This window comes from Crassostrea angulata, chromosome 1, assembly GCF_025612915.1.
Source record: "Crassostrea angulata isolate pt1a10 chromosome 1, ASM2561291v2, whole genome shotgun sequence".
In the NCBI taxonomy this organism is placed as follows: Eukaryota; Metazoa; Mollusca; class Bivalvia; order Ostreida; family Ostreidae; genus Magallana; species Magallana angulata.
The window spans coordinates 11299028-11371116 of record NC_069111.1 but is presented as its reverse complement, the minus strand read 5'-3'; the positions used below and the strand labels follow the sequence as shown (position 1 = coordinate 11371116).

Below are 72089 nucleotides of genomic sequence, written 5' to 3'. Positions count from 1 at the left end.
ATTCTAACAAAACTATGATACATTCTCGTGCAATTTTCCTTCCTGATAAGTGCCTCTATAAAAGTGCAGTCTAACTCAGAATTCGCTATGTGCTGCTGTGCATTACCTTTCAAAATTTACATTTCCAACTGTCTTTGTCTGTGATAACATTAGGAATCAATTTCTAACCCTAAACCCCAATAACTTCGATTCGATTTGACCACGTCCCGACCGAAATTATCACCTCGTAATACTCAAAGAAGGATTCCTTATTCCTTAATTAGGTGCGGGTTACTTTCTGTTACTGGAAGCTGTTCTTGAATGCGATAAATAATCGATTTTATAATAAAGTGCACTGTAGTAATTTCATGGACTCTTAGGAAATTCTTCGTCTTCATCTACAACACAGCCAAGTGAAGCGTAATGTTCGATAAGTCTTTTCCATACCGGATTGCTTGCAAGAAGATATTTGTTCCCTGATTTGAAACAGAAAAGGAAATAGTCAAAAATATACAAAAAGACAAAATGAATTTGAAAAGATATGTTTCACAAATATAAGCATTTAAGATTAACCATATTCAAAAAATCGTCTTAATGTTCTACATTCTCAAAGGAAAGAATAATTTAACGTTTATTTGAAGAACCAACCGATTATAATGAGACCTCTTCTGGCTCTTGTCAGTGCGACGTTAATTTGATGCGCATCAGAAATGAAGCCAAGACTTTTTGCGCACCAACCCAGAGTAGGTCTCTTCTCTATACGGTATCGTGGCAAAGATCGAACTGTGCTGAAGATGACATAGTTCCATTCTCCTCCTACAAAATACAACTTCCCAGGGTAAACAAACCTTCTTTTTTTTTAAGTACGATTCACTTTCGGTAAACAATGACAGTCTCAAATGCAGGAGTCTAATCGTAGGTGTCAGACTACCCCGTTGACGTTGGAGGTGTTCGAACCTACCTTGGCTGGCCACGACTGTGTTGACATTTACTTTCTCTGCGATGTTGGAGACAGCGAGTCTGATCTGGTGACACTGGGCATTGTATTGGGACATTATATTTAGGTTCTCTTCATCCGACAGGTCAAGTCTTTCATGCTTTACCAGATGCTTTAATATCTTAACCTGAAAAAGAGTGGGTAAATGTCTGAAATATTATGAAAACGCTTGTCAATTATGCTTTGGTTCATGTTTCTTTGGAAAGGTTCACGGAAAGAGCGTTGTTAGTTTTTTCACGTTCTTAATCAATTTTTTCGTATTTTTATTTCTTATACTGTTTTCGCTGCATGTTTGATGCATACATTGTACACATCTCTGCATGTTGTTAAATACTAAGTACATTTCAAATTGGGTATCATTTGATATACATGTAGTTACACAATTACAGATAATCAGTTTAGGAAGTTAATAAATTGTAAAATAGATTCATAACGCTTATACACCAATTTTTTTTTCTGATCTTAGACATTTAAACATATTTAGATTATTTCTTTCATTTTCAACATAATGTTTGTGCCAATTTTCAAAGAAAACGATACAACGCTCTTCAATGTTGCTCAGTTTTGCTCATTCTAATTAAAAACAAAATCAACATACATGTAGATCTATTCATTGGTTAATTACTTTTCATTTTCATTTCTTTCTATTATTTATTTACTTCTAATCTTTAGAATAAATACTTAAACTGACATGCTGTAGTTTCAATGTATTCACTCTAGTATCGTGAAGTAAGCATTGGTTAAAGCTCAATGTAGAGGCAGAAAATGATATTATCGTAGTTGGCACCAAAAGATAGAATAAATCACTATATACGATTTACCACTTTGTCGACGTTCTGTTTACGACTTTATGTTCTTATTCGTTTCACTCAAACGAACATAAAATATTTATGAAATAAACACAAACTCGTGAGTAGGATGTGAAGCGCTCTGAAAGTGCAGTTTTAATTAATTTCAATATAACAAAAATTTCTTTCTTTCTTAACCAAATCTTCCACATCTACAAAATAAAATTGCAAATTTTAGACAGTGGATACATCTATATATTATACAATATGAAGCAAAGGGCGGGTGGGTGGGACTTAAATGACTGCACGAAAAAGAGCCTTCGAATGGCTTTACTAGTACACAATAACTTTCACGGTCATTCATAGCCCGTGCTATGAATACCAATATTGTCACCTGACTAGGTGACAATAATAACAACCAATAGATGTAAAGAATAAACAAACACTACCACGTGTTTAAGTAACATTAATAAATACATATGTATGATATACCACTTTGTCGACCTCCTGTTTACGACTATGTATGATTTACCACTTTGTCGACCTCCTGTTAACTACTATGTATGATTTACCACTTTGTCGACCTCCTGTTTACGACTACGTATGATTTACCACTTTGTCGACCTCCTGTTTACGACTATGTATGATTTACCACTTTGTCGACCTCCTGTTAACTACTATGTATGATTTACCACTTTGTCGACCTCCTGTTTACGACTACGTATGATTTACCACTTTGTCGACCTCCAGTTTACGACTATGTATGATTTACCACTGTGTCGACCCCCTGTTTACGACTACGTATGATTTACCACTTTGTCGACCTCCTGTTTACTACTATGTATGATTTAACACTGTGTCGACCTCCTGTTTACTACTATGTATGATTTACCACTTTGTCGGCTTCCTGTTTACGACTACGTACGATTTACCACTTTGTCGACCTCCTGTTGATAACTACGTATGATTTACCACTTTGTTGACCTCCTGTATACTACTACGTATGATTTACCACTTTGTCGACCTCCTGTTAACTATTATGTATGATTTACCACTTTGTCGACCTCCTGTTTACGACTACGTATGATTTACCACTTTGTAGACCTCCAGTTTACGACTATGTATGATTTACCACTGTGTCGACCTCCTGTTTACTACTATGTATGATTTACCACATTGTCGGCTTCCTGTTTACGACTACGTATGATTTACCACTTTGTCCACCTCCTGTTTACGACTACGTATGATTTACCACTTTTGCGACCTCCTGTTTACGACTATGTATGTTTTACCACTCTGTCGACCTCCTGTGTACGACTATGAATGATTTACCACTTTATCGACCTCATGTTTATGACTAAGTATGATTTACCACTTTGTCGACTTCCTGTTTACGACTACGTATGATTTACCACTTTGTCGATCTCCTGTTTACGACTATGTATGATTTACCACTCTGTCGACCTCATTTTTAATCACTATGCATGATATACCACTTTGTCGACCTCCGTTTTACGACTACGTATGATTTACCACTTTGTCGACCTCCTGTTGATAACTACGTATGATTTACCACTTTGTCGACCTCCTGTTTACGACTATGTATGATTTACCACTCTGTCGACCTCCTGTGTACGACTATGTATGATTTACCACTTTGTCGACCTCCTGTTTACTACTATGTATGATTTACCCCTTTATCGACCTCATGTTTATGACTAAGTATAATTTACCACTTTGTCGACCTCCTGTTTACGACTACGTATGATTTACCACTTTTGTGAGCTCCTGTTTACGACTTTGTATGATTTACCACTCTGTTGACCTCCTGTGTACGACTATGTATGATTTACCTTTTGTCGACCTCCTGTTTACGACTATGTATGATTTACCAATTTTCTACCTCCTGTTTATGACTTAGTATGATTTACCACTTTGTCGACCTCCTGTTTACGACTATGTATGATTTACCACTCTGTCGACCTCCTGTGTACGACTATGTATGATTTACCTTTTGTCGACCTCCTGTTTACGACTATGTATGATTTACCAATTTTCTACCTCCTGTTTATGACTTAGTATGATTTACCACTTTGTCGACCTCCTGTTTATTGCTGCAAGATTGTTCATTTCCTTCCTCTGCTGACACAGTAAGATATTCCTCTTCTCCTTCGACGTGGCAAAACACAATGGGTTTTTTGTCTCGATTAATCCATATCTTCAAAGGATTAGAGATGTCCCACTTCGGTGAAGATCTTGTCAGCAGTTTACCATCGTAGAATTCTTTGGAGGGAAATTCACATATCGCTGGATGCTGTAAAACATCAAGAATATATTTTGAAAATCTTCTCTTAAATATGTAATTTAAATATATAGTCAAATTCTTACCGAACATTATACGTACCATACGGTATTGAATCTGTAACATCATGGCTCGATCACAGTATCGTTCAAAAAGGGATTTTCGAAGACCAAGCTTTGCTGCAAAAGTGGACTTCAATACTGGTTGGAGTTGTTTATGGTCTCCAATCAAAACTACTTGTTCAGCTTTTGAAGCAATTATAGCTGCGATGCTCTCTGGTTCAGTGCACATCCCAGCTTCGTCTATAACTAACTGCTGGATGCGTCCAGTAAGAGCCTTTATAAACCTTGGACTGGTAGCAACAGCAGTAGTGCAGAAGATGACGCTATGCTGTTTCAATTCCTCCTGTGATGCTTGGCTAGTTATTTTTCTGTATTTTTTCAAGTCTTCCAACGTTGGTTCGTATTGTCCTTCATTGTACTTTCTAAACTTTTCGTCGAATTTTCGGATTTCTTCTGCAAACGGTTTATTCTCTAATCGTATCAATCTGTGAACAGAAATGTCCTTTAGCTGTGGATCTGGTTTTGCTTCTCTTGCCGATGCTCTTTTGGAAAAATACTTTCCAAGAGTAGGAAAGTCCTTGTTTTCCAAGGAGTTTCCATAAATGCGAACAATATCGGGACAGTCGTTTCCGTATTTCTGGTACATCCATCCTGAATACAATTCAATGAAACTTGGTGCATCAATTTATTTACAACTAAACTTTTTTTTAATTATAAATAACAAGATATAATTTCACCATCATCAAAATAGTAATCCACAAATTTTTTTTATCCCCATTTCAACTTACCCAATACCTGGTTCTGAGAGATACTCACATAAATCAGAAAGGTATGCGAGAGAAATGATATAGCTGAACTTTACTTAAGCCTAGATCATCTTGATCCAGGCTTAACATATACAAGCGGCCACAGATTAATCAATAAATGACTCTTACCTGATATCTTATGTGGGAAAAACACTTACTGGCAACAAGGTCAACTGATTTATTGTTTGGTCCACAAAACACCAATTGCTTCTTATCATGTCCTTCTGTTTGCATTCTGTTGTTTATTTCATTGAATATGTAGACGAGCTTGGTACCTGTATATGTCTTACCAGTACCTTGAAGAGTATTTATAAACGGGATTATGATTCAAAATACAAGTGTAAGTACAGCAACAAAGAGAAAAAATCAAAGAATCGGATAAAGTGACTGCCTAAAGATTGCCTAAGCATGCTGTGTGCATAGGCAAAACATACTCTTCATTTTAAGCATTCTAAATGAATACCGGTTTTAAATTGGTATTTGTATTTTTCATTAGCATACATACCTGGAGGTCCATGAATAAGAGTAAAAGTTGATTTCAGAGCTTTTTTGATGGCGTTTCTTTGGTATTCGTTGTTTAGGACAATGTTTGAGGTGTTAACTTCAACGCGCATTTCTTTTGCTATTTTACTGTACCGGGAATCTACATGGATCCAATGCATACTTCATGAATACAAAGTTAAAGTATGAATAAGTATAAAGCAAAAATTACAAGCGTCGTTTTGAATTATTCAGCAAAATATACTTACCTAAATGATTCCACTTTCCTTTGTTCAGCGCGATTTTCCGAGCAAGTTCAGTTGACTGGTCTAAACACTTAAGTATAGCTTCTATTCGTCTGAAAAGTAAGTTAAAGGCGTCTCTTTATGCTTAAGGTTGTATGGGACACTTCCATGTTGTGACGTATTGTTTATCAAAATAAACAGTAAAATGAAGAGTAATTATATAAGTATTTCTTTTCCATTGTTTCACCTAACAGCGTAGCGTAGTGTGTTAGTGGGTTTACTACGAATCTGTAAGTCATGAGTTCGAATCCCAATCGAGGTTTTACAATTTTTACCTCTCCAATTTTTTTAAAAAGCTTTTTTGGGGGGTTAAATATTGTAAAATTTGACAATTCTAAATCAGTCAAAGTTTGTCAATTATAATGTACTTTAATCCACATTAATATCGACAGATGTCCCATACCAACTTAAGTGATCAAGACATTTTCTACATGCATATCCATGAAATCGTTTGCATTCTAATGATAATACGTACACGTCTGTTTCTGATTTTGGGATGATTTCCACTGAACAAGTTGAAGGATTTTCTTCGTACAGCATACCATCACTTGGATCGCTGCTTTCGTCATGAAGTTTAAATTTTATTTTAAATCGATTCTTAGTTGAATTTCCTTGACCGGGATTTTGTTCCATTGTCTCATCTTTCGCTCTGTGTTTGATTTTTTCAACAACAGTTACCTGCCCGTGAAGAATCCACTTTAACCTATCGCCAGGATCTAAAGGTACATTTACTCTTGCTTTACTTGGTTTTTTGTACACGTGTTCAGATTTTAGGCAAATAAAACTACTGTTCAAGAATTCTGGTTGATCCAAGTCATCTTCACCAGATATTATAAATTCATCCGTCATGGTACTAAAGTCTATATCCCTTTGGTCACAGAACCTCCGGGATAAGTAAAAGTGTCCATGGCGTTTGTCCTTGAATTCAACCGATACATTGTTGATTGTAATCGAATCCTCATCCACTGCAGAAGTAACAGCTTCCATTTCATACAATGGCAACCATATAGACAAATATATTGATGGCGAATAATATATCTTCCATGGTTTCAAAAAAGAATAATCTGAAAGAAATTTGATTGGGTCACGCGTATGCTGAAGACAGTGCTTTATACTTCTAGTCATATCAAAAAGTTGCATGGAGGGGGATAAAATCGCCTTTTCAGGTTCTGCTGATAGTTGAACGGTTACGATTTGACCGCGAGAAAATGACAGACTGTATTCGCATCCTTGTTTGATGATATTTCCATTATCTACCTCGGATGAGTGATCAAGAACAGTGTTTTTACAAGCATCGACAAAATCATATTTGTCTTCATCTAATCCAAAATTATCATCAATATGTGTCTCAGCAAAAAAATGTTTTAGACCAGTTATATTTTCCTCAACAATCATGTTCAGAATTGTTTTCCACGTTTCTTGCATAACAAATCTTGCTTTGGTATGAGGATTAATTTGTTTGCAAACTGCTTCTCTGTCGATCGGTTCTGACAGCACAGCACTTGTGACTGGTTTTCTAGTAACATCGTACAACCTTTGAGACCATTTTAATATCATTAGTTCCTCTTCATCTTCTAATATGTTAGAAATTGTTGGTTTTTCTGATAAATGTAGAAGGTTGAGCGGAATATCTTTGCAGTACATTGGTAAATTCCCTAATCCAGGAATGATGATTGAAACAGATTTCTCCGTAAATTCTTTCACAAAGCCATGCACTATGTGTGGGGTCTTTTTCAGCTGAAATCCCCATTTCATTAATTGACATTGCTTCTTAAAATTGTTTGCCCTAAGGATAGTACTATTAAATCTTTCACAAAGATCATGAACTTCTTCTAGTAGATATGGACATTGTTTGCTTTCCAAAGCTGCATGAATTAATCGATTTATAATTAAATCAGGATATCTTCTGATTGGTGATGTAAAATGAACATACAAGTCCATATCCAAAGAAAAATGAATCATCTCCTCTCTTTTGCATTTGCCAGAACATTTGTAAACAGTTGTTTCCTGGAAGGATGTCCATTCTTCTAATGCCAAGCACTGCAATGGATGAAGTTCGTCAGTACCAATCATTCTGGCTGCTGTTTTCATGTCATTTTCTTTTGTACTTTCCGAAAGACTTTCCCAAACCCATTTTTGGAAAGGCATGACGTCCTCAAATTTGATTTGGTTTTGAATTTGGTTAAGTCCTATTTTGTACTCGTTCGTCAGCTTGACATCTTGCAGACTAAGCACCATGTTGAGAATTGGACTATTTTGTTCAATCCACCCATTCACCATTTCTTCTGATGGAGCTTCCTGGCAACATAAAGGTATAACGTCCGGAAAGACTCTACTCAAATACTGTGCAACACATCTGTTTGCTATGATCATAAATTCTTCAACAAGATAATGGGCTTCTCTTGAACTCAGTACAGAATTAGTTGGATCGTTTAGCTTTGTTTCTACGGGAAAAGCAAACATAGCATCTTTCAAGCGCTTTCTTCGCAAAGATTTTGCAAATTTAAACAAAAGCAAGATGCGTTCACTAAGCTCCCCGACTGAGGTATCATCGTCGATAATTTTCTGAACTTCTTCATAGGTAAACCGTTTAACCGATTTGATGGTAGTTTTCTTTACTTTTATATCATCTATCTTTAATTCATCGTCTATTGTAAATAGAACTGTAATTGCTGGTCTAGCTACGTCAGGGATCAGACTACATATGTCTGTGCTAAATGGTTCCGGTAACATATGGTAAGGTTTTATTCCTTGTCCTGGATAAATAGTACACGTTCTTTCCTGAGCCTCCAAATCAATCGAATCATTCTTTAGAATGACAGCTCCAACGTCAGCAATGTGGACCCCAATTCGATAATGTTCCTCATCAATTGTTTCGATGCTCAGTGCATCATCAAGATCTTTAGAATCTACTGAATCAATTGTAAAAACTTTTAAACCAGTTAGGTCTTCCCTGTCTTTTCCATTTTCTACTTCAGCTAGGTTTAATCTTTTTACAGTTCTTTCAGTTTCGATGACGGTGTTCTTACGATAATATTTTGGAACATGATGTTGAAGGCGAAGGTTTCGTAACGCCGACGAAGGAATCTCCTCCGTTTTGATAACCTTAATGACCGCTGTTAAAGGATAAGGGTAAAACTCGGTCCATCTGATAAACACAACTTGAAACGTGAAGCTTTTAATGACTTTTGGGTCAATCTGAAATCGATAATGGGAATTGAGACGGGTCGAGTTTGGATCGTACTTGTGTACGAGAATGTGGTATGGATATTTGAAATCGTGGATGATGTTAAGCTTTGGAACAGTTTTACACACGGGTCGCACTAGAAAGTTGGAAGTGTCATCAAGCACACACATAAATACGGGATGTTTGATGTTTTCGGCGATATTTCTTTCAAATATACCAACTACTTTGCCATATACTTTGTGTAATTTATTGTTTCTCTTAACTTCTCTTTTGTTACGACCCAAACACTGTGAAGTGTATTTTTTACGATTGTAAACTTCGACCAACACTATGTCCCCATCAAACGTTCTCCCTGCTTTCGATCTTCCCGATATCTGGATTTCATCCAGCCCATCGATGTCTGGTAAATCCAAAACTTTACAGGTGGACTCATGAGCATTTCGGATAGTGAATTTACATCTTTTAAAACGATGTGGATCCTTTTTCAATGTGTCATCCAATATTTCCTTTGAAAGCATTCTCTCATAGAAAGGTTCCTTTTCTTTTCTGTCTTGATATTCGTCTACATTTGAAAGCTCCAAACCATACTGCATGTTGTCTTCTTGCAAAACTCTAGAGTACTCATTTTCGTCATTGTCATAAAAGACACGACTTTGTTCATATCTTGTTGACGAAAATTTGCCATCCAATTCTTCAAAGTTTTCCTCTGCCTGTTCAGCCAATTCAAATTCCAGTGGTTTACGATACACAAAATCAGTTTCAGATTCAGCATCTGTATCGGTTGCATCGCTATTCGAATCATCAAAAGCGTACGCTGTGTTAAAATACATTGACCCCGACCGAGTGCCACACTGGGAGAGTGGTTGGGGTCGGGTTTGCCCGGGTGTTCTTTGTCTATATATAGATGTAAGTATTGAGCTGCTGCCTACAAAATGTTTCAAAAGAAAGATTCTTCAAATAATATGGTCAATGAAAATACGCAATATAAGAAATGAATAGCTTTTAAATCGCCATAAAATGTCGCAAAAAATATTTAATGATAATTTATTCTTTATTTTGACTATAAATGATATTGTATTTATTTATTGTGTTTATAAGTCAACAGCTATGCAGCTCATAGACTTACAAGCAATTGATATAAACATATGAAAAGAAATCAAGAATCATGAAGGTTTATATATAATGGTCATATTTCGTTTACGTTCAAATTGAATTTCTCAATTTATGAACGCTTTTGCGTACATATGAAAACAACAACGTATAATGACGCAATTAATTCGTAACTTATCTTTGTGTAAACAACAATGTTATTATGTGGGTTAAGATTTTTAATCAACATGTCTTCTAAGATATAACACATGGGGGAGGTTATTAATATATATTATGTAATAGTATACGTGCATAATTTTCCCGTATTTGAAAAAATCATCTGGACTAGCGTTTTCTTTTTGTTTTGATTTAACTGCTGTTTATTTATTCATTCGTTAAATTTTTTCGAGTAAACAATAAAGAACAGAGCGGGTTTTGTAAAAAGCGTTCAAAAGTAAAGAAGATGGGTGAATAAGGCGTGTAAACTGCTCATAAGAGGATAGATAAGATACTTTAAAATTAAAATATAAACAAATCTCAATATTTCTTTCTCAATTATTAAAAACGAATGTATATTTACCATAACATCGATTTATAACCTTTAAATATGTTAAATATTTAGAGTAGGTTGATTTAAACTGGCGTATGCGTGTCAAAACCTCCAAATAGTGTCATTTTTAGAACTTCAATGCCTTTTCTTTTATACAGTGGGTCTGGGCTCCATATTTTTGTCATAGTCTATATGAGGTTTACAGGAAATCAAACCGATTTCAATTAACAAAACATGGAGAGATGACCCACAATACTTTAAAAATGTCATTTTGTATCCCAACAATTGAACGTTTTAGAGAAATACTACAAGTCCGTAAAGTTGCATTTAGAATTCAACACTGATGTTTGTTGTGACTGAAATGGCTCAGTGGTTAGAGCACCAGAGATTAGGTAACGTTTCAGAGCTAGGGTTTTTAGGTTGTGGGTTCGATACTACCAAAACTTCACAATTTCTTTTTATTTATCGTTTGTTTAGATATTCAAAACTGAAGATAGTTAGAAATCGTGCTTTTGTAAACTTGTAATATAACATCATATAGTATATTTGGATGGGAAAAATTAATTTGAAATTCTTTTTTACGACAAAACCAAATGGGAAGTTGCGCTATCCTGTTCCCCCATCTTTCTCCAAGGGTGGTTATAGTTTTATTGAGATTGATATTGGGAAAAGCTATAAAAATTATATGAAAATTTTATAGGACGTACATGTACTTAATCATTAATATGAGGTAACCATATATTTATGTACAACCCTCTCTTGGATTGTAGGAAAATATCAATAGCTATTAAATATTTACTTCGATGGTCCAAAATAGGATTTCACTTCATGAATTCGTTCATTATATCATTATATTTGGATAGCTAGCTTCTAAAAAAAAAAAACAAGTGTATTGTTTAAGTATGTTTTTAGATTTTAAAAGTATTTCGTGCATATGATAAAACAGTCGAAAATGATCAGGAACGACATTTTAACATTTACTTCAATACTGCGTTGCCAGAAAAACAAAATAAAAAAACCCTCAGATTTACAACCATTACTACTACCCACTTATTTTTCGGTCCTCTTTGTAAGGTAAAATCTGTGTGCAAACGTTGTCGCGCTTAATGTTTTATGTTGCATAAAGGGGTTACGTTATCGGCAAACTGTGCTGTTAACCAATATTTTATGGTCGGCAATTTTCGTTCATTTCTTTCAAGATAGGTAACACAGGTATGGATATATTAATTAATGCAGTGATACCGGGTATATCACAATACCTTAAAAGAAAGTCCATGTTATCTTTATGTGTGTTAATAGTCATGTGATGTTGATTCGGCTTTTCTCGATCGGAAAGAAAACAATAGGAGACGTATTTAGGGTTTTCTTTTAGCAGGCTGTCTTCATTCTTGTTGCGTTTGTGATGCAAGTGTACAGGTGATTTCTTACCTTTTGTACTTAACAAATACCAATTATGTATTATTTTTTAATTCCTGTATTAGACGGAAAGATTCGGTTTCATTTTTTTTCGGGAAGCATTTGATGGATCAAAGTTTTCTCTTTTATTACAGAAATGAACATTTTTGCTATGTACATGTATTTCGTTTGTTCATAGAAGGAACTTTTTTTTTTCAAATGTAAATATTTGCATTTCTTGAATCTGATAGAGCGTGGATAAACAGTTTATACAGTTGTTTTTAAGCTTAAAAAATCATATATGAACAAAAAAAATCTTTGGCATACATTGCAAGTACATGTTATTTTACATTTTTTTTTCAATTTCGAGAAAAACTAAGATAATCAATGTCCTGTTGTGGTTTTGATATAAGAGACATGCCACTGTGTATAAGTACATAATGTATTTGGTATATTTCAATTGAAATGTTATTCCGTTATTTGCATAGACACTCATCTCGGTAATAAAATTTACCTACAATCTAATTAAAACGAGACCTGGTAATCCGATCAACTTCGATACGCTTTATAAAGAGATAACGTAATCTTGATCATATCGCGTTTGCACAGCAATTACCTGACAGTAGTATTTTTTTTTACTGAAGAAATACAACAATCAATTACAGAAATAAATACATCAGGTCAGTGAGTGTACTTCAACAATGAAACTCTCACCCCACCCCCTCCCAAGATTTCCATAATATTATACATATTACCATAATGCTATACAGAGGTACTTCTATTGACACCTTTTCGTTTACTTTCATTTTACCCCAAATCAATAGCTGATACATATATTAGTAACATTAACTGACCATTAATACAAAACTCAATAGGTACAGTACCTTTCCTATAGTTGCTCTTAAAGCCTTTCTTTCTTTTACCCGGCATGTTGTCACGTATACTGCTCACGTATTATAGTTTCACTTTCCCGGTACGGCGAATTTGTCGATATCAGCTCAATGGCTTCTAGACAAGTGGTCTTTTTTTTAAAGGCATGCAATTCTATACAAAGAAATTTCAAAGAATCATTGTCTGTAGTTATTGAGTTCTGTAAATGTTTTATACAAATTTAAATGTCGAAATCAAGAAAAAAATTCTTGATATTTAAGCCTTGTGCTAGATAGATATATAGATTATGTAACATTAACAGACGTGAAATAGAATCACTTTAGACTCGTGTGCAGAATAGATCACAATTCTTTCTGAACTTTGAAAGAAATGAAGCATGGAAGACCTAAAGACAAATGAAGCAGAACCATCGAAACATAAATAAATGGAACAGGGTGTGACTGGAACCACATTACCAAAGTTTTAAGTAATAGAAGCGGATGGAAAGACCTTGATGCGATCTTATGGTTCATTGTGTGTTAAACAAAGATATTGAAGGTCAAATAAAGGATCTTTTGCGAATAACAAAAGAATTGACTTTCTGGGGAGATGGATTTCCCGGGGAAAAAAATCACTTTTGAAAACCAAATCTTTTTGTGACTTTCTATCGTACAAATTAATTTCTAAATATTTGCATTTTAAACTTACTATATTCTTCTTGCAATCTTATTATTAATCTTCAAAGTTGACTAAAACAGCATTTTCTCAGTAAAATGGTATATTTCTGCATGGCTCTTGGCCTTGATATCCTTCAGGACCAACCCATCCTTAAGAAATCTTAAATATTTTGATAGGCTTTGTTCAAAGGAATAAATTAAGATAGAACTTTTTAGGGGGCAACCCTGCCCTGGGGTAGAATTATGCAAAAAAAAAAAAAAAGAAACAAACAAAAAAATTCCGGAAACTGATTTCTATCATAGTTGTCTATATTTATATCGAAATATAATATGTAGGTTGCTTGGTAGGCTGAACCGCTGGCTATGTCAAACCTGATGTTTTTTGTGCCCTGGTTCGATTCCATTTTCTGCATAGAAAATGTTTCTATTCACTAAGTGAAGTAATCGCAAATAACTTACATGTACATGTATTGTGTTTTTGGTTGTTCGTAACTTTCCTACTATATATCTATAGCGATTATGTTCTTTGGAATATCAACACCTAAAGTTTTCACCAAGGTTTTTCTTGTTATTGCTATCTTATCTCATTTAATGTTTCCTCGACTTCCAAACATCCTGCTGTTTTGTGGTCATGAGACGTGGCTAGAATCCGAGGTCTTAAATAGAACAACGGAATAGAGTGTTCGTTTTAGTTTTTGACCTTAAATCACAAATCTTTGTCATTATTTTCCCATGACTAAGTTTTACCTGACTAAGATTTATAGTTTCAGTGAGTCATTTCTTTTCTTAAAAAGAGATTTTTTTTAAATATTCAAAATGTCTAGCCAACATGCCAACAAACTTTCTGGTTGGAAACGGAAGACCTTAAATTTGTAAACAAAAAGCAGAGTTTTAAAAGTAACAGAAAGATGAGTCAGTTTGATGGCTTTAATAGATTTGGTAAATTGCATATAATACTCTAAGGTAAGCTGTCATAGAATTAACTTCATTGATATATTAACACATTAATTATTTCCTAGAAGTCCTGAATGTATGCTCATGGATTAGGTAGCGGCAATTACACAACAAAGCATTTAGCCGATTTTCAATAGAATTAATGAAGGCAAAATTAATGTAACTTTATTCTAGAATGTTTTATATCAACCACACAGTGAACTAGTAACTAATTAATCATTTGATAAAACTATTTGTGACTGTTTATGACTCATATATTTTACGGGGTTTAGATATCCAACTTAACGTATGCAAAAGAGTTGCAAGAAGTTTGTAGTGTACAATATTCTATGATTTGCCGGTTACAAATTTGTATCTTTTTTAATTCTTTGTGTTACTTACCGTATATCGAGTCATCGATCTTAAATTCAACATCGTGAAGTAAATAAAAAGTGAGGTACAATTTTCACAACATTTAATAAAGATTGGAATTTTCAGCAATGAGGAATACATGTATATTATGATACCAAAATACAGCTACATATATTTTCGAACCAGCACCCTAAAAACAATTTTTCGGTGATGCTCAGTGGCGGCATTTGAAAAACAATAATGTTTCAAATGATGACAGATCAAAATTGGTACATTGATCGCTGATGTGTATTACAGTATAGCATCATTGACATAGATCGTCGTTGTTATGATTCTGCCACGGCTTGCATCTTACTCAGGATGGTTGGTGGTTGTGGAGGATTCTTTCACCTGGTGAGCTTGCAACACAGCAACTGCGTCTTTAATCTGTCAAACATTTCAGATTAACTTTTAAGTGATCACATACTAGTACCCCACACATCAGTCACGTGTATTCTTCTAAATTTGGGTAATTAATTAAAATGTACATTAAATTGAAATAGGTCCACTGGAACTATTTGTAAATTATTCTTTCAAAAAATACTCTCTACATGTTTAAATTCCCGTGTAGACGATATTTTTACAGAAAAATGCGGGTACTTATTTAGCACAGTTATCAGATTTAAAGACATGGAACAAATAACTGATTTCATTATTGGGTGGATATTAATCATATAATTTATCAATATTTTTATTATTTTTGTTTAATATATATAGAAATATATTATATATATATATATAAACACTTGTCGGACCGCTTTGCGACCTAGAGGTTTCATGAAACAGTTACTTACGTCTCAAGCCCCCATTTTGCGCTTGATCCGCGCCTCTTCGTTTCAATCGTTTTAATGTCTTCTTCAAGGTATCACACCGGTAATTGTTTTCACTATATAACACTATAGAGGGGAAAAAATTCTTAAAAATCAGTTTGTATTTTTCATGACAAAATATTCGGAGGAAATGTTATTTGTTACCTATCTCATCAGCTAACACCATAAAAAGGGCAAGCGATACTGCATTTTCTCAAAATATCTAGCTCCAAACAGGTCTACCCTCAAAACCACGTGTTTTCCATTTGTATGTAAACAGACTGCACACTCCACAGGAAGCTGCTGCATGAGCCCTGAAAGAAGTAGTCCCTGTGAAAAAAAATCATCACCTAACAAAATACATGAAATATCCTACTCAGTGGTACAAAAAATTTTAAAACTGAGTAAAGGAAAATGTAAAAATGCAGTCAAGGAAAAAAATAATTCTGAAGTATATATGGAACTACAATTGACTAAGTTCATTTTGATTGGCCGATTACCGGTGTGATACCTTGAAGAGACTCTAAAGATGTCAGATCTCTTTCAAATTTGCACCTGAGAATTCCCAATCAACTGTCACCAAATCCCTAAAACCCTGTCCCCAAGCTCCCAATATTTCATTAGCTATTGAGGATTTATCTCCCTTACTCAGACTGAAGAAAATAGCACAGATGAAACACATTTGGAGCCTCACACCATGCATGACCTGAAGCCAATTTTCATCCTTAAAACAACAAGATACAAAATCATCTTGGTACCAAATCAGAGCATATACATTTTTCTTTACATCAAAATAAAAATATTCCATTAGAGTCACTTCATTATGCAATCATTGCATAACAAAGAAGAAATTTACCCCTATTGTTCACACATTTCATAACTATATTGTGAATTATCAGGTAAAAAATGAAATCTGTATCTGGTAAATTTATATATCAGGTAAAGCCTGTTTACTTGTCTACACACTGCCATGCTCACTTTTATCTAAAAGCAGCATGGTAACACAGGACAGCCCAAATGATATCAGCATGTAATGGAGCTCAGATCTGCTCTGACAACCATAAATCTTGCTTTGATGATAAGAAATGTAAAAGAAACAACTGGGATGCAACTTCATTCTGTGATTTATGTAACATTCTATCTGTAGAGCAAAAGTAGCCATGAAATTTCAATTGGACACACTTAATTATACCCCTCATCAGGCCATCCCTATAGAATTTGAAGAGAATTACTGATCAATGATGATTGACACATGTTAGATAATTTACAGCAAGAGCAATAAGCATATACATGAAGTAATTCAATAAGGCAATGCATTTCTGATGCATATTTACGAGAGAAATCACATAAGTGCATGCCATATCACAATACTTAAAAAAGAATCATACCAACCCCCATAGTCGTGGATAAGGGTGGGGCATCTATATTGTACCCATACATGTTACATGATATGATTTCATTCAAATTTTGATTTTCATTACTTAGAATAGGACAGGTGTGCTGAGGTTACCATATAAAAAATAGTAATATCTCCTTCTAAACATTTTAACAATGACTAATGTTTCAATATCTTAGGTCATTCAAACATAAATATCAGTATTTGTATTTTGTAAATAAGGAACTCCCCTTAAAATGTGGGAAGAAACTGATTTTTTGGCTATAATGCATAAAAACATTTTCTGGTAAACTGAAATTCATCAGTTTTTAAGGATGAAAACCATGAAAAGCTCCTAGATTATATCATGATGATATTATATATACTTGACTCATAATGACCTTCTCAACCAAATGCATGAAACCTCTTTTCTACACAAAATATGCATCTGTGTGATCTTGTAAATGGTGTTAAAGCATGTTTTTGCCTTAAACTATTACAAATGGGTAATTCAGTGTGATACCTTAAGGGGGCTATTGCCCTCCTTATATATTTTACATTTTGTCTCAGCAACTTTGATAGAAACATAAGAATTTATATTGATGAAAAAATCAACCTTTTTCTTTTTTGGGTATTCAATATTGGTGGCATTAAAACACGCTGTAGGTATGTCGCGGTGAGCAATGGGGTCAGCCTGGAAAAAAGTGAGTACACTAAAATGGCTTTCAATGCTATTACTATTCAGACTGCTTCAATGCAAGGATGGAAAAATAGCCACGTACGAAAGTCACAGAATATATAAGACAACTTCAATTAATATTTAATCTAATTTAATGTAAAGTGGGCGTACTAAGAGTGAAGTATAATACCGGTAGTATTATAATAATTGATTAATAAAAAATGGATGATTTTAGTTTATCGATTGTAAATCTGGAAATAATTCAGAATTTACAGAATACTTCATGCACGCTTTGGTTTAAATCAACAAAATTACGCTTCATATTCAAAACAGAATAAAACATATCCTATATTACAATCGCTTCTATCTCAATCTCTTCTTCTGCCTAGTGTGTCCTCAAACCAATCATTCAATAACTTACCAAATCCGACACAATGAGGAATTCTCTAACTGGTACTGGCTACAAAATAACGTGCATTGTACTCCATATTATCAATTGGTTGAAATTATAGATGAAAATAGATAAAACTTATCAATATGTCTGGTTGAGGATTTTTGATAAATAACTTGCTCAGAATAAGTTTACTTACTGGTTCGTGGGGATGAATCTGAGGCCTTGGACTGATCAAATACTAAAGAAAAGTACAGAAATTGACACATAATTCAAATTCACCACATAAAATTAAAGGTAATTTAAAAGTAAACTAAAGTCACTGTCTTTACCATCTCAATCTCTTCAGGCGTGTATTGATGCGGGGACACATAATAGCTTATGTCCAAGTAGGCCTACAAAAGTAAGATCTTGTTGTACTTGCACACCAAGTTAGGATACGGTGGGATATTAAGTTCTATAAGCGATAGAAATACTTGTACATCAACAGTCATTGTGACAGTTCTGCTACGAGATCGATTGTGACCTGAACAAAATATCTATTTACAGTAATAATTTTATAGAGTGTGGACTATTACGCTTTGCTTACATGTATCACAATGATTTTCGGAAATACAACGCATAATAACCCTTACAAAGCCCATATATAAATATGAGCACAAGGCACTGTTCATGTCATTTAATACATGCGATCGGGATCCATGCGTATTCCGCCGCCATGTTGGTTTTTATTTGGAATGCACATGTGACTGCATCAGTTGTTGAAATATAGGCCTAGCAGAAATAGGTACAGTATTTCATGTATTTTATAATTATAGATATCACCTAACCACGTGTATTTTTAATAACGTCTTACCTATTTTTTTCTAGCACTGGCGCCTGAAATATTTCCTTTAAAACGTATTTATTTCCCTACATATCATGTTGGGGCTGCAGCATTTCCGGTTTGTGAATGTTACCAATCGTGACGTCAGTAGTACACAACGTCATCAGTTGGTAACTTGGTATTTCCGGTAGAAAACCCACACTCTCATGCCAAAAGTATGTCAATTTTTTTCTTCTTCCCTATATATTTCATTGAAAACAAGACTTATTTTAAAACGGCTTCCTATTGTTATTTTTGTCAGATTTGGAAGAAATTTATACTGATTAAAGTAGAAGGAGGTTGGAAAAATATTTGAATATGATGCAAAACAAGCTAGAGATATTCTGAATTTATCAAGTCTTTTAAAAATCGGTCCACTGGTCACTTTTTAACGATTTTTTTTAAATATGCTGGTTTTCAATGAAATATATAGTGAAAAGAGAAAAACCTGACATACTATTGGCACCTGAGTGTATAGCCTATATATACTATTACTTATTATACTCTGTCCCAAGATATTTTGGATTCACGTTTGGACGATTTTTAATAAAAATACACTTACCTGTGAAAGAAGTGCAATTGAAATAGTTGAAAGGGATATTTTCCAAGATAATTTCATTGACACATTATCATCTTTCACTCGGAAAAATTCACAGGAACGAAAAAAAATTCCTTGCGGAGATTTATAATGGGGAATGTTTACATCTTTTCTCCATTCGGAATACACTCGGAATACATCGCGCAATATTTCAACGTTATCATCCGGGCTTACTGCAATGCAAAATCTCCGTAGACATCACATTTTTTAGCATTGTATTGAAACCTGATAAGCTAACAGGGGCGTTTTGACTGAGAAATCTTGGAAATTTTTCATACTTTTGAATGAACATCGTTTGGATCCTGAGGTATTTATAAATATTAAACAATTAAGCCAAACGTGAATCCAAAATATCTTGGGACAGAGTATAGGATAGTTACTGACTCACTACGGCAATATATTGGGTTGATCAATCTCATAAAAGGCGAGGCGAAGCCGAGCCGTCTATGAGATTGATCAACCCAATATATTTCCGTAGTGAGTCAGTAACTAACCTAATAAGTGTTTTGTTTTCCCGAGGACTATCAAGCGACATATTCATTCACAAATAGCGGTGATCTACGCAAAGCCATGTACAATATGCCTTACATCTCGTCCAATTAAACTCATTTAAACTCTTCAAAATTATCAATACCACCTTTCAAATACGCTTAAAAAATCTTTGCTTCAGCCATATTACTTACAATGTTTTGTTGCTCTTCCATTTTAAACTTCAGTTCTGCAGAGATTTGAGCAAATTTAGACGCTGTCATTTTGTTCTGCTCTAGACACAACAATGTGACGTCAATATTCAAAGGGCAACTACTCTAATTTAAAAAATAATTCCAAAGGGCCACTACTCTGAATATTTTGATGACTTACTAAACACGATTTCTGTGTTAAATAATATGAAATATCGAGATGAATAGGTGAGGCGGCGGCCAATGACGGCCATATTGCCTAATATTAATCCTCACAGAACCTTCATAGTGATATATGAGGCAATCACGTGCCATGTTTAATCCAATGCGCGGGGGTGTTAAGGAAGTAATTCTGTGAAACCACAAATCTTAGTTATTATGTACATATTCAAATATCTAAGCAACGAAACATAGACCAAAAACAAATAAAAAATACTGAAGACAATTTTTTTCCAGAAATTAGTTTGTATTACGTAGATTTACACATTGATGACGTCATGACTAAAAGTTGAATGTCGTGTGAATTTGATCGAAAAGCATTGTAAACATATTCAAAATATAACTAATCTAAGAACTCTAATAAAGTATTATGGTGTGATTGACTGAGAATTGAACATAAGAAAACTGGGGGAGATGTTAGTTTTATCAAACATTCGCTAAAAGGTATGTAAATTTGCCTTTATTACTCGGCCAGGCTTTCCTCTGTCGTTGTTTACGATATAAAAATCCGACTAGAACAACACTACCCCGTATATATTGAACTTGAAATTTTATAGGTATCGTTAGTTTGATCAATGCTTAAATTAAAAAGTGCTGCTAGAATCCCATGTTGTGTGTTGTTTTGATGCAATTTGCCGTTTTCCGTGCAAACTTTATAAACGTTGGGAAGGTTTTACGAGAACCGGATGAATAACTTTTTAATAAGGAAAAACATAGGATTCTAGCAGCGGTTTTGATTAAACTGAGATGTTTTGCCTTCACTTGGTATGTTTATTTTATTTTGGAAACCGCGGGGTAGTGTTGTTCTATCTGATTTTATGTTAAGGAATAAACGTAAGCTATTTATAGTTGTCACGTGATCATGCACCAATGTGGCAGTGATGTACTACCCGATTTTATTGCACTGACATCTATTCTAAAGGATAATACTAAGTTTTTGATCTTATTCAAAACAGTTATTTAATTTCACGATTTTGAATAAAACAGTCAAAATAAGACGCTAAATTGCCCATATGCTTCCTTAATACCCCCGCGTGAAAATGTGACATTTCAGTCCGAGGGAAAAACAAACTCCCTTTTGGGACTCGGGCACCAGAGCATCATCAGCGCTCGCACTAACCAGACCCGTAACCTTTAATGGTGAGATTCATAGTGTCATTAGCAATATTAAAAGGTATTCGGAGCTAGCTACCATATGTACTCTGTTCAGAGATCATTTTACTTGGATTCTAAATAATATTTGGGCGGCAGTCTTCGATCTATTTATCACCCCCTCCCCCCTTTTCCATAGGATTAAATTCATTTACATGAGATATTTTATGTTACTGTTTACGAGGCGATAAATATTTTTTCCTGTTTATGTTGTCTTAATTTATAGCATTGTTATTGATTAAACTCTGGTTGAAATGTTACCAAGTCTTATCTCTCTCTCTCTCTCTCTCTCTCTCTCTCTCTCTCTCTCTCTCTCTCTCTCTCTCTCTCTCTCTCTGAGATTGTCACGCATTACATATTTGGAAATATGAATTGACGATGCAATTTAATTGATTTCATAAAAAATCAGATCCTCGATGCTCCTGTTTATATGATATGTTGACAAGAGGATCTCCTCGTAGCAACATATCATCGAGCATCTGATTTTAATCAGATTGATTGACGGTGGTGTTGAAAGAATGAAAACCGTGGTCTTTGTCATAATATTCAGTTAAAAACTGAAATACAGTCTAAGCCTGTGTATATCTCGGGCACGATACAATCATCAACAATATAAAAGGGTATGTATATACAGCACTTTAAAGAAAATTTTAGGTTTTAAAAAAGATTATTAATACGTGATTTAATGAATGTACTCGCTATCCTTCAATCGAAGAACTAAATTACACATGTACAAAATTAATATGCATTTTGAAAAATAAATATTAAAACGGCCTTAAAAGGACATTAAACGACAAATTGTACAATGATGAATTAACAGTTTTCTAAGCTTTCGAGAGACGTGTAGACATATTTCTGATACACTCAAAATGTTATATTTTTATTTTTTTATCCCCTTTTCAATTTAATTGGATGTTTAGAATGGAATCACGTGCATGTGTGTACACGTTACTGCATCCGAATAAATGAGCGCATATAGCATGCACGTTTGTTTTTGTTTGTTTAATTGTCTTTACGAGCTTTATTTTATTGGATTTGCTCACTCATCGAGTCGATCAACCAGTTATTACTCAAAGAATGATTTAATTAAATTTACATGATTTTTAGCAACTGAACGATTAAATGTTGAATGAAATACTGACATTTTTACGTTATTATTATTTCGTATAGTTATGCAAACCCCACTTGCGCCTCAACAGTACGTCATTTGCGTCATTAATAAAATCATTGTATCATACATACATACATACATGGCTGTGATATGAACCATTGAGCTTTTGCCATAATATTCATGAAAACTTTTTAAAAAAAATTAATTGATATTTAACAATACTGAAATCTACACGTCCCATTTATATCGATTGGTCGAAATTTACAGCGGCTGAAACTGACAGGACTGAAATTGACATGCCCTGTTTATCGATTGGTCGCAACCTACGGCGACCTCAGATAAATCACGGACTGCACAAAATAATCATGTGGATGTCAGACTCAAAGTCTCACAGGACACGATTTAATTGGTTGTTTCTTTTAGCTAATGTACTTATGTACGTTAACAGTAATTAAGTGAATTTTACTAACTTTTCATGATCAATTCATTCATTAATTTAAAGAAAGATGTTGATACATACAATAAAATGCTTTCTTTGATGATTCATGCGGGTTATGAGGGTTGCGGGTTATGTATTTTTCCTGCAATGTCGCTACCTTCATATCCCGAATGAACCCCCAAAGAAATCATTTTATTCTTAAATTAACACATTGTTTTTAAATTAATGAAGATAAAATTAATGTAATTTATTTCTGGAATGTTTTATATCAAGCAAACAATGAGCTAGTAATTAATTAATCATTAATGAAAAAAAAACCTATTATTCATTTTGACTCATATATTTTACGATACATACAGGTTTTGGATATCCAACTTAACGTATACAAAAGGGTTGCAGAAAGTTTGAAAGTTTGTAGTGTACAATATTCTATGATTTGCCGGTTTACAAATTTGTATCTATTGTAATTCCTTGTGTTACTTATATCAATGGCAAGACATCACTTTTAAATTAAAAACTGTAAATTAAATAAAAAGTAAAGCACAATTTTCACAACATTTAATAAACTGAAGTTTTCAGCAATGAGGAATACATGTATATTTCGTTACCAAAATACAGCTACAGATATTTGCGAATCACCACCTTAAAAACAGTATTTCGGTGATTCTAAGTAACGACATTTGAAAAACAATAACGTTTAAAATGATGACAGATCAAAATTGGTACATTGATCGTTGTTGTAAATTACAGTATAGCATCATTGATACAGATCTTCGTGGTTTGGATTCTGCCAAGGCGGGCATCTTACTCAACGGGGTTGGTGGTTGTGGCGGATACTTCGCCTGATAAGCTTGCAACAGAGCAACTGCTTCTTTAATTTGTCATTCCCAAGCAAGACAGAGCCTCGTCCTACACCGAAGATTTTCGCCATCCTACACTCGTAATATTAATGAATGCTTCTATTATTCTGATGTATAGACGTGATTCCTTTTCACATCCCAAAATATGCACTGGATTTACTCGCAACATGCTTGTCTCCTCTCTAGATTAAAAACAAATCACGTGACTATACAAGAGTTCATAGCAGGATTTATAGCACATGGACAAATACATTTCTGTTTTTAAAATATGTTTTCTTGTTTACACACTAGTATCAGATGCCAAGTTTCTTTAAAAAAATAATTAACTCTGACAAAGGTCTTTTCATAATAATAAACAATCCTTTGCCATCTCTCCGAAGAGATTATCATTAGGTTAACATGTTTAAAGAAACCAAATACATACATTCTGCATGAAGTTGTATTATTGATAAACAACCAAAAAAAAAGAAAAAACTTACATATTCGATAAGCCTGTAAATGAAATTTGCTCTTAAACTGTTAAAGGGCCTATTTGATCGTTTTTATTGCAATCTTTCCGTATTATTCGATCATTACATAATGTCAGCAGAACACAGAAACGCACGTGTAGTCTACGACATGTTGACCATGCATGTCACTGAATCATACATACGTTTTTATTAAATGGAACAGACCAACACTAACATCTTCATTTAAAAAAAAAAAAACATGTTACTGGACGTTAATTACAGAAACAAGTGCATGTACACAGAGTACCTTCTTCTCCTTTCTGATATTGTTTTTATATATAACGTGATCTGAAGACTTTATATTTCAAGAATAATCATCTCACTTTTTTGCTTCACCGGCTGTCTCATTCTAAAGACTACAAGAAATGAGTGTGATGTTTAACGTCTCTGCAAGTAGTTTGATAACTTAAACCAATATCAGAAATCACTCACTACTTAATAGTGTATATACGTGTGTAATGGAGAGAGAGAGAGAGAGAGAGAGAGAGAGAGAGAGAGAGAGAGAGAGAGAGTGTGTGTGTCCACGGATCTTCCAACATACAGTAAGATCCAAACGGTAAACAGACATGTATTTCCGACACTTACACCAATACCATATATCACTACCACGAGAACGAGAGAAGAGAGAGAGAGAAAAGAGAGAGAGAGAGAGTCGTCCATCATACAGTAGGACCAAAAAGGCATATATATATATATATATATATATATATATATATATATATATATATATATATATATATATCTATCTATATATATATATATATATATGTATATATATATATATATATATATATATATATATATATATATATATATATATATATATATATATATATAAGAAGCACTAGCAAACCAACAACATTCGTTATCTAAAGTGTCGGATCAAAAGATACAAGGTTATAAGATGAGATATAAAAAAGCACTAAAAATAACCAACGACACGAACAATAAAGTAAAATATTGTCAAATTTTCGGGACAACCCGTCCCTTCTTCAGGACAACAAAATAAAAACTACATAAGAAAGAAGAAAAACATCTACAAAACTAGCACTAAACTAAACTAAATAATATATAAAAACTAGATAATGTTTAAACACCGGATCAAAACGTGGCAGCTACATCTTTATATTTAAGAATTCGAGCCCGAGAAAGAAAAATCCCGTCCGACGCAGCGGACGGTCTGTGAAGAAGTGCTGAAAGATAACGCGAACGAATTAACTTGCTAATTGGGGGTTGCTGTTAATTAAGTTGTACTAGTAAGATAATTCGTAGTGAAAGTTTGTAGGGAAGATTGGCCCTGTAAAAGACCACATAAATAATCATGAATGTAAAAACTAATGGAAGTGAAATAAAGCAAAAGAACAAAACCGATTAAGGAAATAGCTAATAATTTGAATAAATAACATGATTAATAGTTTGTACATGGACCGAAAAAGATGAAGATGGTGATATTGCTACGAAAACAAATCAGTACTTAGTTGATGTTCATTTTGGTGAAGTCACTTAATTTGTTAATGCCGTCAGGGCGGAATGACTTCAGTCTATGCATCCAAAATTTTTCTTTATTTTTTCTCTCCGCATCTGTCCAGTTAGGGTTGTGATCAATGACCAACACCATCATGTCCTCCCATTTGTGATCATCTAAATTAAAATGTTCCCCGACGGGTTCTTTAATTTTCTTAGTTTTGATGGTGGAACGATGATTATTGATGCGCCTGCGGAGGTCTCCTGTTTCCCCTACGTATTGTTTCTGACAAAATTTACAATTGATGAGATATACACAATTGTCCGTACGACAAGAAGTATTTGCTAAAATTTTGTAAGTACGGCCAGTAATGGGGCTAGAGAAGTCGTTTGCATCAGAGCTGTGTTTGCACAACAGACATCTGGTGTCAGAACAAGTTCTAAAGCCACCATTAGGCAGAGGGTTCTTTAGTTTGGTTCTTACCACCATGTCCTTAAGGTTTCTAGGGCGCTTGAAAGCTGCCATTGGGGGTTTTTTTGAAAACCTCAAAAACCCCCCAATGGCAGCTTTCAAGCGCCCTAGAAACCTTAAGGACATGGTGGTAAGAACCAAACTAAAGAACCCTCTGCCTAATGGTGGCTTTAGAACTTGTTCTGACACCAGATGTCTGTTGTGCAAACACAGCTCTGATGCAAACGACTTCTCTAGCCCCATTACTGGCCGTACTTACAAAATTTTCGCAAATACTTCTTGTCGTACGGACAATTGTGTATATCTCATCAATTGTAAATTTTGTCAGAAACAATACGTAGGGGAAACAGGAGACCTCCGCAGGCGCATCAATAATCATCGTTCCACCATCAAAACTAAGAAAATTAAAGAACCCGTCGGGGAACATTTTAATTTAGATGATCACAAATGGGAGGACATGATGGTGTTGGTCATTGATCACAACCCTAACTGGACAGATGCGGAGAGAAAAAATAAAGAAAAATTTTGGATGCATAGACTGAAGTCATTCCGCCCTGACGGCATTAACAAATTAAGTGACTTCACCAAAATGAACATCAACTAAGTACTGATTTGTTTTCGTAGCAATATCACCATCTTCATCTTTTTCGGTCCATGTACAAACTATTAATCATGTTATTTATTCAAATTATTAGCTATTTCCTTAATCGGTTTTGTTCTTTTGCTTTATTTCACTTCCATTAGTTTTTACATTCATGATTATTTATGTGGTCTTTTACAGGGCCAATCTTCCCTACAAACTTTCACTACGAATTATCTTACTAGTACAACTTTATTAACAGCAACCCCCAATTAGCAAGTTAATTCGTTCGCGTTATCTTTCAGCACTTCTTCACAGACCGTCCGCTGCGTCGGACGGGATTTTTCTTTCTCGGGCTCGAATTCTTAAATATAAAGATGTAGCTGCCACGTTTTGATCCGGTGTTTAAACATTATCTAGTTTTTATATATTATTTAGTTTAGTTTAGTGCTAGTTTTGTAGATGTTTTTCTTCTTTCTTATGTAGTTTTTATTTTGTTGTCCTGAAGAAGGGACGGGTTGTCCCGAAAATTTGACAATATTTTACTTTATTGTTCGTGTCGTTGGTTATTTTTAGTGCTTTATATATATATATATATATATATATATATATATATATATATATATATATATATATATATATATATATATATATTATGTGTGTATAAATTTTCAACACAGTACTAGTCAGACACAGGACTACGTCATAGGTTGGATCTAAGTCTGTAGCCCTCAATCAAGTTTTTCCTGGACTAGGGGTGAATAAAAAGTCACCTGTATATGTTTAAAAGATATCCAGATGATATCATACACTGTTTCAAAGATATATAATAGCAATATGCCTACAAATCAGGAAGTCAAAAGATTATCATAGCCTCTCAATATAACACATACGGATAAGATACATTGGTAATGTTTTAAAATCCTTTAAAAAAAATTGCACTTTGAATAAAAATATTAAAACGAAAATCAGTAGTATTCAGTTATAAAAAATAGTATTCAAACAACACTTGTCGGACCGCTATGCGACCTAGCAGTTACATGGAACAGTTACTTACGTCTCGAGATCCCATTTTGCGCTTGATCCGCGCCTCTTTGTTTTACTGTTTACTGTCTTCTTAAGGGGGCTATTGCTCTCCTTAAGAATCGAACGCCTCTTCTAAACCACGAGGTCTACAAAATAACGAACACATGGATGGATGGATGGATGGATGGATGGATGGATAAGATACATTTTGTCTCCGCAACATTGGTTGAAACATAAAAATTTATTTACGCTAATAAAAAAATCAACCTTTTTCTTTTTTGGGTAATCGATATTTGTGGCATTAAAAAATGCTGTAACAATGTCCCGGTGAGCAATGGGGTCAGCCTGAAAAAAAAGTGAGTACACTAAAATGACTTTCATGATTATTACAATTCAGACCGCTTTAATACTAAGATTGAAAAATAGCCACATATACGAATTCAAAGTCACAGAATATATAGACATCTTCGATTAATATTTAATCTAATTTAAGGAAAAGTAAGCACATACTATGATTGAAGTATACATGTAGTAGTAGTATTATTATTGATTAATTTACAATAGATAATTTTAGTTTACCGATTGTAAATCTGGAAATAATTCAGAATTTACAGAATACTTCATGCATGCTTTGATTTAAATCAACGAAATTACGCTTCGTATTCAAAACAGAATAAAACTTATTAAGCTTATTACAATTGCCTCTATTTCGATCTCTTCTTCTGCCTCATCTAATATATCCTCGAACCAATCATTCTGAAAAGGATGATAATTCATGAAAACGTTACATGTATATATCATCAACTAATTCAATTCATGAATAATTCAATTCTAAAAACAAAAAAATTGATAGAAAAAAATAACTTACCAAATCTGACACAATCAGATATTCGCTAACTGGTACTGGCTACAAAATAATGTGCATTTTACATCATATTATCAATCGATTGAAGCTATAGATAAAATTTGATAAAATTCAGTAGTATATGTCTGGTTGAGGATTTTGATATAAATAACTTGTTCTGAATTAGTTTACTTACTGGCTCGTGTGGAGGAAACTGCGGTCTTGGACTTATTAAGTACTAATAAAAGAAAAGTACAGAAATTGATACAATTCATATTCACCATATAGAATTAAAGTTAATATGATAGTAAACTAAAGTCAATGTCTTTACCATCTCAATATCCGCAGGTGTGTATTGATGTGGTGGCACATAATAGCTTATGTCCAAGTAGGCCTACAAAAGTATAAAATCTTAATGTACTTGCACATCAAGTAAGGATACTTTAGGATATTAAGTTCTAGCACGATAGAAATGCATGTACATAAAGTACTTTGATTTTAAAATACTTACATCGGAATATTGGGTAGTATGTCTTACAATAGCCATCGTGAATAGTATTCCTGTTGATTCCAAAACAGATAAAATGTTTATGACGTCACAATACACTCAAAGTCTGACGTCACTATGGCAGTTCCACCAATGAGGAAGAAGGCTATGTCACGTGTCAGAGTAACTTATATAACGCTTAGAACCAAGTACAGAAATTTTGTGTATTCCGATCGAAATACTATGTGTTTCTTTTCAGAAACATTCATGATTGTCGATATGCTTTGCACATACAACACACCTAAAAAAAACATGTTTAATATTTAGTGTCGAAATATTATGCATCTATATGAGCCTGCCATTTCACAGTCACGCAACAACAGACAAAAACACTTAATTAATTAGGACCATATGTCATTTGTTCAAAAATTGCTTTTTTCACCAATGAAAAGTATCATACATATAGCTAAGATCGTTTAACTCTAAAAATAATAGAGTTTAATTCCGCGCTATGGCGAAAAAAGTAGATTTAATTTATATGTAAGTTTATAAATAAAATTTCAAAAATACTGTTTAGCGTTAGCTTAATTTTTTTTTTTTTTTTAAATTCAGACACCTCCTTTTTTCCCCAGACCCGTGCATGGAATAGGTTACATGTAAGAAAATAAAATCATATCGAAGTACAAACGCTTTAAATTATTATTTTGAGTTTTGGCCATAAGCAATTCACGTTAATAATTTTCACATCGGGTTCGCGTGTCTCAATTTTTCGTTTTGTCTGATCATCTCTATCGAATGTAAATAAAACGACAACATGGCACACATATGTGAAACCAAAATGTTAATTTTTCTATTTTTGCTGGTTTCGCCGTCATATGGATTCCTAGATGGTTTATACTGTGGTCTGGAAAACTGTTATGAAAGTAAGTAAATGTGAAACAAATGACCCATTGAAAGATATCTTGATTTCAAGTCATACCGGTGATTTCATTGCAGCACGCACCTGTAAATGTCACTGCCTTTTCTTAATGTTGACGTGGTCATCGGATAAATTAAATTTCCCCTTTTTTATTTTGCTACATATTATATGGTTAAAATGAATTTATTTCACACAATTTCATTCAGCATGCATATATTCTATAAGACTTCAATCTTTTTATAATTTCCATTTGTTATTTTTTTTAATTATTTGGTACTGTACTTTAGTTAAGACAAGAACTATTCCACAACACTTCTGCCCGATGATTATTCAGAGTAATATCCAACTGCAACTGGCTGACTGTCACTTTTGTTATACTGTACTAGATTGCAGGAATAATGATAATAATGTTCTCAAGTGGCAATTTTTAAATATTTTGAATAATATTTTTTGCTTAAATTTTTGGGGTTTTTAGGGTTGACTGTTCCACAAGGGAAATAAATTGATTGCAAAGAAAGCATTTCATCTAGTTAGAGGAATACAATTTGAAATGAATAGGCTATCACACTGTAAAACAAAGTACCATGATAAAATTAATGTCTGAAATGGTACAAATTGCATTATCAACATAATAATTTTCATAAAAGAGAGGGCTCAAGCATTTTTAAGATTGTCAGTACACACACACACATATATATATATATATATATATATATATATATATATATATATATATATATATATATATATATATATATATATATATATATGTGTATAACTTAATAATGCATTATAATTTATTTGATCAACATAAATTTATTAGAACATTTAGAATTAGCTATTAGATTTAGTTGCATTTATAATGAATGATATGAAAAGGTTATGATAAAGGTTTCCATCGCATTATACTTTATATCAACTTTACTGAATAACATTGATATTTCATACATTTGAGTAACACCTGTTTACATGCAATACAGTTTTTTTTTTTTTACCAATTGTAGAAAGCTAGCAGGTATGGGAATTGCGAGATTAAATTTTCATTTAATATAGGTATTGAAAAGATAGTATGCTTGAGAATTAATTACCATACATTTCTTCTTATAGTTTTGGGTGTTACAAGAGATGCATCTAGGGTGAGTTATTCCTTTTAAAAACTTTTTGAAAAATTGAAGCCTTCTGAAACTTTGTTCTATGATTTCTTGTTTTGTGCATACAATAACAATATATGGTCTTTTTTCACTACCGTAAGTTCATGTATCAAATGTTGTTTATATTGACAGGGAGAGATTACTAAAGGTTACAGGAAGCTGGCAAGGAAATGGCATCCAGACATGGCATCAAAGGCAGAGGTTGGTTGGTTTTTTATTTTCTCCCTTGTGTTTTACACATTAAACACTGAATCGAAACAAGGAGAATGATTAAGACCAATGCTTAGTACATGTACATGATAAACATTGATGCAGTGTTTTGTCAATTTGTGTGTACATACAAATATCAGAGATATTTTAAAATGATATGAAAGAATTCAGAAATTCTCTGAATTGAATGCAAATTTTTCATAGATTATTTTGTTAATTTGATGTGTTTTCTAATATATGTGCATGTAATTGCAGGAGAATGAGGAGTTTACGAAGATGTTTCAGAAAATAGCCAATGCATATGAGGTATGTTGAGAAGGACTGTACATTGTATATAAAACACTATTATTTCTATTGCTATTTCCACAGTATTGTATCAGCTTTTGTTTAGAGTTGTATCAGACCTAAAACCTTCTTTTCTTCTCCTTTCAGATATTGAGGGATGATGAGCAGAGAGAAAACTACAACTACATGTTGGATAATCCAGGTATATTACGGTATTCTGAATTATTGCCTCGCAAATGAAACATTGCTTTCTTGGAAAAGTACATGAAATGCTTTGAACTTATTATCTGTAAAACTTTATAATTTGATACTGACAAATTTGATATTATAAACATTAGACCTTACAACAGATTTTACAGAAATGTTTTCAGCTGGACTTAAATTGAGACATTTCTATGATTTTCAATTTGATTTTGTAGATGAGCATTTAGCCAACTACTACAGATATTACAGAAGATACGCTCCTAAAGTGGACATCAGGATTGTGATAGCAGTTACCCTGACCATCATATCCGTAATACAGGTACACTTTGTGCTGCCTCATTGCAAGAGTTACCTGTTGTGTGATAAAATGGTGTCCTATTACTTTACTCATACCTCAGTTGAATACAGATTGCGCTAAGCCCAGCCATTGCCACTAATTTCTGTGCCATCATTGTCTTTAATTTTGGTCTTGGGTCCTCCGTGGCTTTGAGAGGACATAAGTGAATATTTAATTTTTGTTTGTGTTTCAGTACTGGGGTGCATGGAACAACTACAATGCAGCCATTAACTACCTGTGTAAGGAACCTAAGTACAGGATCCAGGCTGTTGGGATAGCCAAGGCGGAGGGGCTCATTGGTCAGAAACGGGACCGCAAAGACAAGAGAACTAAGGTACTGTACTTTAACACTATGAATATTTATAAAGTCCTTGTGTTATAGTGATATATACATATGTAGACCTGCTGAAACAGATACGTATGTTTCTGTTGCATAGGCCATTCCTAATATAATTTGAGATTCAGAATCTATAAATTCCTTGATTTTTTACCCTGTATCGTACAAACCAACGATCCATCATCTTTCGAGAAACTCTCTTTTTTATGGACAAGTTCATACTACATAGTTACATGTTTATATCAAATGTGTTTCTGATTGTTGACTGAAGTATTCCTTTTATTTCAGGAGGAAATCAGAAATGAAGAAGAGGAAATAATTAAGAAAGTAATTGAAGAAAAAATGGACATTAGGTAGGAATTGTAAATGCAGCAATAAATGATGTCCAAAAAATAGAACGAGACCAATTAATTGTTGATAACTTAATTTTCAGAGGCGGCTATAGCAAGCCTAACATTAAGGACATTCTGTGGATTCAGCTGATTCTGAGTCCGTACTACCTCGTCCAGTACATCATTTGGTTCGGTCGCTGGGTCTGGAAGTTCTGGATCTGCCGGGAGGAGTACGGGGAGGAGGAAAAATTATATCTCATCAAGAAATATCTCAAGGCTAGTCGCTCACAATGGGAGGTAGGTGTCGCGGGGTAATAGAACTCTTTTTTTAAACTTTTAAAAATAGATAGCAGTTGGTAGACTGTTGAATTCAACTACAGTTATATTGTCAATTAAAATGTTTGTTTTACAGTTTAAAAACCTTTGAATTTTGTTCATACTTTTGTTTTTCAAAATGTTGATTGTCTGTTATTAAAATAAATCTAATTTTTTAGATAATTGTCAGTCAACAAGCATGAGCATTTTACATCATGTAGTAACTTTGTTTCACCTTATAAGAGGGGCAATTAAACAATATGATGCACCAAAACAAAAGTGTTGAATTTCTTGAGCACATACATACATTGTAGTTCAAAATTATCATCAAGAGCTAAAGAGGAAAGCAAGTCAGCAATATGACATGTAATTACTACATGTATAGGCATGCTTAGCAGCAATGACTATCTATTTACTCCTCAAGGCTTCTCAAATTATGCATCCTCAGACTTGTATGATAATATATTTATTGCATGGAGCTTCAAATTTATTAATGATTAATGGAAAGTATGTTTATTTATATCAATCATTAGATATGTATACAATAGACATTTTCTGATCAAGAGCATTCATGGAAATGAACCACACACACACGATTCTTCAAAGAAAATATTCTCAAAAAAATTCTTCAAAAACATGCTATCATCTTGAATAGGAGGCCTTAAAATGCAAGGCATACAATTGTATTAACATAACTATCAGCTTCTATAACCAATCTCTTGCTGTGTGATGACTTGATATAATTCCAACTTTTGTACTTATAATAATGTAGGCCAGCCCCGTTCTGTTCCCTGTAAGTATATTTGTACCAGCATGCCAGTCAGTGTCAACGGTCCCGCAGATAAACGGGACAAAGAGTCCGTCCGTTCTAACATCTGTTTGGTTTATCGGTAGCTGGTAGCTCAGTTGATGAGTTAGATACTTGTATAAGCTTGTTACTCCAGTAGATTTTGTATTTATGCTCTGCAGTATACTTTGACTGGTCGCAAATGGGTTTATCTACTAACAAAGCATGATTTTTTAAAAAAAAAATTTTTGTATGCTTAATTCTGCATGATTTCCCCCTAAAACTTCCAGTTGTTTTGATATTCTGAAATCTTTTCTTTTGTCATGCACCAAAGGTATAAAAGATATATTGTCACCAAATTCATAAAATGCTTGCAATTTTCATTCCCAGTTTTCATTTAACTTGGCAAACTGCCTTTTTATGCACTTTAATGCACATTTTGATTTTGCATGAAACAATGGATTGGCTATATACTTGTATACAGTACATTTATTTCTAACTCTTTGAATAAGCCTTATGAATCAATTAAAACTTTGCTATGTGTATAATATCTTTTTCAAACACATTGCAAAGTCCATGATATAAAAAATATGCATGTATATGCAGTTATATACCTTGGAGATACCAGGTAGTACGAAAAAAACAACATAATTTTGAGGGACGACTTGATCATTACCCTTTTACAATGATTTTATACACACTTCTACTAGCAAAAATATTTCATTTCTTACTACACTGTCAGTATATAGTTCTTATTTCTGTGTCCACACAAAAAAGGTAAATGTTCTTTGTTCTTAATAGACAAAGATTCTTTGATATCAAAATAGAGGGTGCTCTGTCTGACATTTTTTTTGGTATTTTTTACAGCTAGCAAAAGAGGAAAATTTTGATGAATACATGAGGAAAGAGCTATGGATAAAAGAAAACTTTAATGTAAGAAGTCATTACTGGTACATGTACATAAAGTATGATCAAATCTGAGGAAGAAATGAAAACTCAGAAAATTCAAATATTCCTTAAACTAATTATAGATTCTTCTGTAGTATATGTACATAACCAGTATTGTACATTTATTTCTCTAGGAATGGAAGAGAGAAAAAGAGGAGGAGATGAAAGCTAAATTAGCAGAAAGTGCCAGGTATAAAAGTTTTAGACGCTACATGAAGAAAGGTGGACCAGGTCAAATGTCATTCGGACCAGAATAAGCGAAACCATGTAGTAGCTAGAGGAGTCTGGGAAATTGCCATGACAATAACTATTGGGTGTGTGGTACCATAAACGTGTACATTTACAAGATTTATTTATTGATGTCTACTGAATGTGTGTGAAGCAACTTATCATGTATTAAGATCTTAGCTGGTAACAGAAATGAGAATGGTTTATTAATTAAGGTACCATTGTGTAAAATGTTATGAATCTCTTTTGAAGTGAAGTGCATTTATGAGCCATTTTTAAAGCTATCTGAAATTTTGATCTCATTTCAGATACATGTATAACATATCACATAGGCAATATTGGTCAATTTATTATCAAAGCATTGGTAAGGTTGGGTTTTGTGGTATATTTTCTCTTCAATCTGTCATTCCAAAAAGTCAAAGATATTTTCAACTAATTAGAAACAACAAAGTATCGATAATTTCAATTGTTTTTTTTTTTACAGATTTCAAAATGCGTAGAGAATTTATTTCATCATTTGAAACTCAACTTAACATGCATTTACATTAATTTTACATGCTCATACAGTTAAAATTTGTGTTATGCAGTTCATAATTTTGTATGCACTACACTGTGTGATAAGAAAATTAAGATCATTACAACTTGTGTTGATTCTAATAACATTATTGATTGGAATTGACATCACAATTCCAAATCTTCTGAACAAAGCAATAAATGAGAGTTCAATGGGTTTAGTGATACATGTTTTCTTGTCTCCATGTTAGCTTTAAGTCGTACGCTTTTTGATGGAAAATAAATTAAGTAACAGTATTGCATTTTAATCATGTATATCAGAATACATACTTAATATGCTCTTGGTGAGTAAGGTGCCCGATTGATACCAGTTCATTTCATACACCATGATAATATTTGAACAAAGGTATTTTAATAAACTATTTTGTGGATAAAAAGTTGTGCCAATGAGGAGTTGTCTGTTGTTGATAAATTATGTCCTATATTTTTTTTATTTTATAAAATACATTATGTACATATTTTGATTAAAACCATGCTACTTCATGTAGTAGCAAGACTGTAACCTTAATTTTCTCTCAGTAAAATTTGATAAATGTATGAATATGATATTTGGCCAAAGGTTGAGATTTATTTTGATTTTGACTAATGTTTGTGCTTATTTTTGGTGCTTATTTCTGTTGTGTACATATGTACAACTAATTAAGAATTGGCTTTAAATGGAATTTAATGTAATGAATTATTTTTCAGATGTTAGGTTTTCCCTACAATGCAGGAGTAAAGTGCAATACTTTTGGAGTTATAAACAACTTTCTGAAAGATGTTCGAGTTGAAATACTAGTTTTAACCCAGAGATATACATTAGAGTTTTCTTTTCTTTTATACAACTTGTTATTTTGATGGGGTTCTGGAAGGATTATTATTCAGGGTCGTCTCTAAGAGCCAGGAGGTGGGAAATTACCCCGCCTTAAGTGACGTAATTATCCGGCTATTTTTTCATTTCAAACAGAATCTAACTACAAGCTAGACCTCCAGACCCCCTTCTACTTTTTTATTTCTCCCTTCTACATCAATTTTTAGAGACAACCCTGAAATTATTATGGTGTATATTGAATAGTTTTTTTAATTATTGGTAAAAAGTTTCATTTTCTTTGATAATTATTTTAGTTTGTATGGTGATTAATGTTCTTTACTTTACATTGAAACCAGTTTCATAAATACCAAACTTTTAGTATTCTTTTTTACTTTTCTCTGTGATTAGAAGTCTCTCCATAAAAGAAAATGAATTGAAAAAAAAATATTAGGATCAAGAAGGGCATTTGGATTTACGTAGTAACTAACACTTAGAGAAATTTTGCAATTTAGAGATTAAATAATATATTAGCAATAGTATTCTCCTGCTTCTGTTTATCAACTGTTGTCGTTTCATGACTATTTTTATGTATAAATGTTGTAAGCTGCAAAAGTGAAGCTCTCCAAGAAAATTTTCCCAGGGAGGTGTATACTGCAGCTGGAATGTTGTTAGATATTGAAAGGCCTCAAATTGTGCGTTATATTGAAAAGGCATTTTTTTAAAGGAGAAGAATGATAGTAAGGGTGAATGACATTTCAATTAGATGTTGTGTTTTTCTTAGTATTCAGATTAGAATTAAAAAGTATATATTTTATGCACTTGCAATAATTATTATGGTGAAATAAGGAGGAGAGCAAGGTTTTGGGCTAGATTGTTTATGATTTTTATTTAGTGTGATGGGTGTGTATCTGTTTTCATTTTACCTATCACATATATTAAGTCTTTTCATTCATTGTTATATTTTGGTCTTTTAGAATAAAACATTGATATCCCTTAAAATGCTCTATTGTAACAGGTACTAAATAGTTTTTTTCACAGAGAGCGAGAGAGAGAGAGAGAGAGAGAGAGAGAGAGAGAGAGAGAGAGAGACTTTATATGGGTTATTTTTGCCCATAACAATCATGTCAGTCATAAAAGATTTACTCACTCAATCCCAGTCATTTTTGTTAAAGAGATATATCCATAATTTTTTTTTGAATTAGCCTTTTTGAAAATTTCACAAGAACAATTAGGAGAAGGGGGATAAATCCCTGTGTACAATATTCTGACACAGTAGTTTGATATCAAACTATGATCCCCTTGCGGAACCTCCAAAGTGTCTCTCCACAGCACTGCATGCAAGCATTTATGTACGCAGTGTAATGGAGAAACATATTTCATCGGGTGTTACAATGCAGGAATTCATATAAACTACATTTATGAAAAGTCTTTGTAAATGATTAGATTTTTTGTAGAAAAGAATTTAAGTCCAAATTACAAAATTGTTTTATATTAAATAATATTAATTATGTGGTGATAAGATTGTCAGATAATGTTATTAAAAGATTGAAAAAATCTTCTTGTTGTCAATCAATTGTGTGAGACTGTGAAGAATTTGTTGTGGTGAAATCTATAAAAATGTTAATAGTTTTCTCCTGTACATATAGCAGACAAAATAAGTACGTTCTCATTAATAAACATATACCGGTATTTATAATCTGCAAATGTGCCTCTACTAAATTTAGGAAATCCATGGCACCTATATACATATTAGGGCTATGAACTGCACTGGTGAACAGTCTCTGCTGATCATAGAATTGTATATATATTGAAGATTCATAATTCCTCAAAAATTAAAATGGTCTCCAAGTCCCCAATCAACTCTTATAGTCAAACTGAGCATATACTAATGCCATAAGAAAAATATTCAATCCTTTAAGCCCACCCTTTCAACAATGCAAGTCAAATGGCACCAATATTATCAAAACTCTTCGGTCCTACTATTTCTTGAAACACTTTGAATCTCTTTTTTAAAAAAAATGCATCTTCCAAACTCAGTTTATTTAGCTTTTACACTCAGGCGACTATAAAGGCCTACGGGCCTATTGATCAAATTCGGGTTCGGGATTCTACTTGCTATCAACTTTAAATACTTTGTAATTAAAAATATAATACAGATGAAAAATTTTTCACAACACTTATCTGATTAGTTAATTCGCGATTTTGCAGAATATAATCTTAAGTTTTTTTTGTTAATGTTTTTTAAAAAATTTACACGTGGAAATTTTTACTTTATTGACCCCAATTCTTTATGCCTGAAATTAGGGAATCCGGAAGTAGATAACTTGGAGGAAATAAGAAGGATGAAAACAGTGAAAATTGAAATTAGTTTTTGATTTCTTTAGAAGAAAATCAAGATGTCTCGAGCGATGGTGCCAAGCCAACAAAAGTTGGCGGAGAAGTTAACTATCCTGAATGACAGAGGAAGGGGCATGCTTACAAGAATATACAACATCAAGAAGGTGTGGTCGTTTATTCGAATTTCCTTGACAGTATAGTGTCTATATGTATTCATTATTGCCCTTGTGATTTTGTCATGTTTAGTTATAGGGTTTGCGCGTTGTAAAATTATAACTTTACTAAAGAACCTGAATTATTATAATCTCTGAATTACAAAACATTCCCCAGAATTATGGAAATTGCATGCATTTGCTATATAAAAGTAGAGACATAAATAACATGTTATTTTTATCTCTGTATAAAGTAATAAGGATCCTTGTGTCAAAATAAAAGCTGTTATCTTACATATACAATTCTTAAAGTAATAGAAAGATTAGTTGATATGAAGACATATGAAATATGGAACTACCATCGATATATCATCAGGTCCAGTACAATCTCCAGATTTAGCTATATAGCTTGAATAAGCTAAATAGCTATATTAAGCTATTCAGAGTAGCTTCATTTGGCTATTTTGTCATACATTTTTCTTAAATTTGTAATTATATCAGTATGTATAAAAAATCGCACTTTAGTCCAGTGATAGTTTTTAACTTTGAACTGTTCTGTGAACAATGCATGTAAAGATTACTCATCAATTTACGTCTCCTTATGAGACTTTGCACTAAAAGTTTTGGGGCAACTGATTCATGACCACACAGTTACTTCTTGAATGAAATATAAAGGAGGTCAGTTATGGTAAGCAAGATAACTGATTGGTAATAATTTATCACAATGAGAAGAAATCATACTTATCCACGCCTCATTCCACACAAAGTGGTAAACAGTTACCCAAAACAATGGAAATATATTTTTTGCTTATAATTGTTGAAAAGCTGCAGTGTTAAACCTATCTTTAATTGTGGTCAAGTTTATAATGGTCAGTTGTGCAAATATGAGTAGCAAGTTAATTGCGATTTTTTGTCCATTTCTTACAATAAATATTTTCTTAAAAAACTGCACATAAATAGCTTTATCAAGCTATTTTGAATAGCTTTATAAAGCTATATAGCTTTTTCAAGCTATATAGCTAAATCAAGAGATTGTGCTGGACCTGATCATACTAAAAATCACCTAGCCATATATTCAACATTAATGCGTCAATCTCAAATTTTAATACTTATATAATTTTAAACTGAAAACTTTAATATAGAAACAAAACAGCATTATCCAAATTTTGCAGTATTATCAGTCATTCAGAATTTTATTGTAGGTTGTTTTTCACATTTAATCAAATGCATATTCATTTATAATTAATATTATATTATTAAACTTCACAGAAAACTATGCAAATGATTTGGAAAATTATGATTAATGCAAGGGTAACATACACTAAACTTTTCAGGAAATGATGTACAAATTAAAAAAAAAAATAGATGAATAAGAGACAGGTCACAAATTGATAAGTTGTCCACCAGACTTATGTCAGTTGATTGAATGCAGTATTGTCAGTTACTGTCAAAGTATTTTATTTTGTGAAAGAAATACCTTTGTTTTAGAAAATATTTCTTGAAAAATCAAGAGATCATGTCTATAAAGTCAAAGGACTTCTAGTCTATGCCGTTTTATATGGAACCATTAGATTAATGCTGACTTGTCTCCCCTGCTCTTACAGATGTCAGTAAGTATAACTGCCCTTTCTATCCCTGGTGACCGTAATGTTTACTAGCATCAATGTCCCTCTTGTGTTCATCAGTGATTAGTTCATTCAGTTGGATTTGATGCTTTTCACATTGTTTAACTTTCATTTGTTTAGTTTTATTTCATTTATGTTGTTTAATATTGTTTAAAATTTGTTTGAGAAAGATTTGCTTTCCCATGAACTGTAAAGACTTATGTTAAGCCATTTTGTTTTCAGTTAATTTATCTCCCTTTATGCTCATTATTTCAGATCTTTTCCTCCAAATACTCTTTGATTTCAATATTTTTTACAAGAACAATCAAATGTTAATGAAACTATCTTGATTCATGCAAACATTACTGGTATACGTTTATATGTGTACTGTACACAGGGTTATTTTCGCCCCATGTAATATTCGCCCAGAGACAGCTTTGTTAAAAAGAGGAATAATTTGAGACATTGAGATTCCCTTTATCTTAAATTTGACTACGGACAACGAAGGTGAAAAGGGCAAAAATAAAATGGGGGCGAATATTTCCTTGTTTACGTATTTGTAACAACAAACTGTGAAATGTTGTAACTCTACTGTAAAACTGACCATCTTCACTGTGTTTTGATTTCAGATCTACTCTCCCAACAAAAAGAAGGTTCTAATGAATTTGATTTAATTGCATGAATTAATTGATTTTTTTTTCTTATTTTGTTTCAACTTCTAAAATTCAAATTGCAGATTTGTGAATTATTTTTTTCACTCCGTCAAATTAATTTGCAGACCTAACCTTACCAGCCACCGGAGCATGGTTGATTAATTTTTTTGCTATCACATTAAGCAGTTTTAAGATTAACAAAATCCTTTGAATAATAATACAACTTGTACATATGCATTCTATTTGCAAACCAAAGTATTCTTCCACTGAAATTATATTTTAAAATTTAATACATGTACTATCATTTTATAGTATACATGCATTAATGCTCGAAATGCCAGTAAAATTTTGTGATTTATTGAATTCTCCCAGGTTTAAGTTCTGGGCCTTTTGTAGAAAACCATGGAAAGTCTATCTAGCTTCATGTACATAAATTTTGCTTTATTTTCCACTCAAAGGTTTTTTTTTGTATTTGAGGGGTGCTTATACAATTCTAAATCAATTTTTTTGTTATCAAGTTTTGCAGTTCCTGTTGCTTCTTTTAAAAACTAAATTTTGTTTTATATTTGAATGGGATATTTAATTGGGAAATGGAATAATTTATTTAAATTGGGTCACGCTGAAGTGCTGGTTTAGCCTTTATTATTTTATTCTAGCTTTTCATCAAATTTTGTCAACACATTTCTTGAAAAATTTGCTTCATAAGTTATCATGTTACAAAAGTAATATGTCTCCTTTTCAATTCATTATTGTTACATATATTATTATCATGTGATGTGTTGTGTCAACTGTTGCAAAGAAGTAGAAATACTGTATTCTTCAAAATCTTTAGGGTATATTTTCTAGATATGATCATTTAAATGATCTTCTATGTTTTATATCTTTTCAAGATGCTTGGAAATCCACAGAACAAGCCTGGTTTTCTAACTGATAAAGCTTATGAACCAGTTTATAGATACTTGTTGCGGCGTTTTCCACATGTGGATAGCAAGTCGAGCACAGTAAGTGATCAAGACTCTCCACACATAGTCTAATGTCATCTTATGTCTTTTCATTTTAAGATGCTCACAAAAACTGACAGCAAACCAGCGTTTCTGTCGGATAAAAGTCTGGATTCGGTCTTCAAGTACCTCCACAAGAAATTCCCGAACATTGACAACCACGCGGGGGCAGTAAGTGGCTTGTTGCCTGCCACCGCATGTCCCTCTCTCTATAGCTTCCTCTCACTCCTTCACAGCAAATGTTCACAAAAAAGGACTTCTTTAAATCTGCAGACTCCCTCTGTCTCCTCACATTTTAATACAGTTCTTTAATATTTAAATTCACTGTTTAATTCTCCTTGAATCCTGTTGATATTAATACACTGTGCAATAGAGACAATTAACTGGCTTGTTTATGGTATATAAAGGCTACAATTAAAAAATATATCTGTAAATCTGCATGTCAAATGTTTATATTTTTTCAAACTAAGAAAAAACAAACTGCAGATCAGTCACTCTTTGAAAAAAACTATTGGGTTGCCATGCAGAAGAGCTACAGTTGTATGCATACAAATAAACTTGCAAATTTTACACTCAATAACTTGCCCAAGTTTTGGACTGATTACACTGTGGTTTATTTTATAAGTAATTTCATGGCTTAGCTGTTACACAGATTGATTAAATTGTTATTCCTGATGTTCAAATTGCACAATTTAGAAAAATCAAGATACAGGAAGGGAAGGTCCAAGTCCTGTATGTCCCCATTTGCTCTGTGTTAGAAAGTAGAATGATTAAGTTTTTGATACAAAGCACTTATTTATTTGATCAGAATTAGTAGAGTTTATTGATGGGTTTTTTTTATGTGTACATGTACTATGCAATGAATTATATCAAATATATGTAATTTTGTATACGTACATAATTATATTCATATGCACATTGATTAATTTATGCTGTTTTTGAACACATTATATTTCAGTAATGATTTAACTCTGGTGTATTGCTTTAAAATGTGCATGTTTCATTCTCTTTTTTTGGAAAAAAACTGTAACAGTTTAAACTATTGCATCTTATAATAGAAAATGGCAGCATGCAATGTAAAATGTATTAACTTTTAATATTGGTTTTGAATTTTATACTTTTGTCTTTAAAAACGTCCATTTATTTAGTATCTTGAAAATGAAATCTGGTAGGTACACGTAGAACCATGATAAAGTAAAGAAATTGTCCTAGTCAGAATTTAGCAGCTGTAGAGTGTTTTAAGTTGATGAAGAATAAAGCTCCGTCCATCTTTGCCATGTGATTCTGATGTGACTCTGTGATTACAGCTCCAAGTGATCAACAACATCAAACAGGACGTGGTCAAGTCCCTCTCCCTCTACTACTTCACCTTCGTGGACATCATGGACTTCAAGGTCAGATTTTGGGGTTTTTTTATAAACTCACATGGAATATTTCTTTGAGAAGAGATGAGATTTTGAAGTCAATACATCTTGTTTGATTTATATTTTAGGACCATGTTGTGGACCTGCTAACTACAATTGATGCTTGTCAAGTCCACATGGATGTTGTAAGTCTAGACAAACCAATTTACTGTGTTATTTCTTACATCCTGCTCTATTTTTAGAAATTTATTGCGCAAAAGATTTATAAACAAATTGTAATTTATACCAGTACCGGTAAATGTGTTTAATAATAACTTGTTTTATAGACCTTGAACTATGACCTGACCGTGAACTATCTGAACTTGATTTCGACCTATGTGTCCCTGATGATTCTGATGTCAAGGGTGGAGGATCGCAGAGTGGTGCTCTCTCTGTACAATGTTGCCTACGAGTATCTAAATGCCTCTAGGTAAGGAAGGGTAACTGTAGATACAGTAAAACACTCTTATAACGAAGCACCAGGGACGGACGATTTTCAGTTGTTATAAGTGCAATTCGTTATACTGTGGAATCATCATTTTTCGTGGCTTCGAGGTAACCCTTGCCCACAAAATTACATTCCCCTGAACCAATACACTATCATTTGTTTAATATTTATTAAAATTATCTTGATTACACTACCTACAAAATTATGTCCCCACGAACCAAGAAAATTCTGGCTTCCCACAAACATTGACCCCAACGAATAAAAATTATTCCACAGTACCAGTCAAGTTTACAGCAGGTAATAATGTCACAGGGAATGAAGATCACCTTGCAGAAAGCATCAATTCATGATTGATAAGTGTGTTCACTATAATCTTGTTTTACTGTATAATTTGTGATAGTTATTGAGTCATCACAGTGTGGTGGTATTCACTAAGATATACAATATAGGGCTTTTTAGGGACATTTATATTTTGGGGTAAAAGCATTTTTGTCTTAGATTATATAAAAGCATATCTGCATGTAGATTTTTTATTAGTATTAGAAAATTGTACAAAAACACTAGTTCATTATAATTATGAATCATGCTTAAATGTGCATGCAGTGCAGATTCTGAATTTTTATCTTGTAAAATGCAATGACATTTTAATGAATCTTTTGGACATTATTTTTTAGCGACCCCTCCTTTCCTCGCCTCGGGCAGATGGTGATTGATTATGACATTCCCCTCAGGAAGCTCTCGGAGGAGTTTGTCCCTCATTCCAGGGTACGCAAAGTTTACTGAAAGTTTAACATTATATGCTTCGAAGTCACTACAGATTGCATGTACATTATCTCAACCAAAAAAAAAGATAAAGCCTCAAATTAAATGAAAACATCTATAAACTGATTTTTCTGTATTTTCGTAGGTGGTAGTTCCCGCTTTGTTGTCTCTACACAAGATTTACCCCAAAAGGAACCTGCCCGCTGACCAGATGAGGGCCACGGGCATGCTGAGTCTGTTGGCAGAGCCCCTCAAAATTATGAATGTCCCAAATACAGATATGGTAGGTCTATCACTGGCAAATGCAAGCTTTATATAAGGATATTATAATGATTCGTGAATGTTAGAAAACTGGTTTGACTAAGTATTAAAATACATGTATAATCTTATTGGAAATGAAATCTTGCAAACTGCTACTTAAAGCATATTGTTTACAGTTCTTCAGTCAAAGTTTTGTGTTTAGTAAATGTGTATACAAGTAATACAGTTACATGTAGACTATGCATTAAAACTAGAAATATTGGTTTGTCATTTCAGGTGCAATGTGAATATCTTTCCCTTGATTCTATGGAAAAGTGGATCATTTGTAAGTACAATGCACATTCATAATTCCTGATCTATTGAAAATGAGAAATTTTCTTGCAGTGATTTTAGATATTTTATCTGTTAACAGTTTCTTCATTTTATGTTTACTGTCTCTTTTAGCCTTATGTTTACTACAACTTCCATATATCTTTAATGTTATGTTAAACTTTACAGTTTCTTGTACATGTATTCCTAATGTTTACAATCTCCTCACTGCTGTCTGTCTTCAGTCTCTATGATGCTGTGTTCATAATGTTTACAATCTCCTCACCGCTGTCTGTCTTCAGTCTCTATGATGCTGTATTCATAATGATAACAATCTCCTCACTGCTGTCTGTCTTCAGTCTCTATGATGCTGTATTTCATAATGTTTACAATCTCCTCACCGCTGTCTGTCTTCAGTCTCTATGATGCTGTATTCATAATGTTAACAATCTCCTCACCGCTGTCTGTCTTCAGTCTCTATGATGCTGTATTCCTAATGTTTACAATCTCCTCACCGCTGTCTGTCTTCAGTCTCTATGATGCTGTGTTCATAATGTTTACAATCTCCTCACCGCTGTCTGCCTTCAGTCTCTATGATGCTGTATTCATAATGTTAACAATCTCCTCACTGCTGTCTGTCTTCAGTCTCTATGATGCTGTATTCCTAATGTTTACAATCTCCTCACCGCTGTCTGTCTTCAGTCTCTATGATGCTGTGTTCATAATGTTTACAATCTCCTCACCGCTGTCTGCCTTCAGTCTCTATGATGCTGTATTCATAATGTTAACAATCTCCTCACTGCTGTCTGTCTTCAGTCTCTATGATGCTGTGTTCCTAATGTTAACAATCTCCTCACTGCTGTCTGTCTTCAGTCTCTATGATGCTGTGTTCCTAATGTTAACAATCTCCTCACTGCTGTCTGTCTTCAGTCTCTATGACGCTGTATTCCTAATGTTTACAATCTCCTCACTGCTGTCTGTCTTCAGTCTCTATGATGCTGTATTCATAATGTTTACAATCTCCTCACTGCTGTCTGTCTTCAGTCTCTATGACGCTGTATTCCTAATGTTTACAATCTCCTCACTGCTGTCTGTCTTCAGTCTCTATGACGCTGTATTCATAATGTTAACAATCTCCTCACTGCTGTCTGTCTTCAGTCTCTATGATGCTGTGTTCATAATGTTTACAATCTCCTCACTGCTGTCTGTCTTCAGTCTCTATGATGCTGTATTCCTAATGTTTACAATCTCTTCACTGCTGTCTGTCTTCAGTCTCTATGATGCTGTATTCCTAATGTTTACAATCTCCTCACTGCTGTCTGTCTTCAGTCTCTATGATGCTGTATTCATTATGTTAACAATCTCCTCACCGCTGTCTGTCTTCAGTCTCTATGATGCTGTATTCCTAATGTTTACAATCTCCTCACTGCTGTCTGTCTTCAGTCTCTATGATGCTGTATTCATAATGTTTACAATCTCCTCACTGCTGTCTGTCTTCAGTCTCTATGACGCTGTATTCATAATGTTTACAATCTCCTCACCGCTGTCTGTCTTCAGTCTCTATGATGCTGTGTCACACATACCTCCAGGAGGCTCAGTTATGGGACCTCTGGAAGACGGCGTTACAGTCCGGCTACATCGTACAGCTTTGTCGTGATGAAGTACTACATATTCACAGCTACATCAACACCTTCTTTGAAAGTCTGAAGGGGTAAATATTACCAATAACTGTCTTAAATTTCAGTTTGGTTTTTTTTTTTAGAGGATTAGGGTTCATTTCATCAAGCAACTTCGTGTATGTTTCACATCAATCATTATAAAATACATTATTACACGTACATGTACCGGTATGTCTGAAAACTACATAATTATTATTGCTTCACTTATGTCTGATAATCTGAAATTATTGACTACTGCTAAATTTTTCTCAAAATATTAAAATCTTTTGTATAATTCTGATATTTACATATACAAAGTAAATAAGGCTTGCTTGTAATGGTTATAACTTTTTCAGACACAACCTGCATAAAAGGATCACAGAGGTCAAGGATCTTCAGCACCAAGCTCTACAGTCCTCGTAAGTAGATCATATCCTATACCACAGGCAACATACAGGATCATATCCTACACCACAGGCTAAATACAGGATCATATCATACACCTCATATAAAATACAGGATCATATCCTACACCACAGACAAAATACAGGATCATATCCTACACCACAGACAAAATACAGGATCATATCCTACACCACAGACAAAATACAGATTGTACAATTTATTTGTTTCTTTGTCTTCACAACAACAAAAACTACATAACCATGCTTTCTTTCATGACACTTGTAACACCTGTCTTACAAGTTCAGTTAGTCATTTGTTAATGAGTAAATGCTATTTCTTGACAAGGAACCAGCTAATCTTGTAATTGTGACCATATGTGATGCATAAGTTAATTACTTGAAAAAAATATTGATCTGATATCTTGTTTACAGCCCAGCAATACACAGAGAGAGGAGAAAGTTTCTGAGATCAGCCCTGAAAGAATTAGCCTTGATTTTCACTGACCAGCCAGGTCTTCTTGGACCAAAGGTAAGGGAAAGTAAAAACAAAACTAATACTAAAACACTGAAAATCTTGATTTTCAGAGCCTTTCTCTTATTTCCATTATTTATGTTTCTTGAGATATTTCATGTTTTTCATAGTTTTATGATTTTTATCTTGGGTTTCCTAGGGTCTGTATGTCTTCCAAGCTCTGGCAGTGGCCCGAGATGAAATCCATTGGCTCCTGCGACACTTTGATAACCCTCCCTCCAAGAAGCACACCGTCAAACTGTCCCAGGAGGACTTTGTAGACAGACAGCTGCCCGAGCTTCTGTTCAACATGGAGGAACTCAAGTGTGAGTACAGGGTTCTATGTTGATATAAAATGTCCAGGTTAAATATTGATTTCTTTATACATGTACTGTACATTCTATATACATTTAGGAAAGGAAGATAACATGAAACATGATAACTACTTATTTAAATTATCATGTGATAATGATTCAGTAAACACAGATCACACTTTATATTAGATTCTCTTTGTTTTAACAGCTCTGCTGCGGAAATACAACCAAGTGGTGCAGCGCTATTTTGTCCAGTATTTGGCGGGTTATGATGCAGTGCTGCTCAACCAACTTATACAGGTACTATCTGCAGAATGTATTGTACTTATTAACTCTATATACCAAATTGTAACTACCGTGGTAGTACTTAGAAAATCAATGTGTTATGAATACAAATACATGTAATATTAACATGTCTGTGAGTGAAAGCAATTTTAACAACCAGTAATAAGTTGATCACATGTTTAACAAAATGTTGTATTGTGACCTGGTTTTGTTTTCACCCTTTAATTTTCTGTGTTTCTATGAACAGGAAATAACAAAAGACTCCGTAAGATTCTGAACACTGTACAGTATTTACAAAAAATTGTTTCTCTAACTAACCACTACTATTATAAGATAAGACAAGATCTAGTGAAAGTGATAGTTGTTACAAGTTGAAATTAAGGATTTTTACAGTACAGATATCCACAGAAAATATCCTTTTAGTCTTCAAACTACATATACATGTGTGTGTATGATCATTCACTAGATCTTGACTTGAGTTAACATCTTTTTGTTTTTATTGACAAAATGCAGCTATTTAACTGTACATTATTCTGTACATATATTACCTGTGTAAATGTTATGTACAATGTACACATATTTAAACATTTACTTTTGCTGCTGTATTATAAATTCTTTGAAAATGAGATCTGTTTTTCATCAAGTTAATAAACAAATTTATATTTATAAGATATTTTCTCAGTATTCCCATTTTCAATTTTATACATAACTCAAATCTGGTGTAATCCAGTCTCTTTGTTTTGTTTTCTGAGATTGTTATTTCGTTTACTACAAATACAGTCATACACTCTTGTACATACTTTAATATTTGTATATTTGACTCGCAAAATGATATTCTTGATTTGACATATTTTATAGACCTCTATTTTTGTTTATCTTGCATGGTTTGTCAATCTTTTGGTTAGGTATTTTCTCTACATTAACTGTATACATTGACCAGAGTAACCTTGGTGATTACCGATATTTGGAAGAGTTTGTGTGTTGAATTTCAGAGTAACTTTTACCGGCATACACTACAGTTAACTGTGTGTCGATTGAATATTTTTTAGTTTATGACTACATATATGTATACACTTAATCTATTTCAGAACCTGGCCCACTGTCCGGAAGACGAGTCTGTGATTTTGTCATCTCTCTACAATACCATTGCTGGATTGTCTGTCAAACAAGGTATGTAAAGCACAAAAAGTCATCTTTATGCCAATTAAGCAATGAATTTAGTAACTCTTTTTGGGCAATGCGTGTATGCAGTATTAAGGCCTCTACATAAATTCCTTTTGCTGATATTTTGTGTTTGTCGCATTTCTTGTGTAATATACTGTCATGAACTTCATGCTTTATCATTGAATTTAATGTTACATATGTTGTATTATTTCAGTTGAGGCTAATGAGGTGTTTGATTTCCGTGGGGTTAGGCTGGATTGGTTCAGACTACAGGCTTACACCAGTGTGTCTCGAGCTGGCCTGGTACTGAGGGACCATCAGGACCTGGGCAAACATCTCAACATGATCGTCTTCCACACTAAACTGGTGGACTACCTGGACGAACTCATAAACGAGACGGGAGACCTGTCCATCTACTGGTAATTGTGTAGATCAATAATTTTGGTGGTTTCTTTCTTTTTTATGGGGGGAGGGGACAAAAAACCCCGCCAGATGACAGTTATTAATAAACGAAATAAAGATAAACAAAGTAATTAACCCAAATTGATGTCGGTTATTTTATATGTCTTTTGCATCGTAGCTTCTACCACCAGATATTTGAGCACCAGTTTAAGCAGTGCATGGAGTTCCCTGCCCAGCACAGATTTAGCATAGTGTTTCCAATTATTTGTGGACATTTCATGAATGCTACACATGAACTCTGCCCTGAAGAGGTTAGTATTGCACTGAGTGTGCACATCTACAAATTCATCCAAATTGAATCAATTTCTGCACATTCTTTCATCACATACATGTACATGTTGATTAGAAGCATGTAAATATTAATAGCTACTTACCATGGTGAATAATCGATGCATTGACATTCTGTTGACAGCGCCACTCGATTGGCACCACCAGTGTTCAGTACGCTCACTGGTTCCTGAAGGAGATGTCGGACGAGGTCAATCAGGTCATCACAGCCATATGTGAGGAGCAGTGCATGCTCAACTACAAGGTATTTTTTTCCATTGGGATTCAGGAAATAAATTGATAAATTAGTTCATACAGTAGTGAAAAGTTTGATTTGAAGAAGTTTTCTACAATATATAAATGTACATTACCAAGGCATTAAAATACTTAACAATTTTTTTAAAGAAATTCTAGAAGGGCAAAGTTTCAGTAAAATTAAACAACAGACTTATGTCCAAATTTGACTGCTACATTATTCTTTTTCTTACAGCTTTTGCCAAAACACAGTGCTGCCAGTATTCTGCAGAGTTCCAACAAACACAAGAAAAACAAGGACAAAAAGAAGCAGGTCGGCCCAGAGGAGGAGAAACCTGGAACTGAGAGCGTTCGGAAAAACCGGGAAAACTTCACAAGGTATTCAGTTGTACGGAGTTGGAATTTAACTACATGTATGTGAGCAATAATACCAGGGAGGAGTTGGTGATTAAAAATCCTTTGTATTTTTTTGTATAGTTTGTTTAACGAATAGAATTTAATTCATGAAAATTAAAGATCTGCAGAAAATTTATATGGTATTTGACAAATTTCACTTGAATCTCTTTAGCCTTTTTACTGTGCCTCTTGAATTATGAATATCTATGTGATTGTCACCGATTGAGAGTCTGATTGATAAATGTTTTACCATACAATTTTGTGACTGTCACAATAGTATACAAGAAAACTTGCTTATTAGGAAGTGTTTGTGACATATGACCAGGTATGAGGATGTAGGAAAGATAATAACTTCCTTATGATGGATACTTCCTTACATCTGAATTCCTTGTACGCAAGTACCGGTATTGCTGTACACGGACCTCCTTCTATATTATGTATTTTTTTTTTCATTTGTTGATTTTCAATTTATGCATGTTTATTGTAGGGTTACAACGTATGTAAGAGGTGTCATGATACAGTACTATATGCAGTACTGGATTCACATCTATTCCTTCCCTTTTTTGACATTTTTTATTTGTTAATTTTTTTTTTACAATTGACTAATGAAGAAAAAATGCTTCTGATCAACCAATAATTTATGCAGCTTTTTTTAAAATTGTTAATAACAGCAATTTTATATCATTCAATTAAGTTACACCACAATTTTAAAAACATATTGAATAAGAGAAAATAAAGATTAAAATGCTTTAGACTTGCATGTAAGTTCATGAAAATCCATAGTTTTCTTAGAAACATTGTTTTAAATTATTCTTCATTGCCTAAGCCATTGAAAAGAAGGAAAACGTGGAAATTGAGGGAGACATCACTGTTTTTGTCTGTTTTTAGAATGGACAAGCTACACATGGCACTGACAGAGCTGTGCTATGCCATCAACCACTGCAATGTGATTCAAGTTTGGGAGCACGGCTTTGTTCCAAGGGAATTCTTCATCCAGCATCTAGAAACCAGATTTAACAAGTATGTTCATGATCATTTAGGCAACAATATTTAAGATGACATCCCTTTGTACATGCATAACCTGTGTACATCAAATTTCATTTACATGTACATTATACATATACATGTTGGTAAATTCCTCTGTGAATAGAGATGTACATATTTTAAAGTGATGTACCCCATGCATATGTTAATGTATACAAGTTATTATCTTGGATAGTGACATTGTTTGTTTGATGCTGCAGGGCCCTAGTTGGGATGATGATGTATAACCCTGACACCAGTGAAATTGCCAAACCCTCAGAACTCCTCAGCAGTGTCAAGGCCATCATGAGTGTGCTACAAGGGCTTGAAAATTATGGTAAGGTCACTGCATTCATTGACAATAAAAACAGCAAATGATTCAATGCATCATTTTTTGTTCAAGTGTATGCAAAATGTTTTGGGTCATATAATGAAGTTGTTTGTACTTCAGTTGGATGAGAGTCTTCTGTTAGGAAACTGCCCCAATTTTGGATTTTCTTTTGTTTTGCTTACAGTTCAGATTGACATAGCCCGGGTGTTTAACAGTGTACTGCCCCAGCAGACTCAGGCCACTGACAGCTTCAATGGAGAGAAGACCATCACGGCCAACTACACCAACTGGTAGGACTGTGCTCTGATTGTACAAACACTTTTTTCAGAGAATTGTTAGGGTCATCACTTTTGCTCAATTTTCATTGAATCAGATGCAATTATATTAAAAGATACAGTATGCAAATAACTGTTCAGTCTACATGTATTTGCACCTTATTATACCCCTGCTCCGAAGGAGAGGGGGTATACTGTTTTACCCTTGTGTGTCTGTCTGTCCATCCGTCTTACCGTCTGTCTGTCCGTCCGTAACAAAAATTTCTGTCGCATTTATCTTAGCAACTATTTATCGCAGATGCTTGAAATTTTTACACAGTGTTTGTTAAGGCATGCCATATTGTGGGATATATTTTTGTACCAATTGGACGTCAACTTCCTGTTAAATGATGACTTTGCTTATTTTTTAACGAAAATTTTCAAACAAATATTCATCAAAGATTTCTCAGCAACTGTTTATCGCAGATGCTTGAAATTTTTACACAATATTTGTATAGGCATGCCATATTGTGGGATATATTTTTGTACCAATCAACGTCAACTTCCTGTTAAATGAAGACTTTGTTTATTTTTAGCAAAAATTTTCAAACACATTTCCGTCAAAGATTTCTCAGCAACTATTTATCGCAGATGCTTGAAATTTTTACACAGTGTTTGTTAAGGCATGCCATATTGTGGGATATATTTTTGTACCAATCGGGCGTCAACTTCCTGTTAAATGAAGACTTTGTTTATTTTTAGCAAAAATTTTCAAACACATTTCCGTCAAAGATTTCTCAGCAACTATTTATCGCAGATGCTTGAAATTTTTACACAGTGTTTGTTAAGACATGCCATATTGTGGGATATATTTTTGTACCAATCGGACGTCAACTTTCTGTTAAATGAGTACTTTGTTTATTTTAGCCAAAATTTTCAAACAAATTTTCATCAAAGATTTCTCAGCAGCTATTTTTTGCAGATGCTTGAAATTTTTACACAGTATTTGTATAGGCATGCTATATTGTTGGATATATTTCTGTACCAATCAGATGCCAGCCTTCTGTTAAATGTCGACTTTGCTTATTTTGCATATTCACATCAGAGCGGGGGTATCACTAGTGAGCATTGGCTCACAGATATTTTGTTTTATTAGTTTATTTCTTAAGGACTCTAAAATGAGTTTGCTTGCTGATTTATTTTTATCTGCATTATTGTATTGTGCATCTGCCGTAAAAGATGAAGCATTAGAACCATACCTCTAATTCCTCACAGGTACTTAGAAGTGTTGTTGAGAAGAGTGACTGTGAATATTGGACAGATTGTGTACTCTCCCAACCATAAAGCATTTGTTACCGTGGCAACAGACAACAACAGCAAGGAGAACCTCTATCTGGCGGCGGAGGAGTATGCTGATCTCACAGGTCAGGGTCATGTCAAGGTCACTTTGTAATCTCTAACAGATCAGGTTGATCATTTTTGTAGAATTGAAGTTGAAAAAAAATTGGATATGTCAAGTTGAGAATATGACATAGACATTATCTTAAATAAATATTTTGAAGAACTGAGAGCTTTGGCTGAATTGATTGGACCCTATGGAATGAGATATCTAGGAGAAAGACTTATGGGTCATGTGGCCAGTCAAGTGGATGAGCTAAAGGTAAGTCAACGTTATGCTCTGTTGAACTGAATCTTGTGTTTACAATTGTAAGAGGTCAATGCAGTTACAAATCAATAGGAACATGCTTATTACCTATCTGTGCATGCTTAGATGTCATCTACTATTGGTAATATTATTGATATAAAGAAAAAGTGATATTTCATTATCATTATATGTGTTCGTACAATTCTTAAGTACATTACACTTAATTTTACAGAAACTGGTAATCCAAAACAAGGAGGTGCTGTTCAACATGAGGACCAGTTTTGATAAACCCGAGGTCATGAGGGACCTTTTCCGACGATTAGGAAGTAAGTCAGTCCAGTAAAGTCTCGTTTCTCGCATACATGTACCAGAAATAAATGACTAGGAAAAGTTTTAACATTTTAGAAATACATGTAGAGAAAAAGTCAGATTCATGATATATATTTAAGTAATTATACTGTACATGTATTATTTGTAACTTCCATGAAGCAGGTGAGTTAGTGCTACATTTCAGTGATTCCAATAACTTGATTTTTAATTTTCATTTATTTTTAAAGAAGTATGTGGTATGAAAACTCATCTCAGATGAATGTACACCACAATAGAATTTGTGACTTTTCCAAGGTTCTGATAAGTTGATATCAAGCTAAGATGTACATGTAGGTGTAGGCATGTGTAAATGGTAAGAAATATTTCCTTTTGAAGATAAATTTTTAAAACCAAACTTAGAATATATGGATATTTGCATTCATAATGTAAATGTTTAGAATTTCATGCACATGGTGGGTGCTGTTCAGTTCTTGAATGGTGCTGCATGCTGCTCTAGTCTAGTTCCTCATTTTCATTTATATATCAAGAAACTTAGTCTAGCTTTAACTAGTTCTCGTTATTGTTTTTATGCAATGGTTTTGTTGTTTGACTACTGTACATGTTAAATCATGGAAACATGTATAAGCATGACAGTTTTTTAGGAGCTGATTTCAAGTTTAGATATACATTTGTACTATGGAGTTATTGATTTGATTATTTTCCAAAACTTAGGCTTACGTCTACAGTGTATTAACTGGGAGTATATGATTTGTGAACTAAAAAATCTTGCGATTCTAAGTCTGCGCTTCTTTTACTAACAGATTCGTCAGTATAAAACAGCTAGGAAATTGTTGTATTGCAAAGCTTAAGTTCAGAGTATTGTGTATGAGAGAGAGAGAGAGAGAGAGAGAGAGAGAGAGAGAGAGAGAGAGAGAGAGATTATTATTGAGTGAGAGAGATAATCCATTAATGCTTTCAATCTTATTGCTGTTATATAGGACCTGTTAAACAGCAAGGAAGTAAGATCCTCAGACTGTCTGTGTATTTATGTTCTGTCTGCATTTTATTTGTACATCATCCTTTGTGTATAGCAGTATTTATGGTCACCGGAAAGCTTTTATACCAGACTTCATTGATTCACAATCATGCCATTTCCTGTCGTAAAATGGGGAGAATTAATTTCGTCATTGATTTTTCTGTCTTATCTGTTTCATTACTCTGAGCTTATTATTATTAGAATATTTATGTTGTTTTGATTTTGTTGTTTTCTTAATCATCATAATCAGGAGCTTATGTTGAGTTGAAGAAAGGTAAAAACTGAAACGAAATTTTGAGGGCTAAAGGGACCAGGTTACCTGAGTTTTGTTTTAATATGATCATGGTGTACAATTTAATTTCAAATAATAGGTGACATATTTTGCATGATTTCATTTTTATTTTTGTATTCTTTATTTACCTTAGTCTTGTTATTATTTGAAGCATGTTCTTTTTCTCACATCTTTTTAAATGTATTTTATTTTCAATTTTACTTCTAAAATTTATTATATCATCTTTTACTTTTGATAGAAATTTCATGCGAGATTTATTATTTAATTATGTTTAGCTTTTTGGGGAAAAAAACTTATACAGTTTTTAAGGAAGAAAATCTAATTGGAAAAAAAATAAAAAGTGCACAACAGTAAAATAGAAAAATAACATGGCAGAGGTATAAAACTGTTAATAAAGTTGTTACAAATGAAAGCACAGTATGTAAGGACAATTACATAATAAGATTTGTAATGTGACCATGTATATCTTTAGATACAAAAAACCAGGTGTCAGGTAAGCCTTCACACAGTAACTTCCCTTGTAATACAGTTATTCCCCTTGTATCTCTATTGTATATCTTTATACTCTTCTAGAAGTGTCTATTTCTCTAACTGAATAATAAAGAACTGGAGTGAATTGCTAGTTTGAATGAAATTCCAGTTTAATTGGGGTTGAATTTGAAGTTGCCTTTTAACAATGCTATCAAAGAGAAAAAAATTTAGCTAAAAAAGAAGTTGACACCAATCTAACATTACAAACAGCTTATATGTCTATGATAGAGAAAGTTAAACAATCAAAACACTTCTAAAGAGCTTTGACTGAACTCTGCTTGCATTAAAAATGCTAGTAAATTCTGCATTAATTCTACAGTAAATTTTAGTGTCTTGACCACGCAACCATACACATTAATTATATTTCGTCTGAATATCAATAGATTCATTTTTTTTCTACAATGTACAAGAGTTACAGTTTATGTGCCAAGTGAGTTTGATTTGAGATGACTTTAACTAACAGCGGCACAGCCCAAATACATAACGCATTCATTATCAATGGGAAGAATTATGTACGTGTAAGAAATACATGGGATTCAAGCGGCATAAGGATCAACATTTCAGTGCTAAGCTTCAACCGCATTCCATGATTACTGTATGGAACCAAGAAAGATCTTTGACCCCTTCCCCCTTTTTAAAGATCTTGACTGTTGTAGTACACTTCCTAAACACCTCAGCTCTCCTGGAATGTGGAGCTAAGGTTTACACTTCTTACCATGTTATGTCACTGTATGTGACTTGAAATTCTTCAGACATAGTTTGCATGCTGCATTGCATTCTGGGAGACATGGGTCTGTTTGTATCATGTATGAGAGGGGTACAGCAGTTCACATGTTGCTGTTGCATGTCAGTAAAGAGTGGTTGATTAGCACACCAAAATGGCTTGCATAGAATGGCTTAATCACTAAAAGTTTGGCGTAAATATTGCTTGAGCACACTGACAGTGTTGCAAGTTGTCAGCAGGTGTTAGCTTATAGAGATTGATTATTTGTATCCTACTTTTAAAAAAAAAGATATAGAGTAATAATCATTTGTACTAATATGTACATTTAGAAATACCAACATTAATTTAGAATCAAAGATACGGAATGTTATAGTATCATTAAAGTGTGAGGGAAACTAATAATGATTAATCAGATATAAAAATTAATATTAATCAAAATGGTATTTTTTGTTCAGTTTCATTGTTATTTTATGGATTATGAATTATTTCAATTTTTACCTCCCACTTCTGTATGTAAATTTCAGGGTCCAGAGAGAATGTGATCAGTGTATATCATTGTTTATAATGTACTTCACCAAGATAGTGTAATTCAGCTTTAGAATTATGTATCATATTAACTCAGATTTCTCTACTATTTTGTTTATTATTTTATTTTCTTCATACTTTATTTTTGTGTTGAATTTCTGTGTAAGCAGACAGTTGTGTTGCTATAGTTGATCAGTATGAGGTAAGATCAATGTTGGATGTAAGGGAATTAATTTTGATTGCTGTAACTGATGGTCTCCCTTGTTTCTGTGACAGATGTGGACAGTGTTCTGATGAGGATGACCATCATAGGCATCCTTCTGTCCTTCCGATCCCTGGCCCAGGATGCCCTGCTGGATGTAAGTACATGCTTCACTTATTAAAGGAAATAGGTTAGGGAGACTTTCAAAGAACTGGCCATGTTATTTGGCATACTGGTTAACTATTTCGAACACATTTTGAGCATAGTTGGAAACACTCCATTTTCTTTTGGTCCATTAAAAAAAAATGAATTACATGTACATGACTGTATAACTGTTGATCAACGTCATTAAACAATTTTGGTTGGAAATTTTGAGACGATGAGAGTACTAAATGTTGTCTTTGGCCATAGCAAGTATTATTGTCTTTTTAGCCTTAGGCCAGATCAAAAATAAAAACTTTTATATAGCTTATTTTAAAAGTTGATTGTAAAATTAAGTGAGCTGTGTTGTATGTGTTTAGGTGCTGGAGGACAGGATTCCGTTCCTGATGGCCTCTGTCCAGGATCTACAGCATTTTGTCCCTAACATGAAGGACACCAAGGTCAGTGACCGCTGTCGCTTTTGTCTTACTGATGTATACCGGTACTTACACAAACATTTACAAGTAACGTACTCCATGTATCACTCGTAGACGTAGAGGGAACACAGCTAGGCTTTATCCCATGAAAATTAATAGAATTAGTGTAACCACAGGCATTTTGTAACAATAATTTCATAATGGTCAATATTGCAGAATTGCTCCAATGAATTGAGTGGATAAGACGATTGGCACACATTTGTTTGAATGGAAACATGCAGCTCTCTATAACATTATCATTTTGCTTAGATGTAGTTCTTCTATTTTATTGATTTCATGTATTTATATCGGTTCTCTCATGCTTTTGATGGGCTCACTTGATGTATATATATATAATAGATTTATATTAACTTTCCAAATCAGATATACATGTATGGTATTATTACATGTATATATATATTCTATTACCCAGTAAAGGGGAGGAAGGGATATGGGGCTGATGGTATTAAATGTGAACCAATTAGGAACAAATTAAGGTTAAAGTAGAATAATTCTATGAATCTACATGTATATTCAGGGCACTGTAAACCAAGTATTACATGTGTCAATTTTTCTTTGCAAATGATTAATTATTTGATAACAACTCAGCAATGTTTAATTTCTGCAAGCATTTTTGAAGTTCTTTATTCCATGCAGAATGGTGTCTTTGTATCCACCCATGATAAAGATCTGTGAGCTTAGAGTGCCTCATGAATCTTGCAGATATTTATGGCACACAGCAAATACTTGGTCTACAGAACATCATACTGTATAGCAGGTTAAAATCACGGGCGAAATAGATAGCAATTTTTTAATTTTGCAGCATATCGCAGTAGATTGAATTTGCGAAGAACAAAAATTTGTAAAACATAAAATTCAAACCCAATTGAATTTTACAAAATACCAATAATGATTATTTGCACATCTGTACTAGTAACCCAAGTTCCATCTGGTACCATACATATCTCAGTACAAATTCTATAAAATACAGTACGCATATTAAATCCCCTATCGATGTTAATTGGTTATCCTCGTTAGCCTCTGATTGACGCAGCGTATTTTTCACCTGACAGTACTCCCACATGAAGCAGCAGGTTTGTCTATGTCTTGTTTGGCTTTTGTGTTCTGTGAGCTGTTTACAAATATGAACTGTGTCTAGGAGCATCATGTAGTAAAGTAAAGTGTGGTTAATGCATGGGGAGGGGGGAATAGAGCCAATTTTTTCTGTTCAATATTCTTTTCAGAGTGATGATATGTCTTCGGTTTTCCAAAACGAAATTCAAATGGTCCAAAATTACTGAATCTTCTTTGACATCTCAAAATTAGAATGTTCATATTTGTAATTTTTCTCTGGATTTTTAAATATTATTTTATTTTGTTTGAAAAAACTCTGTTTTTGATGTTTAATACACACTGTGCTGTTGTGTATAGTTTGTAGAGATTGCCACAAGTCTAATCCCAGTATTGAGTCTGATTTGAATGATGTTGATTCAGTGACTTTTATACATTTATTTACAATAGTGTTCAGCAAAACTTAACTTACCTTCTGTTCATGATTGTGTATAAATTGTAAATTTAAAGACTTATCCCTGTATTCCAATACCTTTTGTGCCCTACCTTTCGTACCTGTAATTTTATCCAATAGATATAAGATCAAAGCTTGTTTTTTTTGTGAATTTGTCAGAGAAAGATGCTTTGTGTGCCTGTAGATTGTATGTTTATGTAGCTTTGATTTAGGAGTGTGTTGTGTTGGTAACACAGATTGTAGAATATTTAGGTACATAGTACCTGTAGTATTGTGTAGTTTAAACCTCTGGACACTAGTAGTGACTGTCCTGTAGATGTAACATAGATTGCTTTTAACATGTCTTGTCAAAGATTTTGAAGATATTTACATACATGTACCTCACATTATACCATTACTTGTATAATCAAAATTTTATCTCTTTTTAACATATTGTTTCTTTTACAATTCAATTCCATTACTTTTAATTTTGATTCAAAGAATAATGTGAAAAAATGTAACCATGGTAACTGGTATTGGTTTTTTGTTCCAATTTTCAGGTGGTCAATGAGATGGCGTCAGCAGCCGGACTGTCATGTGACATAGACCCCCTGCTGATCAGTGCACTGAGATCCCAGAAAAATGGTGGGTAGAGGGCGCACTTGCTCCATTGCTTCTTTAGTAGGGCTCACTCACTTTGATATAATTAGCAGTGGCTATGTATAAACCCCACAGCAAACTTTCAAATTCTTGCTAGCACTGTTTGAATTTCATTGCTTTGATTTTAGTTTGTGTGGGATTTTTATTTATAAGTTTTACATTGATTCTGTAAAAAGACAAAGAGTGATTTTACTGATTTGCTGATTTAATGCTTCATCATTGCTAGTAACTTTTTTTTTGATGTGTTGATTTTAAAGTTTCACAAACTAAAGATAATAAAGGGAAGGGTAAAGGTAAATATGTTACAGATGACCTGTATTTGGAGGTGGCTGGTTCGAATGTTTGTTACGGTTGTAGGCAGAACTGTGTTTGATGTCACTAAACAGATGCATGTTTCACTGCAAATCAACTCAAGCTTTATGCATATAGTCAGAAAAATTTCAATTCAAAAAGACAGCTTTAGATAGGATGATTTTTTTGTAGCGAGTTTGCTCAAATAATAGACAGATTCAAAATTACATGTACCCGTATTAGTCATCTGTATGCTTCAGTTCAATTTTTTTGGAAAAGAGAGGAAATAATGGCACCATGTTTTTTATAGTGCTTCACGGAACAGTGGTACAGAAATCAAGTGCTTAAAAGTATTTGTGCTTCATCATTTGGCTTGAATTTAAGAATTAATGGCAATACCATAAGATTATGCCAATTTTGACTAAAATGAATGATCATATGGCATCTTAATTTGTGTTAGGTAATTACTGGAAATGTGCTTTGAACTTAAAAGAGCTGTGCTGTGTAATTCATTAGTGGCAATGTCACTGCTTTTATTTATTCATTATAGGATTGATTTGCAATAACCCAACCCCAAATAAAAAAAAATGTACAATTTAAAGTAATTTAATGCTGGTATAAACGCAGATTAATGAAGTCACTATCATTATACATGTAGTGAAATTTTATAACCAAGGGTCTCAGAAAATACTTAATAATTTTTTGTACAATTTCACTCTTCAAACAATCTCAGCTGCAGATTTTAAGAATTTACAGCATTTGAAATAGACAATGAATCTCTTGTAACAAACTGTGTTAAAGTTCCAAAAAGTTTTCACTGGTTACATTATCCAAAAGTTTACACTGGTTACATTATCCAAAAGTTTACACTGGTTACATTATCCAAAAGTTTACACTGGTTACATTATCCAAAAGTTTACACTGGTTACATTATCCAAAAGTTTACACTGGTTACATTATTTTCGTAAGTTTTCTATTAACTTAAATCCTTCAATTTACAGTCTATCTATAGAAAGATCTGTATATAAGACATCAATGAGCACATCTGATATTTATAGGGAATTTAAAAATAAGCTAAATTTTTTTTTATGAATCCTTTTTACGGAACTTTAAGGAATACAGATATTGTGTAAAGTAAATATAAAATGTTTGTTGTAGCTTTAATGGATTAGAATTGGTTTTGGAAATGGTCAGTGTGAGCTCTATAGTCCAGGAGTTAGGATAGGGAGTTCAAATGTACAAAAAAAACAACATTTGAACTTCAATATCCTGAACACCGATATGTCGAATACTCAGATATCTCAAAGTTGATAACCAGTCCCATCTAGTTTAAGATAATGAGGTTTAATTGTATAACAAAAGTACATGTAATTGAGGCAGCAAATTCATCGTGAACGTTTTAAGTATCAATGTAAACTATCCGATGTACTGTGATAGCCAAGAGATGGAATAATTTCAGAATTTTAATAAATCAAAGCATTACCAGGTGTTTTGTAGTTTTATCAATAAAAAATAACTTGCCTTTAAGTTATTAAAATCACTCCCACTTTTCTTACAAAGTGTTATAATAATGTTTATAAAACAATCTCACAACTTTACATAGCCGGAGAACCAGAGTATAGTAAGTACCCACACACTGTTTCATGTCTGTCCAATAAAGTTAAACAAAGGTAGTGAAAACTGGTGCATTCTACACAGATATAAAAACCTACCGACTGTGATGCTGGAAATGGTAGGCCTGTATGGAGCATGTCCTTCATAACGCATGATCAGAGAAAAAATCTAACAAGTTTAACACAAATAAAAGCATTGAATTCTGCTTGTTTTACATTTCAATAAACTCACACCATAACAAAATTTAATCTTATTTAGACTAATGGTATGAAAAATATTTCCCTAGAGGATGTTTTATTTTGACGTGGAAGACATTAGGTTTGGGGTTGTGCGAGGCCGAGTACCCCATTTCTTTATGTATATTTATCTCTTGTTTTAGAGGACGGCGAAAGGAAAGCGTCCACTTCTAGCGACACGGAAGGTATCCCAGTCTGATCATGCAGGCTTTAGCTGCGATATTATTTTTGGTTTATAGATAAATGACTCTCCTCATAGCTTTTATAGCTTTTACAACTTAAGCTTTATATACGATTCCACCATTTTGTACATTGTATTCTTTGAGAAAAGGTAGGCCTCTCCAGACTACGAACTGAATTGAATCCTGCAAAGTTTCTTAGTTACGATGCACATGTTCTAGGATGAATTTAATATCACACCATCCTTTATTTTCCATGCATCATTTAGTATGCAGATATGTTTAGTTCCTTTATATTACACTGATATACAGACTGGTCATGTTTGTTCCACTATACTTCTCGGAAGTATGTCCTGATGACCTTTATATGTTTACAGATTTTTATACATCTTTCCTCTTTGACAAGAATTTGCATGAAGGAATGCATATAGCAGTAAACTCTTTAAGACTTGACTGAGAATATCCATCCCTATCTAGAATAGATTTGTATGATCTTAACTTCTCAGATATATCCTGAACATTTTATGCCTTGTATATGCATTAATAGTCTCAAAACAGACATACCCAGTACATGTCAAATTGTTGGAGTTTGGTATTTGTTAATCAAAATCTCCATCAAAATTGGTACAAATTCATCAGATGTTTTGTAGAACATGTAACTCATATCATTGTAAATTCTGAAAATTTAAACTTATATTGATGTAATGTCTACTGGTAAGTAATTGATCTTTTGAATACCATTAAATTTTCTATTGTCATCAGCTTTTATTACGATAAGTACATGTTTACCTACAGTCTTCAAAATTTCCACAAAGTCAGCTGCTTGTGTTTTTTTGTACATTTTTAAAACCAATGCTTTAATTTCGTTAGCTTTGCTGCTTTGAAAATGACTAATAATTTTATGGGCTCTAGCTTAAGCCCAATTAGAGGATACTCTTACTGTAGTTATAATAAGCTTTGTTTCTTTAATCAGTGGCCAATGAGAGTGACTATGAGTTGGCCTGTCTACTGATGGTCTTTGTGGCTGTATCCATACCCACACTGGCCAAAAAAGATGTCTCTGTGTTCAAGGCCTCACTTGAGGGTAAGTACAATTAACGTTTTAAAATCATTTACAGGAAAGTGAATGAATGTTCACGTCTATTTGGTATATTGTTCTATAAATTTCAGATCTATCACTTCTTTTTACTTTCTCATTTGTCAAAGATGATACATTTTTTTTTATTTCCTTTATATATACTGTTGATTACAAACTGAATTCATGAAAACCTCCAATTTTTCATACCTCAACTGATTCAGCCATACATATATACAAAAAATATATACTGTTATATGTTTATATATGCATGCATTACAGGGAACCTGAGTAATTGTCACTGTCTGGCCAAAGCTGTCAATCAGATAGCAGGTGCCCTGTTTACTATCCATGGACCAGGCGATGTGTCGGACAGATTACAAGAGTTCCTAGCTGTAAGTCTACTCCCCCCCCCCCCCCCCCCCCCCCCAATAAAAAAACAAACATAACAGGTGATCTTAAAATTCAGTATAAATGGTTGATTAATAAGAATATACCGGTACATGTACTGCATGTTTAACCAATTAACATAAGTACTCAAACATATGCTGTTCACAATTAGTAACAGCTAGGAATCAATTTATAAAAGTTTTATAAATTGATGTTTTAAACACATTGGCATATATTTATGTTTGATTGCAGCTTGCATCTTCAAGTTTACTGCGACTTGGTCAGTCTCAAGAACAAGAAAAAGAAACCTTCAAAAACAGGGAATCAGTGTACATACTTTTGGATCTGGTGAGTATCACAGAACAACAAGTTAAACTCATTGAACTGAGAAGCTGCTGGAGCTACCCTCAATTGTAACTGGCTTGGATGTTAATCATAGAACCTCTTGTGTATTGAATTATCCCAGTGTATTACTGTACCTAGATTTGAGTTTTCCTCTTTCCACAGATTGTGCAGGAATCGCCATATTTAACCATGGACCTCCTTGAGTCCTGTTTTCCGTACGCTCTTCTAAGAAATGCCTACCACACGGTGTATAAAGCATCGGCAGTGGACAACTAACTCTCGACATGAGATCAGGAGGGGGCAGGAAGTAGAAATCAGACTCACTAAAACAAGAGGCCCAACCAAGGGGTCAGGGATTCAGTGATGGACAGCATTAACTCTCGTCTTTACCTGCTTTGTGAATAATGACCAACATATGGATCAAAGTGTAAACCGATATGTATAGGTTCTCAGTTCTGTATAAAATGTTACTCTCTGTCAGAAACAATAGAAACCAAAGCAACTGTGCGACTTTTATAAGGTTCTTTCCTTTATCATGGAAATTGTTATTTTTTTTAGTTATGGCTAATTTTACATGGAATGATTATGATTTGTAACGAACAAATAGGCAAGTTGTTAATTATCATTGTGTAATTCAGATCTAACAATGTAAACATTGGGTTTAAGCAATGTATCATTTTGGAAAGAGAAAATGTACCGTACCTGTGCATAATCTTTGTGTATCATTTTGTTTCCAAGACAAGTGCAATATATTGTAAGTTGAATTTTACCATTACATGCTAGCAAAATGTATAATGTGCATACATGTATAATGTGTTTTGGCATTGCATATTATTGTATATACATTCATATCCCATAATATATAGATAATATGTAATTGACATGATGTAAAGTTGTACTGGATAAAGTAACATGTATGTGTAGTACATTTAAGGTACAGTATTTGTGATATAGATCTGAATGCGTAAATTTTTACTATGTCTAAGTAAAGTATGTGCATGTACTTAATGTTTTTCTACATGAAATATTAATTAACGTAAACTTGAATAAATGAAGTTATTCAAATGTATTCAGAGGTGCTTTTTAAAAAATCATTTTTAAGGTTATTTCACTGTATACATGTACTTTTAATTTCCATCTGGCATTCTGCTGAGAGTAAAACCCCTATAAATGATGAATGTTACTTGCATTCCAAACACACTATTTCAAGCGAATTGTGTGTTTATGAGTCATTAGTGGTACATGTACTAAAAACTGGCCTCATGAAGGTAACATATTTCTGCTTATCAATAATGGCAAGGTTTGAAGCTTTTTAATTGGCACAGAAAGCAGCTGTCAGTCCTTTGTATATACACCGTTTTATGGAATGTAAAAAAATAAAAAAAATTATGTTGGTTTAAGGTCAATTTCGAATGTTCTGGTTACTTATATAATTTCTTTTAAGGAAATCATGTACATATTACATGAAGTATCCCATTCCTCCCCAGACAAATAATGTCTGATGAGAAATTGTATTGGCAATATCACTTCCTTTTACTTCACTATGAAGGCCAGTGGTTAAGGTAGCAATGCTGCCTCTGGTAATTTTATTGTGAACTATGAAAGAAATCGACACAGTACTATTCAACGAGTCATGTCTGTTGATAACGGTGGGTACAGCATTAATGAACCATGAAATGTCTGACCATATGCCTGGGTAGTCGCGTCTTATTTTTATCAATCTGTCCTGTACCTGTTCAGCTAACAGCTGGGAGTGGGTGCAAATTCAGTGAGCCATGAAATGTCCAACTGAAATCCAGGGTAGTCATAATGGCCCAAGGGAACTTTTACTCTAAACATGTACTTGTGTAGGAAGTTTGTTTTGGTTTTGTATGGCAACTTTTCAATGAGACACTAGGAGAATAACAATACATTCTGCTTATAAACTATTGAAATCCATCTACTGTATTATAAACATGATTTTTTATTAAGTATAAGTTGTTCAGGAAAAATTATTATGACAATGTACATCACAACACATGTACATGAACAAACAGTTGATTTTATCAAATAAGGTGAAATTTTAAGGGAGAGAGTCTTGATCAAATTCTTTGGAAAAATTATTATCATAATGGCGATTTGAACAAGTACGGTTAATCAATACATCTACATGACTGTGTAGATGTAATAACATAGAGTTTAACGTTTTTTATGGCAATTAACTGCTTTGTATAAAATCTGGAAACTTCAAAATGTGCTGACAAAGAAACTGCCAGTTAAATAAACTGTTTATTGACTTGTAACAAGGAAGGAATCAGTAGAGGTGTTTACATTGGTTTATTTATAACCATGATATATCATATGTAATAAAAACATGTTGATATACAAAATACATGATATTATACAATAATTATTTATACTTGTGTAAGAATTTCTAAAAGTTTTGGGGTAAAAACAAGTACTGAATTTTATGTTCAATATAAACCCGAAGTAATTTGGGCCCTTAAGATATTTTCTCAATTTAAAATTAAAGGGGTCAATGTTGTATGACGATGAAATCACTTTGCACTGGTCCCTTGAATATCCCTGCTTCAAGTATGTTTAAAAATGGAAAATGAAGCCTTGCACATAAAACTTAAATTCAAAGAAGTCTGAAACACTATATACAGATATATATGCTATTCCGTGATAATCTATGATTGATGGATTAAAAAAATGTCAGAAATTGTGTCACTAGAAATGAATTGTCTGAAGTAGTCAATAAAACTGTTTTAATTATATAATTTTAATATATCCATGTAGAGTTAAAAGACTGATAATCACAAGAATTCCTGACTAAAAAACGGTGTCCATGGATACATAAGCTGTCTCTTTTTCAGATCTACTGTGTTGCTACGGTGCATGACCTCCCTTGGTTCCCACGTTACTGAGCGTAAATCCGATAGCCACGGCAAGAATAATTGTAATGCCCAGTGTAGCCATTGCGATCATAAACGCGTGATCTGCCCATTTCTCAGCGTATTTCATGTCTCCGTCGTAGTAGGAACGTGTCGACATTACTGCAAAAGACATAGAAAAGAGTTAGAAGTAAACCACAACAACAAACACAGAAATCTTATTTGGGTGGTTGAGAATGCTGTTCATTATCATTAACTCATGGATATATTACATGGAAAGAAGATTAAATATTGCCATTTATGCATAATATTTTCTTTAATTCAAAGTTATTTATATTACATGTAAATCATCTACTGGCAACACTTAATTTTAATATTTGATAAAGATAAAAAAAAAATCTTGCATTTTGAATGAGCTTTTAAAATCTTGTTTATTTATGCAAATGAACTATAATTAATCAAGATTTTTTTCATTTTCTCTTGAGTTATAGCTCCAAAAGTGCGAACTATGGGATTGACGTCATATATGGTAAACAAGAAATGAATTGGCATTAAGAAAGGTCACTGTTGCGTCAAACTTTCCCCATTTCTAAGGTGCTCTTATTCAAACGACATTTAAGATCAAGCATCATGCATTGCTTTCACAGAATTTGAGTTAATCAAATCAGGAAATGTAATAGATGATAGTGCTTAATTATACTTACTGGCAAAAACAATAGCAATGGGACCAATGAGGGGGTTTAAGATGGTGGCTACGATGGCCAAGGGGAGGTAATTGTGGGGTTTCCTTCCAATGTAGTGTCCATTTATGACAGTACGGTTCACAAACACTGGATCTTTAGTCACAAGGATTTCTTTGGACCATGTGGATGAGCTCTCGTAGTAATCCGGCCCAACATTGGGGGTGGTGGCTCCAGGAAATGCACTCATGTTCTCTTTGTGCAATCTCAGCCCTGAAACAATTAAAGCCAGCCATATAAAGATTCAGTTAGCTAATGTATGTTATAACAACTAAAATCTAAAACAAAATAAAAATTAATGTTCTTTTCTAGCAAAAAAAAAAAAACGGATCAATTTTGGATTTAAAATATTAATTGAATAACCATTCATTATTTTATCATTTACCAGGCATCTATTAAAATTTTCAATGAAGAGCACCAAAAGAATTCATTTTGACTCAGCTTACCATAAGCGTCTAGCTCCAGTAACACAGACATTGTGATGGTATGGTGTGTGATAATGAAATGAGGGATAATTATAGGCAGGTATCTGGAGCTAGCACAGACAACATGGAACGGGGGACTTTGAAACACCGCTAATTAAGCAATAATTTTTTTACTATGCAATAATGTGTATGCTGTTTATGGTCAATATACATGTATATTGTCGTTTCGGTTGTCAATCATCTCATCACCTGTATACGTTTTGATCTCCGCTTCTATCGATAAAAAAACGCACACCTTGCTATCTCTCTTGGACTCTTATGGTTTATGAACTCATATACAAACTCCAAATGATAATACAATAAGAATATTTACCTTTACATCACTGAATTTCTCTCAAAAAGTATGTGCGTCTATTTCCTCACTCTCAGTTAAAAAAAAAATATGAGTCACAAGCTTCCGCTTTACCTGTCTCAGGTGTGTTCGCGCATGCGCTGGAACTCAAAGGTGTAAATAAACAATTTTTAAACATGACAAGAATTTTTCTGTGTAACGACATGGATATTTTCAGTCTAGATTAAACTACAATTTCCTTAATTGAAACATGTGCATGGTTGCCGACATGTGTTATATTTTACATATACAACGTGAATAATTATATTAAATAGCTTAAAAAATTGATAAAAATATTTAAACATGAATGTACGATTTTCACAGTCAGAGACTTCAATATAAAAAAAATTCGTTGGTTTCTTTATCAATCCACGCATTATCAATGATGGTTTCATGTCTTGTAAAATCTCTACAAAAAGAGGATGTCAGCTACATAATTAACACATCCGCAGACTTCCTAACATTGCAAGATCAAAGACGCCGCGGTCTGTTTACATGACCCAACAGATGAGACCCATCTTTCCCTTGAATTTCACATCATGGGTCTTGTAGCCTCGTTTACACGTATTGTAGTTTAACAAAAGATGAAAAAGTCAGTCTAACGATAAACCTGTTTAAAATAGTTTTAATGAATTTATATTGTAGTGTTTAGTTTATTTTTATATTTCGAGATCAGTGTACTTACAAAACGACTTGTAATGAATTAGAATTAGCATAGGCGTCGGAACAGGGATGGGGGGGGCTGTTTTTCCTAACCATTAGCATTATGGAGGGTTCAACCCCCCCCCCCAACCCCCCCCCCCAACCCCACTTTTTTCGCTGCAAGTGAAGTTGTAAAATTTACCTGAAAAAGGTTAAAATATTAATAGTGATATTGAAAATTGGAGTCATATATAGGTATAGGATTTGGGACATCTTCTTTGGCGAGTAAGAGTGGAGTTATATGTATACTAACCAACCCCCCCCCCCCCCCCCCCCCCCACACGGATTAGGAAATTCATGATTTAGGATTTTCATGATTTTTGAAATTCTTGTCAAAATTTCTGATGATTAGTCTAGCCCCCCCCCCCCCCCTTTTCAATTTGCTTCCGACGCCACTGAATTAGGAAAGAAATTTCCAACGATAGTTGAAATGATTATGAGAAAATAATATAATTGAGCTTTATATAAAAATGAATGAAAGAAAAATTCATTACACTTACAGAAATGATACATGTACATCGTACATGATATTAGTTAATTAACTCTGATCATGCGCCATGTACATTTCACTCGTAAGAGCAATGTCGTATGCAAAATGTAGTTTGTAATTGTTTCAACAATAGTACATCCATTACCAACGTTTTTAAAAATATTCGTAGATTCCATGAAATTCAAACATTTCTTATTTGATTTTAACATGCTGTGCAACTGATAAAATAATATACGGTAAGCTATTTCAAAAGTAAAAAAAAACAACAAATGTTTGGTTTAAGTTTAATTTATTATCTTCCACAAATGTTTAATTTTAGAAATATATATTTTTTTGTTACAGGCACGGGGCATAGGGAGGGGTAGAGGGGCTGCCGCCACCCCTTCCCAACACTACTGATCGAAGCAATTTCAAAAATATATTATGTACCTAATATTAAAAAAAATAAAATCTGAAGGAGTCCCCCCCCCCCCAACTTGTAAAGTAATTACATTGAAATAGAAGTTTTATGTGCAAAAGGGTCGGCATGCTCCGGAAAACTTGAACGGATGACTATTATATATCTTTATAATTACATATTTGTTCTACCAAATTATGTATTAAACTCTTTTCACCGACACAACATGCATTTATTCAAAATACAAGTGGGGACGTCTGTAGGGAATTTTCATTATTTGTTATCTTAAAGCAATTTGCAACTTTATAGAATTTTTATTTATATTTTGTAGGTTTCTATAGGGGGCTTGGGTGCAAGGGGTGGGTGTTTGTTTACGGTTACTATCGTGAAGGATTCTGCATGTCGTTGACTATTAACATCATTAAATCGGGGAATTATTTACTCGCTTGCAGAGGGTGAACCCGTTTAACTAGCAATATCCGGTCAAAAAAGGTTTGCCCAGGCTTATCGTACTGAAAGTAGAAGCAGGGAAGCCTTCAAAAATTATCATAAGTTTATTGCTGCAGGTCTCCGATCAGAATGAACAGTTACACAATGTTTGTCACCGGAAAATAACACAATAAAAATTATAAAATATCTGCATTAAGCATTGCAAATGTGGGTACCCTAGCCTAACTAACGCTGGTGACTACCAGAGGGATTAAACAAAGTAGTCATGTTACATATTTTATTCGATAAAATAAAATATATCGGAAAAGGCAGTACTCCTTATTTAGAGCGTTTGGTGTCCGTAGCCAACTGTATTTTATGGTCCGAATTACATACACTACAC

At 33.5% G+C, this 72089-nt stretch overlaps 5 protein-coding genes and 1 pseudogene across 27 annotated transcripts; 2 read left to right on the top strand and 4 right to left on the bottom strand.

The window, feature by feature from the left end:
- Positions 1-345: 345 nt before the first annotated feature.
- LOC128163722 (helicase with zinc finger domain 2-like) lies at positions 346-12978 on the bottom strand. Its single transcript, XM_052827369.1, has 10 exons — positions 12825-12978; positions 6195-9831; positions 5684-5772; positions 5440-5577; positions 5093-5230; positions 4169-4779; positions 3854-4078; positions 941-1103; positions 628-795; positions 346-455 (listed from the first exon to the last, which is right to left on the bottom strand). The coding sequence occupies exons 1-10, from the start codon at positions 12868-12870 to the stop codon at positions 346-348; spliced, it is 5325 nt and encodes a 1774-aa protein (XP_052683329.1). The 5' UTR covers positions 12871-12978.
- Positions 12979-14929: 1951 nt separating this feature from the next.
- LOC128177367 (uncharacterized) lies at positions 14930-26697 on the bottom strand (annotated as a pseudogene).
- Positions 26698-27761: 1064 nt separating this feature from the next.
- On the bottom strand, positions 27762-29499 carry LOC128190967 (uncharacterized). The gene is made up of 7 exons (XM_052863194.1): positions 29416-29499; positions 29236-29298; positions 29101-29142; positions 28929-28967; positions 28757-28816; positions 28328-28405; positions 27762-28206 (listed from the first exon to the last, which is right to left on the bottom strand). Exons 1-7 carry the CDS (start codon positions 29449-29451, stop codon positions 28141-28143), a joined length of 384 nt encoding a protein of 127 aa, XP_052719154.1. The 5' UTR covers positions 29452-29499; the 3' UTR covers positions 27762-28140.
- Positions 29500-30174: 675 nt separating this feature from the next.
- Positions 30175-38363, top strand: LOC128189264 (dnaJ homolog subfamily C member 25 homolog). 2 transcript variants are annotated; one of them, XM_052860848.1, is made up of 12 exons: positions 30175-30314; positions 31418-31446; positions 31594-31662; positions 31927-31977; positions 32104-32158; positions 32376-32479; positions 32691-32831; positions 33123-33187; positions 33268-33463; positions 34254-34274; positions 35136-35201; positions 35351-38363. In XM_052860848.1, the coding sequence occupies exons 1-12, from the start codon at positions 30206-30208 to the stop codon at positions 35471-35473; spliced, it is 1029 nt and encodes a 342-aa protein (XP_052716808.1). In that variant the 5' UTR covers positions 30175-30205; the 3' UTR covers positions 35474-38363. The 2 variants fall into 2 exon arrangements, with proteins under 2 accessions (XP_052716808.1, XP_052716888.1); XM_052860928.1 differs by lacking the exon at positions 34254-34274.
- Positions 38364-39103: 740 nt separating this feature from the next.
- On the top strand, positions 39104-65557 carry LOC128188120 (nck-associated protein 1-like). Of its 22 annotated transcripts, none has more exons than XM_052859094.1 (38): positions 39104-39308; positions 41530-41553; positions 42444-42554; positions 43862-43948; positions 44047-44103; positions 44245-44387; positions 45080-45170; positions 45313-45450; positions 45705-45753; positions 47295-47448; positions 47752-47814; positions 48232-48328; positions 48471-48636; positions 48833-48924; positions 49157-49174; positions 49998-50079; positions 50288-50492; positions 50654-50786; positions 50948-51067; positions 51293-51435; positions 52342-52473; positions 52698-52813; positions 52992-53097; positions 54337-54485; positions 54624-54721; positions 54939-55032; positions 56014-56034; positions 56816-56836; positions 58400-58482; positions 58847-58927; positions 60016-60036; positions 61007-61091; positions 63001-63018; positions 63391-63432; positions 64400-64510; positions 64784-64896; positions 65144-65239; positions 65399-65557. In XM_052859094.1, the coding sequence occupies exons 1-38, from the start codon at positions 39204-39206 to the stop codon at positions 65510-65512; spliced, it is 3579 nt and encodes a 1192-aa protein (XP_052715054.1). In that variant the 5' UTR covers positions 39104-39203; the 3' UTR covers positions 65513-65557. The 22 variants fall into 22 exon arrangements, with proteins under 22 accessions (XP_052715054.1, XP_052714972.1, XP_052715627.1 ...); XM_052859012.1 differs by lacking the exon at positions 42444-42554 and adding an exon at positions 42615-42725 and having other exon boundaries at positions 39105-39308; XM_052859667.1 differs by lacking the exons at positions 41530-41553; positions 42444-42554 and adding an exon at positions 42615-42725 and having other exon boundaries at positions 39105-39308.
- Positions 65558-67529: 1972 nt separating this feature from the next.
- On the bottom strand, positions 67530-69783 carry LOC128183972 (transmembrane protein 233-like). The gene is made up of 3 exons (XM_052853222.1): positions 69651-69783; positions 68817-69065; positions 67530-68274 (listed from the first exon to the last, which is right to left on the bottom strand). Exons 2-3 carry the CDS (start codon positions 69040-69042, stop codon positions 68108-68110), a joined length of 393 nt encoding a protein of 130 aa, XP_052709182.1. The 5' UTR covers positions 69043-69065; positions 69651-69783; the 3' UTR covers positions 67530-68107.
- Between the last annotated feature and the right edge of the window lie 2306 nt (positions 69784-72089).

What these genes read in the sequence shown, in the direction of transcription:
- LOC128163722 (XM_052827369.1), bottom strand. Translation starts at nt 12,870, where the DNA reads ATGCCGGGTAAAAGAAAGAAAGGCTTTAAGAGCAACTATAGGAAAG. An exon ending in TCTTATTCATGGACCTCCAG is followed by an intron (nt 5,231 to 5,439) that starts GTATGTATGCTA and finishes ATACTCTTCAAG; the next exon opens with GTACTGGTAAGACATATACA. An exon ending in AAGAGGTCTCATTATAATCG is followed by an intron (nt 456 to 627) that starts GTTGGTTCTTCA and finishes GTTTCAAATCAG; the next exon opens with GGAACAAATATCTTCTTGCA.
- LOC128190967 (XM_052863194.1), bottom strand. Translation starts at nt 29,451, where the DNA reads ATGGCTATTGTAAGACATACTACCCAATATTCCGAT. An exon ending in CACCTGCGGATATTGAGATG is followed by an intron (nt 29,143 to 29,235) that starts GTAAAGACATTG and finishes TTCTTTTATTAG; the next exon opens with TACTTAATAAGTCCAAGACC. An exon ending in AGATCGAAATAGAGGCAATT is followed by an intron (nt 28,406 to 28,756) that starts GTAATAAGCTTA and finishes CTTTTTTTTCAG; the next exon opens with GCTGACCCCATTGCTCACCG.
- LOC128189264 (XM_052860848.1), top strand. Translation starts at nt 30,206, where the DNA reads ATGGCACACATATGTGAAACCAAAATGTTAATTTTTCTATTTTTGCTG. An exon ending in CTAGTCGCTCACAATGGGAG is followed by an intron (nt 33,464 to 34,253) that starts GTAGGTGTCGCG and finishes ATAATAATGTAG; the next exon opens with GCCAGCCCCGTTCTGTTCCC. An exon ending in CCAGCCCCGTTCTGTTCCCT is followed by an intron (nt 34,275 to 35,135) that starts GTAAGTATATTT and finishes TATTTTTTACAG; the next exon opens with CTAGCAAAAGAGGAAAATTT.
- LOC128188120 (XM_052859094.1), top strand. Translation starts at nt 39,204, where the DNA reads ATGTCTCGAGCGATGGTGCCAAGCCAACAAAAGTTGGCGGAGAAGTTA. An exon ending in ACTCCCACATGAAGCAGCAG is followed by an intron (nt 60,037 to 61,006) that starts GTTTGTCTATGT and finishes TCCAATTTTCAG; the next exon opens with GTGGTCAATGAGATGGCGTC. An exon ending in GATTACAAGAGTTCCTAGCT is followed by an intron (nt 64,897 to 65,143) that starts GTAAGTCTACTC and finishes GTTTGATTGCAG; the next exon opens with CTTGCATCTTCAAGTTTACT.
- LOC128183972 (XM_052853222.1), bottom strand. Translation starts at nt 69,042, where the DNA reads ATGAGTGCATTTCCTGGAGCCACCACCCCCAATGTTGGGCCGGATTAC. An exon ending in CATTGCTATTGTTTTTGCCA is followed by an intron (nt 68,275 to 68,816) that starts GTAAGTATAATT and finishes TGTCTTTTGCAG; the next exon opens with TAATGTCGACACGTTCCTAC.